The sequence below is a fragment of the Netta rufina genome, assembly GCF_964035555.1.
Source record: "Netta rufina genome assembly, chromosome: 1".
In the NCBI taxonomy this organism is placed as follows: domain Eukaryota; kingdom Metazoa; phylum Chordata; class Aves; order Anseriformes; family Anatidae; genus Netta; species Netta rufina.
Window position 1 is genome coordinate 79,872,987 of NC_140123.1, and position 72,089 is coordinate 79,945,075.

A 72,089-nucleotide genomic window follows, 5' to 3' on the forward strand; every position below is an offset into this window, starting at 1 on the left:
AGCAAAGATATTTATATTTCTAGGCTTTGCTCTTGCAAAGTGACTGCTTTTCCTGGAGAGCTGCTACCACAGCACTGGTGACATTATTGCTCTCTGTGCTGAACCCTTGGTACTTTTCCTGTTTTTCAGTTTCAGAAGCCAGGACGTATTCACTCTTTGCAGCTTACAAGTGGCTGTTCCCATTGGTCCTGCATTGCTTATGAGATAACATCCCTTTCAAGCAGGTCTGGTTTACAGTGATGCTCACATTCCTGCTGGGATCGAATTAGTCACGTGCTTATTTGTCTTACATCAAAATGTGGTCATCTTTTGATTTGCCCATGGACGATACTTACTACAGGCTTTTAAATGGGAACCTTCTTGCCTTATTCTGCAAGATGTTGAGCACTCCCAAATCTCACTGATCTAAATGACTAATCATAGTCCCTTGCATGACAAAGGAACCATCTTGGTGATCTGATGACAGTAACTTAGAAATGGATGAAAGCTAGAGCTGGATTGTCTTCTTTTCAAACTTAAAGTACTATTTACTTACCAGAAAAATACTGGGTTTACGTTTCTTCAGCAGAGCACAAAGTAATTTCTGCCACACAACCACTTAGGGAAGTAAGCTGTTCATGAATTCTTTTGAGAGACATAAAAAAAACAATGAGAACATTTTGGTGAAAATTATCACAGATAATGTTTTACTGTTTATCTTTGAAAAAGTAATGTTACGCTAAATGTTCTGCCTCACGGTGTCAAGAGCTTCTGCTAACTGCAAGTTAAATGTTGATGGTGCATGTAAAATCAATACCAGATAACTTAATTGTTGACTAATATCAGTTCACATGTTCCCAAGAAAAAATATACTAAAAAGCCTGCTGCGATCTTCATCATAAGAGTTTGGGTAACAAAAAAAAAAAAATAATAATAATAAAAGGAAAGGAAAGATTCCTTCCCCAAATCCCCTAGCTGATCTACAGGCTTTATAGCTTGTCCTCTGAAAACAGTATTCTGCAAAATTGAGGGAAGAAGAATTACACATCTGATAGAAAAGACACTTGTGTAAATCATAATTTGAACTCCCTTCATAAATATCTTAGCTTTCTAAAGATAGAAAAAAGATTTACCTCCACATGTAATCTAACTCCTAATCTCTGTCTGGTATTATAATCTCCACACTTGCCATCTGAACAAATTAAATTATTTAAATTATTTAAACTCAATAGGAACTACAAGACCATCACGTACAGGGAGCAGTATTTTGCATCATGAGTACTCTTATGGTTCTTACCTATGCAATAAGGTATTGGCCAGCCTCACTAAAGATGGTGCAGCCTGGTCCCAGGTGCAACGGTAGCCAGAGTAGAAAGAGCAATTGTCAACGTGTTATTATGCCAGCATGAAAGGTCTTAGTGTTCCCAATCTAACCCGCTTTCGTCCTGAACATGCTTGTGTCACACACCTACTGTGGGATACACAGGCTATTTCAGAGTATCCATGGCTCAGTTATAAATCTTCATAAACAAGAACAACTGCCAGCATGGGCACAGGTGAGTTTGCCATTTCCAAGGTGAAATAATCATCTATTAAGAAGCATATTTCTTGTTTCACATGTTAACACAAATACAGTCTCATGTCATTCAGATCTACACCCTTTAAAACCTGCCCAGAGAGAACATGACTGCACCTGGCATGTAAACAAGAACAGAATCTCTCAAGGAGCTGAAGTGAAGCCACTGAAACACACAGAGGAGAGATGGCATTGAGCATAAAACCCTGCAAAGAGATGGATGATGCAATATAACAACACGGAAACCTTGACAGAACAAGAATTGTGTTAATAGCTTAAAGTGTTTTGTTTGGTTTGGTTTGGTTTGGTTTGGCTTGGTTTTTAAGGGGAATAAACTTTATTTCCAGAGTGGTTAAGAGTTTTATTTATGACTTTATAATTTTCTTCACATAATAGCGCTTCACGTATTTTTTTCTTGGAATCCCTCAGACAATAAGCACTGCTGTTCTGCACAAACATTTCTGCCAAAGATAGCATGCCAAAGATTGATAGTCATCTTGCACGGGGATGAGTTAGGTTTCAACCATCCTAATCCATCGTATTGTCTGCTTCTGTCTTCAGCAAAAGAAAAGTAAGTTGCCACGTACTTCACAGGGATTTGCTCCAATGGCCATGAAATTGCTGAATGATGACACTGATACAGACTTGCTTATCTGGTTGAGGCTGATATTTCTATGAAGTCTTAATAAATATCAACAATTCCAGAATTAAACCGTTCTCCTCCCTCCTTCATCTGATAAGAACTGCATTTTTAAGGGAAGATACTTAACTTTCAGTGCAAAACCTGTTATCAATCAGACATCTACCTCTATTTATAGCCTTTGAAGCCTGACCTTAAAAGGAAGCATCAACCCATTTTAGGCCCCCAAAAATAAATTAGATAAGGGACATAAATCATACCCTGCACCTTTTCCCATAGTACAGGGGTGGAGCTTGTGGCCTTAATCTAAAAATCCAAATACCTTTTCACTATTTCTAATGAAAAATGAACTTGGGTGAGGTGAGAAGAGGAATGATTTTCTGAATCCTGATACCTAACACAGAAAAGGTGGTAGTACTTCATCCCTGACAGGTATCTGCAGAGAGTTTGCCAGCATGCCAATTCCTCTTGATTAGGGCCATTTGGGCCAACTCCAGTGAAAATGTCAATGGCTTTATTGAACCAACTACAGGAACGGTAAGACCAGAGAAATTATTATTGATGGGCTGGATGGAGCAATGACTGCTGCTCTAGGGAAAGGTGCTGAGCCAAAAGTGTTAACAGAGAGCGCAAGGCTCAGGAATGAGGGGGCCGGACTGCTCGGGGTTAGGCTGGGCATCGGTCAGCGGGTGGTGAGCAATTGCATTGTGCATCACTTGTTTGTACATACTATTATTACTTTCGTATTATCCCCATTGTATCATCATTATTATTATTGTTATTATTATTTTTGTTATTTTTTTTTTTTTTCTTTTCCTGTCTTATTAAACTGTCTTTATCTCAACTCACGGGCTTCACTTTCCATTTCTCTCCCCCGTCCCAGAGAGGGAGGGGGGAGGGTGAGCGAACGGCTGCGTGGTGTTTAGCTGCCGGTCGGGTTAAACCACGACAGAAGAAAATGAAAAGTCAATGTAAGAAACATAAGGACATCCAAACGCCTCACTGTGTGGGTGCCCTGGTCCCTGGTCCTCAGAATGAAGTGGGAGCACATTTCCCACAAACAGGTGTTCCCTTGCCCATCTTCCCACTTGCTCAGTGGCATGGATGTGCCATGGATGAAACAAAAATACAGAAACATCTCTATTTTCTGTAATCACACAGTGCTTTTCACTCACAACTGCTATCTTGCCTGTGCTGAAGTCAGTGTACATTTTCCTGTTGATTTCAGTAGGCCTGGGTTCTCACCAGCTATGTTTCTTCCAAACCTTGGTGATCATTGTTAATCATTTCCTGGAGGAGGCAGTGGAGAAATGCATATTTTAGAGGTGAAGAGATTAAAGATGAGTGTGAGAAAAATCTCAAATAATTTTCTTCAGACAGGATCTTCTGTGAAGCTATTTTATTTGCGATTGCAATGGTGGGCGTCCTGTCAATTAGGAGTGCATTATAGTAAACAAATCCTAACCTTTTATTCCCTATTACCTGACACTTGATCACCTCCCCTGTTTCCTCATTGGCTGAGTACTACAGGTTCACAAGCTAGTTGATGCTCCTCTGTACCATATATGTACATTTTTTTTTACCCTTTAATTTCTCCCTTTTCCCTTTATTTCCCCTTTCTTATGTTTTGAGAAATTGTGATCATTGTTTTACTGTTCCAACACTGCTCATCCTGTTTTTCTCGAGCTTCCACTTTATTTTGGAACAGTGAGGCCTTCTACTGTCCACTTACCTACTTAGCATTTCTCCTTCTCATGACTACACAACTACCTTGGAATACAGAAAAGTAATTCTCCACTGCGAAAACACAACTTAGGTTCTCACATGAGAAAGTCTTCTGGAAGTACTGCACCACCATCACTGCTGAGTTTGGTGACATTTAGGGGTCCTGCAACTCCTGGTGGGACCAGCATCCCTTCTCAGAGTTCAGTTGGACTGATCTGGCCCCTTAAGAACAGGTGTGTACTGAAACACAGAGCAAATTTCATACACCTCTAAATAAAAGTCTTTGAACTCCACAGACAAGTTGTGAGATGTGATTTCTCAGAGTGGAAGACTTTTCCTCATAGCTTTGCATTGCAGATTTGATTATCCTCATATTACACTGGATTAAACACTGTTAATATCCATGCTGAATGAAAGAACAGCTTGGGCAGTGAGTTGAAGCTCCTGCTGTATTAGTTCAGATAAAAAAAAAAAAAAAAAAAAGTGTTTCAAATTGCATTTACACACACAGACATCATTGTCAAAACAGATATTGTCATCTACCAGCTCCCTCACAGAGATTTCATAAGAATATTTTCTAGCTTTTCTGGTTCTTTACTATAAAATTAGAGTTACTTGGATAGGAAATGTATGTTATCTTTCAGTGTACAAGGAACTCACTACCTTTTAGTGTCCAGTTTAGGCAAGGTTTTCATGGTAAAGGGCTCTGATTAGACGTTGAGAGACTGCATGCATCACTCGGTCTTCTGACATTAACACAAATCCTCCATTTGTCTACTCTAAGTTTGAAAAAGTGCCACAAAGACTGTGCTGATTTTTCAGATGTAACTGAAGCTTTATGGATGAGTTAGGTGGGGTGTGTTTGAAAACTGCTTTGGATACCACCGTGGACATGGTCTCACTTTAACTGCATCATGTTTAACTCACTTGAAATGATCTGTTTGCATTAGGCATTGCAGAGAGCAGCCTGAACTAGTAATGCTGTAAAATGTCTTCTCAGTACTAGGGACTTTTCATCTAAAGAATTGAATAGTTTTTAGTTTTGGAAGGCAAAGTATTTTATTTTTTCTATTCTTTCTTTCCATAGCATTGCTCACATTAGTGTGATATCTATGTTTTGGCAAACCCTGAAGATCAGACTGGATCAGATTAAAAGTTTAACCTCACAGAAGGTGAGTGAAGGATGCTTTTGTTCTCTGTGACTTCCTGAGTTCCTAGCAAGGATTTGTAGTGAAACAGCATCACTGGTGTTGTACAGATATTGACAGTTCAAGTTCCTCTGGAAACTTTTTCTCTGTGTCAACCACCCTAGCAGAACTGTTATTTTTCTGAGAGTGGCTATTCTCCTTTGTGATTCTGAATTATTTTTCATGACATTTTCTTTAGAAAATAAATGTCTACTGAAGTTCTTATCTTTTCTGTATGATTTATTAGGTGGAATCTGAAGATACAGATGTTCTCCACATAGTCCAAAAAATGTACATAGTGCGTAAGATTTTAACTTCTTTGCCTGAAAAGCAGGAAATAAATTAGCTCCCAATGCATATCACCACATCACAAGCACTTTGGATATGTGCCAGTCAAGGTTTTCTGATGTTGATTTAATTTTAACAAAAGACACATGCAGCCATTTGGGACAATCAGCATTTACAGATGCTAATATTCTCATGAGTGTGCAATACTGTTTTGCTTTTCTGTAGTTATCTGCACTGCTAAATGTTCCTGGTCTGGGAAGTGATTTCTGACTGACAGGGCTCACAGGGTCTCACACCTGCTGTTCAAGCCAGCCCTGTACAGATCAGCTGGTGCATCCACACTGGCCTCCTCTAGATCCCAACATATGACCCATGTACTTTGTCATGTGTTTTCTTATTCCAGTGTCTACTGCAGCCCACCTGAGTTGTATTTTTACAGTGGTACACCAAGAATATGCATGGCATGTTTTGGGATAAAAACACTGGAGAATACCTAAGGGTATCAGACTCACAGAAATAGTATTGGATGACCTTTTGGGGTTAAAGGAGGGGAACATGATGAAGCCTTACTCAAACTGATTGTTGAGAGTAGTCCTTGGTTTTGTTTGCGAGGAAACTAGTTGGTTCAGCCTTAGGATTATGCTTTATGCAGTGTGGACCATCAGTGGGCCAAGATGTGAGAATGAATTTGGAAGCTCGGACTTTTGGCTATATATACATACTTCATATCTTTATTGTTCAGTCCGCTCACCTGTGACTTTTTCAGATGTGTATGCAGTGGTACAACATCTGTTTATGATGGAAAACCTCCTTGCCCTTTCATCCACTTTCACTGCAAGGGTCAGGAATAATTTGGGAGGGAATTCGGTTAGTAGGCAGACTGCCAATGATTATACTTTGGAATGTATGTGTTATATTTGACATTTGAGTAAAAAAATGCATATTCCCTACCACCTGGGAGGCCTATGTTGTGTTAGGATGTATTAACATTGTAGCTTCTGCCCTATTACTGCTGAAAGGTGAAGCTCTTCTAAAAGTGGCATGCAGCTACTGAGCAGATCAGTTTAATTCAGCTGGAAGCAATCTGTGAACACAAATTTACTGACAGCTATTAACAGCTCTTTTGCATTTTCTAGCACTGCATATTGTATCCAAATCAACAACACAGGCAAACTAGAAGTATACTAATATGTGGATTGTGTGGTGGATGAAAATCACTCCCAATGTAAATAAATACCCTGTTTGCACGTGTCTAAGTAAAGAGATCAAAGCACCATGTCACAGCTACTGCTCCTGTTAAATGACTGTATAGCATTGTCTCTTGGTAGCAGATCCTCAAAGCATTTGCTAGAAGCTTTTGTCCCTTCTTTTATTCTAAGTTTCACTGAAATTCCAGGGTGATACATATACTTAGTAGTTGAATTCCTGTCTCTTCTGGCATTGTGGTCTGGCAGATAACAGGATTATTTCCATTAAATGAAGAAAAAGCAATAGCTATGCTTGTTGCTGTGTTGTGTCGGAAGCCACTTATTTGGGATTTCTATGAATAGGATGCTTGCTGAAGACCAATTGCTATGCTGAGGAAATAACTCCAAGTCATTTATTCCCCACCCACTTATCTGTTTGCCCAGTAAACTATTAATTTGTTTATTCGGTTAAATAAGATGGGATACTAACTTCTCAAAATTTAAAAAAGAGTGTTGAGAGCTGTCAATACATACCTGCATGCAGATACTGTTTTAAGACGATGTTGAGCTGATTTTAGCTGAGGGTATATGCATCTTTCTCAAATATCTATCCATTTGGTACGGACAATGAGGCATTACAGCCACTGTTATAGCTGTAAACTCCAGGGATCTCCCGTCTCTCTTATTTCATGTAGATAACATCCAGTGTCAGAAGCAGTGGCCAAAGAAGAGCTACATTTTAGTGGAATGAAGTAACTGAACTGAGGCCTTTGCAAATCATATCCACTGGCACAGTGTCTACAAATCTTTTGTAATCTGATTTCCCAATGAAGTTTAGGAACGTGTTTATGAATGGATTCTCCCTAAATGGAGTAGAGGTTGCACACTGTGCCTTTTTTATTCAACAAGTGTAGGGAGCTTTCTTCTGATTCAGGGCCAGATTTTCCAAGTGCACACATATTTCTGCATGTCAGTCTTGACTCTCTCTGCAGCTGCTATAAATGCATAATATGATTTGTTGTGCATTGTTATGTACATTTTTATGGTAAATCAGGACTGTAATCTGCAGAGTTCAGGGAAGTTATGCCATTAAAAAAACAGGATGAGATCAGAATTGGCTCTTTGTCTCATTGAAAGCAAAGCTGCGCTCCAAAGACAAAACATGACAAATTTCACACTTTCAGGTTCTTTTCTGATGCAGTATCTATTCTGGGGAACAAAAGCTCACCCTTGCAATTCTATTTCAAAGTCTTCACCTTCCATCTGCTTTCTTTGTAGCTAATCTAATTGCTTGTTGCAAATGATTCATTTTCCCATTTTCTCCTGTTATTAGTTCATCATAGTTTAGATGCTCAGAAATACCACAAGACTGCTCTGAATATCTTTCAACCCACGTACTTGCTGAAGTTTTTTATACAAAGCACTCCTCTGAATACACTTTCTTGGCCAATTAGCCCTGCTGTCCTGTAACAGAATCCATCCTTCAGCAGACACCACAGAACCTGAAGCAAGGATGTGATCCCATGTGGTGGGGCTGCAGCAGTGGTCCTGGGGTGAGGAGATCCTTCCCAGACCCAATCACCAGCTGCCTGCTCCCAACCCAACCCCACACGGGTGCACACTGCCTCGCTGCCAGACTTTGTTTTCCTCATCCACCTTTCTCTTCCTTCTCAACACAACGATGGAAGAAGCGTACTCTGTGGGAAGATGCTGCCAGTGGAGAGGAGAGGGGAATTATTTAAGCCAGTGTTTTCCCCAAAACCCTGCATCAAGGACATACTGAATTGTGTCCCATTTCAGGGAGAGCATGCACAGACAGGTAAGATAAGATCATTTCAGCCACCACCGGTTGGCCACTCGTTGCCATGCCGTGACTACTGCACACTTTATTAAATTGACAGACTGATTCAGTAAAGGTGTGGAAGGCTTTGAATAATTTTCCAAATGGTTGTAACACCCAAATATTTGTTTCTTTTCTTTTTTTTTTTTTTTTCTTTTTTTTTTTTAAACCTCTGCTTTCTGAAGTCCTTAAATTCCAGAAAATCCCAAACCCATTGTAATTATTTTCTGTTACATTGTGATCTTTATTCATTTATGGAGCCCACTGAAACCAGAAGATCTTTAGCTCCAAATTTCTTTGACAGTTTTGCTGTCAGATGTACTCTTCTAAATTGCTATGGTTTGTGAAAGTCATCAAATGCTTCCTTCAACTGTTCATAAAATGATAAAATGGTAGTTTGTTGCAGCATACATTTAAATAAGTTATTCCAAAGCAATTCAAGAGTCTGTGCATTTTTTTTTTATTAGTTGGTTTAGCCTTTTTTCTCAAGGGACGATATCTTAGCTTTATTTATTTGAGTCTGGATCTTATTTTCCTTCAAGAGCAGAACGATGACTGTGTAGTCTACAGCAGCGACAGAGAAAGCAGAATGTGCACAGCATGCTACAGGGGCTTTTTGTTTTTCATAAGGATGACAAACTGAAAATACAAAACCAAATTTCTCATCAAGAAACTCTAAATCAAGTTTTAAATTTTGGGTTGGTTCAGACTAGAACCTTCAATTTTCCTGAACAGATCACAAATGTCTCTTTCAGAAGCAACTATAAAAAAATATATTAAATTACATTCCATATTAGTCTTCTGTTACATGCAGCCATAATTTCTGTTCCTATTTTCTTTTATGGAGTTAGATGTATTTTCCAGGGTGGAAATGCGTTTTTTCTTCTGCATCTATTCACATCATGAAGGATACCATAAGATTTGGATTAAAGAAGAGAATTATGATGGTTGGCTCCCTGTATTATGCTTTAACACAGTAATGTCACAAAATGGGAAAAGCAATTATTTATTCATCTGAATTGAAAAATAAATAAATAAATCCAATTTGTTGAAAAAATTAAAATACAATGTTTTTGATAAATCCAAATAACAAATCTTCAGAATTTTGATTGCATAGTCCTTATTTGGGTTGAAAAAAGGACTGAGCTATCCCAATTTTTTATGGGAATTTGGTATTTCATTCAGCGGAGTTGAATATGAGACTAAAAACATGGCTGCTATCACAGAAATCCATATTTGTCTTACATTTCAATCCCTTTTCATTGCCTTTCTGTCTAGCTAATTAGAATATCTGATAACAGTGATAACAGATACTGATTTTCAATTTTTTTTTTCTAGTATTCTGACTTTTTAAGCATATGGCACCTCTGGCAGTCAATGCAAACTCCACTTGATGAGCAGATCTCTGAGCTCTTTCAGGTGTCGCAAAGTGGTGATTACGTCAAGGATCATCTCTCTTCTCTGAGCCCAAAAATGAATATTGTCAGAACATAACCTTTATCTTAGGTTAGATTCTGATGATATTGGGGTTTTCTTGACAGTGATGCATTGGTTAGCACATTGGCAGAGTACAGGGCTCGTATCCTGCCTGTCTTCATAGACAAAATATGAGTTTCCATCAGAGAATGTAAGCCTTGGGTATGTCAATGTTAATTATCACAAGAATGTCAAGAGCATCCAAACATCATTATTTAAAATTTAATTCAGGTTTTATCAGCTTTTCAATCTATAGCTAATGAATAAGAAGACAGCTGTAGGTGATAGGCTTCACAAAGCATTTAGATACTTAACTCCCAGTGATCACAGTGGGATTTATATTCTTAAATGTTTTTGAGGATCGGGGCCAATTCTGCTTATATGTCTTTATGATCAGCCTTCAGATGACTTCTGGAGGTTTGGACAATAATCTCCAGGGTTTTGATCACACACAGCTCTGCATGGGGCAATGTAAATATTTACATTAGAAAACACTAAAAACTAAAGATTGCTAGCCAGTGCTTCATTAGCAGCCAATTTTCTGCTGTATTGCAAATAAGTATGTCCCAGAAACCTCAAACACTGTCATGTGATAACTGTTGGCAAGCGCAGATTAAGGCATTCCATGCCATGCGGAGCAGTTCCCATTCCTTAATGCAATTAGTGCTATCATTTGTAAGGGGCAGGAAACCCAGACAGGAAAATGAATGACTCATTCCCTACTTATTCCTTCATCGTTGCTTCCTTGTTGTTTGCCTGTAGGTCTGTGTGCATTGAGCTAATGTTTTCAGAGTATTAATCACAGTGATTTCAAGGTTGCTTTTCTTACTGGAAACAGGTTGGTTAGATCCCATCAAATATGGGTATAATTACTCAAAGTCATTTATTCCCATGAGTATTATATTGTCTTTCTTGTCATTTATTGTCCAGCCACACGACCCAAACACCATATTTTCTGTTAGTCTTAGCAATCAGTTTGCCTTGTTACTGCTTTGAAGAACTCAAGACCATCAACAGACTTTGGCTCCTTACGGATCACTCCCTTTTCTGGAATATTTCTGAATATTTTGGGCCACAAAGAGAGCAGGAAAGCTTTCCAGAGTGCTCTGGATATCTTTCTTCTTGGAGAAGAGTGACTCATTTCTACAATTGTTTTCCTATTTTGTAGGTGTTATTGACCTATAACTTCCTGAAAGCTTTCACAGAGTCCAAGTTCACATGTACCATCTCTTTACCCTTAGATACAGCTTCCTTGCCTGTTAACTTAAACATTATTAGGTTCATGAATTATGACTTCCCCTTATGAATGCTAATGTTGAGCTTTTCCCAAGGCCTTACATTTCTCCACATCGCTACTGATTATTTTTTTTGTATACTGACATCTAAAATGACATCATCAAAAGCAAAGTGTCTGTCCTGTGGCACCCCACTTCTCTCTGCACATGTTCTGGATATCAGTATGACAACTGCATCATCTTTCTATATCAGGTTTACATGGCAAGGTTTTGGTAGCAGGGGGCTTCAGGGGTAGCTTCTGTGAGAAGAGCCCAGCAGCTGACCCATGTAAGAAAAGGGCCAGTTTCAGGTGGCTCCAAAGGGACCTGACACTGCCCTGACCTGAGCCAATGAGTGAAGTTTGCACCTCTGGGAGAGCAGATTTAAAAAAGGGGAAAAATAAACTGCTGCACAACAGCAGCTGGGAGAGTAAGGAGAGAGAAGCAGCCCTGCAGCCCCCAGGTCAGAGCAGCAGGAGGGCAGGAGGTGCTCCAGGCAGGCAGCAGCAGTTCGCCTGCAGCCTGTGGAGAGGCCCCTGGTGGAGCAGGCTGTCCCCCTGCAGCCCATGGGTCCCACATGGAGCAGATCTCCACGCTGCAGCCCCCCCATGGGTGGAGGAGCCCACGCAGGAGCAGGTGGATGTGGCCTGGAGGAGGCTGCGGCCCATGGAGAGCCCCCGCAGGAGCAGGCCCCAGGCCGGAGCTGCAGCCCGTGGAGAGGAGCCCACGCAGGAGCAGGGGTCTGGGGGGAGCTGCCGCCCACCCGTGGGGGACCCGTGCTGGAGCAGTTTGCTCCTGGGGGATGGATGGACCCCGTGGGACAGAGCCGTGTGGGAGCAGTGCTTGAAGAGCTGCTGCCTGTGGGCAGCCCCCGCAGTCTCGGTTGTGTAGGACGGCATCCCGTGGGAGGGACCCCACGGGGAGCAGGGGCAGGAGTGGCAGAGATGAAGTGTCAGGGACTGACCGCAGCCCCCATTCCTTTTCCCCTGCACTGCTTGGAGGAAAGGAAGTAGAAGTGGATGGATGAGGGAGTGGAAGGTGTTTTTAGTTTTTCTTTGTTTTTCACTTCTCTAGATAGTTATTAATTGTTAATAAATGTCTTTAATCTCCCTAATCTGAGTCTGTTTTGCAGATTATAATTGCTGAGTGATCTCCCTGTCCTTATCTCAACCCTTGATCCCTTTTCATCATATTTTCTCCCTCTTTCCTTTGAGGAGGGGGAATGAGAGAGTGGTTGTGATGGAGCTCAGCAGCCCAGCTGAGCAAAACCACCACACTTTCTTTCTGCTACCCCTTGTCAGGTTCAACATGGCTTATTCTACAGCACTAAAAATGCCATTACATAAAAAGAGTAAAGCCATTTCTTTGCACAAAAGCATGTGCTGCCATATTTGTAGGAGGTGTTTTAAGAGACTAGACTACACTGGTAGGTGGTTTTGCTTCCCAGAAAACAAACAAACAAATAAAAAGCATTCTGCCTTTGTTCCTCAGGCACACTAACCTGTGCTTTCATATCTTAAGTTAGCTCAAGTTGAACAGTAACGATGGAGACTGTCAAACAGATGCTTTGTTGATATTCAAAGACATTAAGATGGATCCTGCAAATGGGTGGTGAGGAAAGGGAGCACAGACCACCAAGTTAAACCCAGAGTTTAATTGAGATGAGAGGAGAAGGTCTGCCCTGCATCTGCCTCTTCCTCTCGTTGCTGTAGGATTATCCCCCAAATAAGGGCAGCCATCAACACAGCTCAGTGCAGCAGAGCACTTTGCTGGCAGATCATTTTTCCATTGTTTTTCATCCCCCAACAGAGTAGTGATTTCCTTTCAGTCATTTCTCTGTCCCTGGTGTTTTTTTGTTGTTGTTGTTGTTTGTTTGTTTGTTTGTTTTTCCCCTTGGGATGCTTCCCAAACACCTTCTAACACTGCCCAACCTTCTAACCTGGGTTTATTTGTGACCTTGTTGAACACTTTCTGTGTCCTCTATGGTTTCTATCTGCTCCTTTCCAGATTCTGTCTCCTGCAGACACAATGATTGCAGGGAAGAGCTCTCTCTAATTACCCACTTGTGTGGTTTCTTGCTACCCAGGATCAGAAGACAGATGTTAGGGTTGCTGCCTTATATCTGGAGGAAGTTAGCCCTGTGACTGACACCCAGCCCAGCTCTCCAGGTCCTTTTGCTTTGCAGAGAATATATATACCACTGGGAGTCATGCCATGAAGCAGAGAGAGCCACGTCCACGTGCTACCACCCTCTCACAAAGGGACGTGCCGGTGTACGTGCAGAAGACAGAAAACCACTCTACTGGGCTCTGGAGAAACAGCAGGAGCATGCCTGCCCCTCCACTTTGCAGTACTGCTCATCCCGCACCGTGAAGTACCCATTTGCCTGTGCCCCACTCCATCTCTAGAGTGAGCTGATTCATCCTTTAGCTTAATGCAAAGCAAATAAGCAAGCCAGAGCACTTCTCAGCAAAAAATGCATCTCACCCATGTCCTCTAGTGGCCATATTCTCAGACAAAACTCCTACCCTCTGCGTTTCTGTAAGGCTGTATGGGTTTGAGGTTTTTGTTTTGTTTTGTTTGTAGTGGTGGTGTTTCCCTTCTTTGTTTGTTTGTTTGTTTTTGTTTTGCTCTTCTCTATGGGAAGCTGCTGTGCCACACACCACGAAGTGGAGGTCTGACCCCAGAGGTACAAGGTGGATCCTGAGATTCATACAGGGCTCAACCCAGAGCATCTGGGGGGTCTGCTCCCTGCTGTCACAACTGCAGCTGTCCTCTGTTTTAACTTAGGAGGCAAATTAGAGCCTTTATCTGAAATCTCCTCTCCTTCTCATGAGAGAGAAGATAATAGAAAGCAAATCAGATAGTAGATGTCGAGAAAAACAATTTGTTCAGAGTTATTGTTATCGAATGCCTCTGTGTTATGTGATTTGTTTTCTGAAACATCCCTCAGGTACAGTATGAAGATGGTAAATGGTAATATTACATTGCTGTGTGTCTCCAGTGCATTTCTTCATGATTTTTGCCAGCTAACTTTGAAATCCCTTTTTAAGAAAGAAAAAAAAAATAAAGAAAAAAAAAAAGTTTAAACAACCTTGTTGACAACAAATTTTACTTTACTTTTTTTTTTTTTTCTCTCTCTTAAAATAAGTAATTGACACTGTGGTGTTTCATTTGTTCCCATCTTCCAGAGTACTACCTTTATTATTAATAATAACAATATTGCCATCTTTTTCTGTCTTTCTGTTAGCTGGGGAATTGTTCTCTCCCATGGCAACTAAATTTTTTTTTTTTTTTTTAAAGTGCATCTCCAGTACATCTTTCATTATAAAATGGAAAGAGTAGTATGCATTCAGCAATAATTTATTGCACCAGCTGCTTGTCAGTAACAGCACTGGAAGAGAAAATGGTAAAAATCCAAGAGTCCACAAGGGAGCACTAGGATGGGGCAGGGAAGGGGGTGAAAGTTGGGTGAACTCATCAGCCCAGGGTAGGAGCTACAAGGGCTTGCAGTTCCTGAACACTGCTTCTGCATGCCAGGGTCCAGGAGAGACAAATGCCTGCAAGGTGATACAGCTGGGGCAGATGTTCACAGTTCAGGTTTCACACAGATGTTAATGGCCTTTAGCATTCCTGTCCAGTCTTGCCAGTGTTAATATTTAAATAAATGCTCAGGCTGACTCTAACCAGATTTTGCCTTCCAAGTAAAGTCTATTAAGTCAGCACTGACATAACTTCCACCTGCCCCAGTGGAGTTCACGGCTCTCTAAAAAGAGAAGTTTTTCATCAGGTCCTGAAAAAATGTGCCTCTAAGGTGGGTTTGCAGCCTTGAAGTTGGTGTTACAGCCCTGGAATTACCTGTTTTGCAGCACGCATTCTCTCCTGTGCTCTGCTCTACTTGGCTGTCTCTCCAGGGAGATGCCTCCACATCCCTGTTAAGTGCCTGCAGACTCAGCTGCTGGCTTTTCTGGTGACCAAGAGCAGGAGATCACAGAATCACAGAATCACAGAATTTCTAGGTTGGAAGAGACCTCAAGATCATCGAGTCCAACCTCTGACCTAACGCTAACAGTCCCCACTAAACCATATCCCTAAGCTCTACATCTAAACATCTTTTGAAGACTTCCAGGGATGGTGACTCCACCACTTCCCTGGGCAGCCTGTTCCAATGTCTAACAACCCTTTCAGTAAAGAAGTTCTTCCTAACATCTAACCTAAAACTCTCCTGGCTCAACTTAAGCCCATTCCCCCTCGTCCTGTCACCAGGCACGTGGGAGAACAGACCAACCCCCACCTCGCTACAGCCTCCCTTGAGGTACCTATAGAGAGCGATAAGGTCACCCCTGAGCCTCCTCTTCTCCAGGCTGAACAAGCCCAGCTCCCTCAGCCGCTCCTCGTAGGACTTGTTCTCCAGGCCCCTCACCAGCTTCGTCGCCCTTCTCTGCACCCGCTCAAGCACCTCGATGTCCTTCTTGTAGCGAGGGGCCCAAAACTGAACACAGTACTCGAGGTGCGGCCTCACCAGAGCCGAGTACAGGGGGACGATCACCTCCCTAGCCCTGCTGGTCACACTGTTCCTGATACAAGCCAGGATGCCGTTGGCCTTCTTGGCCACCTGAGCACACTGCTGGCTCATATTCAACTGACTATCCACCATCACTCCCAGGTCCTTCTCTGCCTGGCAGCTCTCCAACCATTCCTCTCCCAGCCTGTAGCTCTGCTTGGGATTATTGCGCCCCAGGTGCAGGACCCGGCACTTGGCCTTGTTGAACTTCATGCAGTTGACCTCAGCCCATCGGTGCAGCCTATCCAGATCCTCCTGCAGAGCTTTCCTACCCTCAAGCAGATCGACACACGCACCTAACTTGGTGTCATCTGCGAACTTACTGAGGGTGCACTCGATGCCCTCGTCCAGATCATCGATGAAGATATTAAAGAGGACCGGCCCCAGCACCGAGCCCTTGGGGACGCCGCTAGTGACTGGCCTCCAACTGGACTTGGCTCCATTCACCACGACTCTTTGGGCCCGGCTATCCAGCCAGTTTCTAACCCAACGAAGCGTGCGCCAGTCCAAGCCAAGAGCAGCCAGTTTCTTGAGGAGAATGCTGTGGGAGACGGTGTCAAAAGATGTTTGCTTTCACCTTCCAGGAACTGCTGACCAAAGTGTCTGTCATGGAAATGACCTCCAGAAATAAGAAGGGTACAGAGGACAAACATGGGGTATGTGCCCTTTCTAAAGCTGCTGTCCTCATCCTTTCTAGGCCAAAAGTCTCTAACTCTTTCTTTTTTAGCCTAATGTAGCTTAAGTTGTATGCTATCCTTGGCCAATTAGCTATTTAGGATAATACGCTTCAACATACACTTAACCCAAAATCTTGGCCTTCCCTGATTTATTCAACTAACCTCTCTTCTCCTCCCTACTTTTTCCCTTCTGAAGCATTTCTGATGGCTTCTTTTCATCTTGCTCAGATGTCTGTGGGGTTTCAGGGTACTCTTCCCTTGGTACTCTTCTTTTCCACTCTGAGCAGTCCATAACCACAAACTCATCTCTTCTCTTCCTGCAGGTGACTCTCAAATCTCTCCAACTTTGTCTTGGCTCCATCTGTCAGGACAGGAATCTTCCCCTGTGATGTTTCTTTGGTAGTGATCAGTTGCCAGCAGAAGCTCAGCATGCTTAGCAGAGATCTTTTTTTCTCTGCACCAAGGTCACTCTGCTGCCATCTTTCCTGATTGCTTATCACTCAAGCCAGCTTTCTATCTGTTTGTTTCTCTGCATCTATCTCTTTTGAAGGGGGGAGGAGAGAGACTGTATATAGGATGAAGCTTTTTCTATCTCTTTTACAGCTAGGGTTTTGTATTGGGTTTACGTGCCAAGGTTTTGGTAGTGGTGGGCTTCATGTTTGGCCTCTGTGAGCAGAGGCCAACAGATGCCCCTTGTCAGACCAGAGCAAGCTCCAAAAAGGACCCAATGCTGGTCAGAGCAGAGCCAGGGAGCAATGCTGGGAGGGCCTCTGGGAGAGCAGATTTAAGAAAAGGGAAAAAAATTGCTGTGTGACAGCAGCTGGGAGAGTAAGCAGAGAGAAGCAGCCCTACAGGCTCCCAGGTGAGTGCAGCAGGAGGGCAGGAGGTGCTCCAGGCAGACAGCAGCAGTTCCCCTGCGGCCTGTGGAGAGGCCCCTGGTGGAGCAGGCTGTCCCCCTGCAGCCCATGGGTCCCACATGGAGCAGATCTCCATGCTGCAGCCCATAGAGAGGAGCCCACGCAGGAGCAGGGGGTCTGGGGGGAGCTGCCGCCCACCCATGGGGGACCTGTGCTGGAGCAGTTTGCTCCTGGGGGATGGACCCCGTGGGACAGAGCCATGTGGGAGCAGTGCTTGAAGAGCTGCTGCCTGTGGGCAGCCCCCACAGGCTCAGTTGGGGAAGGACGGCATCCCGTGGGAGGGACCCCATTGGGAGCAGGGGCAGGGAGGGACCTTGAAGGGGCAGCGGAGATGAAGTGTTAGGGACTGACCACAGCCCCCATTGCCCATTCCCCTGCACCTCTGGGGGAGGAGGGGGGAAGACAATAAATTACATTATCTCTTTATTCTGAGTCTGTTTTGCCGATGACAGTAATTGCTGAGTGATTCCCTTGTCCTTATCTCATCCATGAGCCCTTTTTTATTGAGTTTTCTCCCCCTTTTCTTTTGAGAAGGGGGACTGAGAGAGTGGTTGTAATAGAGCTTAGTTAGTCATCTGTCTGAAACCACCACGGGTGTTCAATATCTCATATCTTCCCAGCTACAGCATTGTTTTCACTGATCTTAAAAAATGCGGTTGTGCTCTTCCAATATATGCAGAGGGCTGCTGCTAAGGTCATTTCCCTTTCTCTTCACTCACATGACACTCTTCATGCACCTTTTCCTGTTGGTCCATCCTCAAGAGCATCTCATACATGTATTCTCAAGTCCCTCCTCATCCTACATTTGCAAAGCATGGTCTAGCTCCTTCCTCTTGCTGGTCCAACACACAGCCTCTGTCTCGCTTACCGCATTAGATGCCATGACGTTTTTGCTTTATCAAGCCTGGCAGGAGATTCCTGTAAATAAGTCCCCATGCTCGCTCCTTCAAATCCTTCCTTGTCTGTGTGCACATATCCTAGGTGCTATCCAGTTCAGACATCCCCTCCAGCCGTGTCTGTTTTTGATGACTTTGTGTCATGATGAGATGCTGGGAGTGAGTACAGGATTTATGAAGTTCAATAACAAACTGAAGGAGTTCTCTAATTTAGGATGAGTAAGCTGTTTTCAAAGGCACCGTAGGAGTGCCTCACATTCTGGGATTTGCATCTTCTGCTTGACCAAGGAGCAAACCTGACGATGCTTCATTTCCATATTTACACATGCAAGAAATCAGCATGTAGTATACACTCAAGAGACTTCTGTACCATGGGTTATATTCAGTTTCCTATGACCTCCAGTTATGCAGGTATGAGCCCAGATCATTGTTCGAAAAATATACATTTCAATGTAATTATCTGGCTGTAAAGCTCTACTGTAAAGCAGATCTCTGGAATGGACTTAGTTAGAAAATTAACCTTTTGTAAACAGTTACTGTTAACTTCAGTGACTAAAACAGAGAGGTGAACTGAGACATGGAGCATGATGTGAATGGGTCAGGGTAACAGCAGTAAAAATGAAGACCTTACTTGAACAGGTCATAGGAAGGATATTCTCCACCACTTTGTTCCCTCTAAGAGATAGTTTGCTGAAGGGAAATATTTTGGTAAATCAATGGATGAGCTCAGCAAGGAACAATCTCTTGTCACTGCTCCTAGCCCCAGTGATCCAGTTCTCAAGGATCACATAGAGCCCTAAGTCCAGAGACATCCTTTCTGACACTTCACTGTGGAAGGCAGTTTATCCTTCTTCTCCAAGGAGATGCTCAAGAGGCTGCTACAAAGGAAAGTATTACTAGCAGCAAAGTAATGAACATGACACCCTGAGCAAAGAGCCATGCTCTCCAGGGGATGACCCTCATCACCTCCTCCTCTGTGGTTTGGAGCATGCTGCTGGCTTGAGCCAGCCACAGGGTCTGTGGGGTGGCCACAGCATCATCCTTTGGCATCCATCACCAGAGCATCTCCTGTGGGACCTCACAGCATCTGAAGTCTGTGAGGTTTCTTAGCTGTTTGGAAGGTGTCCCACATCTTAATTTCTCTGGGGGAATTTCCACTCATCTTAAAACCTTGAGACTAGTTTAGTGCTGTGCTTGTTGCACTAGATTTTCAAAAAAAAAAAAAAAAAGCCAATTTAGATATGAAGAGTAAATGATCAGCGTCTTTCAAAAGATCTCATAGAATCATAGAATCATAGAATATCCTGAGTTGGAAGGGACCCTTAAGGATCATCAAGTCCAACTCTAGACACCGCACAGGTCTACCCAAAAGTTCAGACCATGTGACTAAGTGCACAGTCCAATCTCTTCTTAAATTCAGCCAGGCTCGGTGCAGTGACCACTTCCCTGGGGAGCCTGTTCCAGTGTGCAACCACCCTCTCTGTGAAGAACCCCCTCCTGACGTCCAGCCTAAATTTCCCCTGCAGTACACTGGGTATTTGAGCTCTTTGATAATCTGCCTGTGGCTGTCACTGTGGCAGCTGCAGCTTGCTGAGTTCCTTTGAAAAACTGGTCCCCATGTACTTCTCTCAATGTGGATTGCATTTGTTTAAAAATTTGGCTCCATTTCTGGGTGGTGAGTTCACGAACAGTGTAGAAGCCTAAAATTCATTACTTTTCAAATAGGTTTAACTGCTTTTGAAAATTTTACTCAAAGACTTTTTTTACAAATTTTGTGCACAGTTAAGGAGAGAGAAGTTTGTCTCTTTGCAGCTATCATTTAGAGGCTGGATAAAGGTTGAGAGCTGACAAAATCATTTATTGAAAGTATCTGTGGAATCTCTCATTGTCCAGCAGAAAAACTTTACAATGCAGGACCAGGCTTGGGAGACCTGCATTATTCTATTCACAACTGCCAACAGCCTGTTAAGTAACATCGTGCCAGTCACTTTTTGTCTGCATGCGCCTGAAGGTTACCCCCAGTGAAATATGGGTAATGATGTTTACCTTGCTTTGGAGAGAGGTCTGGGAGCTTGAAATGAACACTACAGCAGAGGTGACTATGCTCATTTGAAGGCCCAAACGTTTTGTCTGCTCAGGGAAGATAAAGCTAGACAGCATTCATTTTATGATGAAAAAAAGTTTAATAATTAACAAAACTTCTCATATGCAAATTATGACAAGACAAAATATCTCTAGGAAACATGTTCAGCATTTCTAAGTTACTTATGGGGAAGTAGGCTAGGCAAGAGTGAATAGAGCCTGTGTCCTGCATGTTGGTATCAGTCATGTAACCCAAAGCAGTCTATTAAGTCTGGTATAAACAATGAATGCTTTTGTAATCTAAACTAAGTTTCAGGCTTCACAGAACTCGTTTTTTGTTTGTTTGTTTGTTGGTGGTGTTTGTTTGTTTTTCTATATGTATTTTCAATTTCTCATTCTCTATGATCAAAAGAGGCTGTCCTAAAACCTGAAGTCTGGTTTTATTAAACCCCCAAAACTAGAAATCTTTTACCTTAGACTTGAAATGTGTCCTGGAATGAAATAGCTACCCTGAAATGACAAAGGTGAAGTGGATCCTCTCAGAACATGAAAGCCTCTTCCATCACATGTGAAAAAACCTGGGACATGCTGCTCTGCCTACACTCATCTGAAAAGAACAGAAGAGTGATCCAAATCAAAGTCTGCTGGAAGATAACAAGTGGTTCCAGCAGTGTTTTCCCTTTCCTGTCTTTGTTCACCCCACAAAGTTCACTATGTAACAGTATGAAAAATGTCAGCACATAGTAATTTAAACTGTGGTGAATCATGACTTAGTGGCTCTACTAGTGGGTTTTTGGCAAATGAATCATATTGTTGTCCATCTGGAAGACTAAAGGCTCATGGTGAGAGCTGGAGCTGTTATGGCTCTCAGTTGTGGGTTTACAAATCCCAGAGATTCACAGAATTACAGAATGGTTTGGGTTGGAAGGGACATTAAAGTTCATTTAATTCCAGCTTCCCTGCCCTGGACAGGGACACCTCCCAGCAGACCAGGTTGCCGAAAGCCCCATCCAGCCTGGCCTTGAACACCTCCAGGGATGGGGCAGCCACAGCTTCTCTGGGCAGCCTGTGCCAGTGCCTCACCACCCTCTGAGTAAAGAATTTCTTCCTTATAGCTAATCTAAATCTACCCTCTTTTAGTTTAGAGCCACTATTACTTTTCCCATCCCTATGCTTCCTGACAAGGAGTCCCTTCCCAGCTTCCCCAGTCCCCCTTTAGGCACTGGAAGGCCACTGTAGGGTCCGCCCTGAACCTTCTCTTCTCCAGGCTGAACAATCCCAACTCCCTCAGCCTGTCTTCCTAGGAGAGGAGCTCTAGTTCTTTAGTCATCCTCACGGAAGCACACATTTTTCTGTTGTGAAGCTCCTCTGACTGGACTCCCAACAAACCTGGGGGAACTCCTGGGAGAGGGGTCCCACCACACACTGTGGACGGGCTGCTTTAGTAGCCCCATGGTGTCTCTCCATGCCTTCAACACGTGTTCTGTTGTACCAAACACCGTGTTGCTTCCAGCTGGGCTCTGCCCAACCTGGCAGCCTTGCACAGGGCTGGCCCCAACGCACTGAAGCACTTTCTCTAGTGCACACGGATCCGGCGCAGTAGCTCTGTGTCCTCTTTCATTTATTTATTTATTTATTTATTTATTTATTTATTTATTAACATTGGCAACCTAAGAACTATTTTTAAAAGCAGATGAAAGGAATACCAGAAAATCTGGCTTGTTTTCCATTCCCTTGAGCTCTCAGCACAGCACTCTCTCGGGTGCTTGGTTTGAAAACATATAAGTAGCCCTACTTAAAGTTAAGGGTACACTTAAGTCCTTTGTTGACTGAGAGTGAACAGCAGCAAAGCAGCTGAAAACACTGACCTGGGTCACAAGAATGAGGCAGAAAAACAGCTTCTGGAGCTTCCCTCTTATGATCCCATTCTGGGACATGGCTCCCAAGTGCCTGGATATTTTCCAGATCGTGTTTTGAAATATTTCCCTTCTCGGCAAATCAATTATCACACTTTTGTTGTCCAATGTCTGATTTGAATCACCATCTCCTTCACTTCCAAGTACTTCTAGCAGTTGATAAAACATTCTTTTTGCCTGCAAAAAAATGAGCAGTTGCAAGGGGAAATGTAAATTACAGCTTCATTTAATTTTGCAGGCTGGATTCCAAATTAGCTGTATTTTTCTGCAGTCCAGAAAGTCCTTGTATATAATCATAAATAGCCTATCTGTTATAAAGCCATAAGGCATCAGTGTTGGTTCTGTCTTAATTAAGCTCTAAGAAAGAACATTTTCAGACTTTTTATAATCTGAGTCAGTCTCTCTCTGCTGCATCTAAACGTGTGTTACCTGTAGATGCCATTATGATGGGTACCTCATAAATAGCAATGAACGCCTTGAACAGTAAACTTTGTCCCTTGCTATTGTTACCTCCAAATTAAAACATAAACAAAAAATGTGCAGAGTTCAGTCTTCCTTGGTTAACTGCAGGTGCATGGTGTTAATACGCATTTGCCTGCTTTAACTATGTTGCTGATTTTATCTTAATTGGCTTTATTCGGTTCATTTACCCCGGGGGATGAATCTGGCTCCATATCATTATACTCTTTCATTGGAACAATTGAATACTGGAGTGCAAACAAAGTAAGCGTGCTCTCATTTAAGAGTGCCCAAGAGCTTTTCTGGTCACATTATTTGCAGTATAAAACAAACTTTTATTTTTATTTTTATTTTTGGCGAGGCAGTGAACCTCATCTCACGAGGTACTAACATCTAAAGAGTTAACGGAGATTTTTTTTCCCTCTTTTTTCTCCTACCCAGGCAGTGATGAGATTGTCCAGTAGGTGGCTGGCATTCCCCGGCACTAGCCGGCGGCTCCCACGGAATGACTGCGATCATTTAAAGCAATCCTGCTCTCATCATGGGAAGCCGGGGAAGAATTGACGTCCGGAAGATCCTGCCTATAGGATCTGAGCCGTCAGAGGAGCCGTGCTTTTCCCTCACTTTAAATCCAGCCGAGGAGTGCAGGTGCTGAAAGCCAGGAGATATGGGGAATGCAGCATGACGGCAACTACCAAAAGTTCTTGCTGGCTGCAATTCCCTTGTTTCAGACTCCGTTCTGCTCGGCAGACCTGGAGCTGGGAAATTAACTAGCCTTGATTTTGAAAATGCCTCCCACTGACTGGGCTTTGAATGTGAAAAATGGCCTTCCAGAGCTGGGGAGCAGCTAAAAGCAAGACAAGACAATGAGAAAAAGACAAGTTCCAGGATTCAAACTCTGGTAAAAGATGTGCTCCATTCAACTTACAGAAGCTGTACTGGTAAGCAATGTGCAGTGGCTTTTTTGTTTTATTTATTTTAAAAATGTTTCACAAAGTGAAATGACTTTTAAACTTTTCTGACTGTTTAAAGAGAGCAAACGGCAGCAAAATCAAAGGAAGAAATTTTATTCAAGGATTCTCAAAAAGTTGTCTTCTGAGAAAAGTAGGACAATGGCATCTGGAGAGTGCCTTCTGCTGGACCTGGAAACAGAAAACTTCATCCTCTACAACATTTCTGTCAACCAGAGTGCAAACCTCTCCATCCTCAGCGATGAGTGGTTCTACCCAGCCTTCCTCTATGCCATCCCCACCATTTACGGGATCATCATTTTGATAGGCCTTATCGGCAACATCACTTTGATTAAGATCTTCTGTACTGTGAAATCCATGAGAAATGTCCCTAATTTGTTCATCTCCAGCTTGGCTTTGGGAGACCTGCTGCTCTTAGTGACTTGTGTGCCTGTGGATGCCAGTAGGTACCTTGCTGATGAGTGGCTCTTTGGCAGAATTGGATGTAAACTTATCCCCTTCATACAGCTCACTTCTGTAGGGGTGTCAGTCTTCACTCTCACTGCTCTCTCAGCTGACAGGTAAGCCTGCTGCCGTAGGTTTGAAAACTGCATATTTCCAGTTCTGTAAAATGCAAAATTATGGACATCTATTTTCAGGTTACAGATACATTGCTTGTAAGTGGCATTTTTAACCTAACATTGGAAAAAGAAAGAAGTATCTTAAATTTCTGGTAGTTATGAGCACAAAACTTGAGGAAGAAACAAGCTGAATGCAGGTTACTTTTTCTGGGTTAAACTGTGCAGTTTAGCAACTAGTTAAACTTAGCTAAAAGAAAGCCAAGAACAGATCAAGCCCAGGGAGGAAAAATAGCAATTCATGAAAGATGCTCTACTAAAAGACAGCATGTCCAGATTTGCAAAAAGATAATTGATCCATACTTCATGAAGTGTGAAGGCACTGGAACAGCAATTTAAAGTGCAGTTAGAATCAATTTTTTCTAGTGGCTTGCTTCCTTAGGGCTAACACCATATGAGGCAACATTTCATGAAATATGTTCAAAGTACTCAAATAAAGATGCCTGAAGTCAGGCATCTCAGTTCGCTGTAGTCAGTACATTTCCCTTGATTAAGTGGTTTGCCCCATAGCCAACCAAAATTGATCTGTGCTGCTGGTTTGGAAACTTTGTCTTCCAATAAAATTTGGTGAATATAACATGTAATAGCTATGCTACTTTAGACTTTATGAAAAAAAAAAAAAAAAAAGTTTTTCTACAGATGATAAGCTTCTAATGAGCCAGCTCTGTTTTGTATTTCTGTGAGGATTTGGAAAATTATCTCAGAGCATTCAGATTTAAAATCAAAAGACCTTGAAATCGAATGTTGTTTTGAAGAATGAAGCCTTCCTTTATGAAAAGATTTTAAGTATTTATTAGACTGTTGGCCTTCATAGAAACTCTTATGCACATCATAGACGCCAGGATATCTTGTTTCTAATTTTGATGCTTCAGAAAGAGACCAAGGAATACATTGTCACACAGGAAATTTCAAAGAAATATTTCATATGAGAAAAATCCTTATAATTTCTTCTGCTCAAAAGTAGGACCCAGAAACCATCTTTCTTGGTCACAAGGAAGTGGAAATAGCCTTGTTTTAGGTAGTGCCTTGCATGCCATGCTGTGTGTCTCTACTTTAAAATATCAGACTGTTTATGCTCAGTTTTCAGGGTTGTTCACATGCACATTTCAATATACCTTGTGGGATTTCAATAAAAGCAGATCACTCCACTGTGTTTCAGAAACAGAGAATGGTCAATATGTTTTGTATCACAGCAGTTCAACTCCTCTGTGATAGTTATGTATAAAAATAGCACTGCCTGCCCCAGTAGCAGATAACAAACATGCCTATGTGCAGACAAAAGTCTTCAGACAATTTACTGTAAAAGCACTGGGAAAATGGGAAAACTGCACAAACTCTTTTACTAAAGGATCACCTACACTTTCACCCTTGAGTTTCTTGTGACAGCTGGAACCCTGCTCTGGAGAAAATGTTAGGAAAATAAGTATTTCTCCAGGGAATTCATCTTTCCTAAGCTCTGGTCAAAGTTGTTTTTAAAAAGTGTCAGGAAAAGAAAAATGCATCATAAAGAAGATTATCTTAGAGAGATTTCTTGCTGTCTGATCATGTCACATAAAGTAAACAAGGCAAATGTTTTTACTGAACAGCACATCAATAGTATTTTTTTGCCTGAAGTAAGTCAACATAGCAGAAAACAGCATCAGTACCAAGCTTGGGTTTTAGTGACTTTAAATTCCCAACTTTGGCATTGTCTGAATCTGCTTAACCATCATGCTGCACTGGTAATCAAATTTTGTAACACTTTTCCAAGCCACTTAGCTATTAGGGAGATGGGCACGTGTGTGCGAGAAGACTTTATGTTCCTGTCTTCAAGAAACAATTTTGTTCTCTTTGAATGCACCTCTTGTTCAGTGTAGAAGGAGATAATAATAAAACATTTATCTTTATTAGATCTATGAATCTTAAATGCTGTGCACTGGACCACAATCAGGACTTAAATATTATGTTTACTAAAGTTTTCATTTTGGTATATTAGCAGCAGTGCTAGGATAATTTTCTTATGGAATAATATGGTAATATGGTCTACAGTTTGCCAACTCACAGATCATTGGTCTATCTATATTTTCTGAGAACTGTCACCCCAAACTCTAGTACACAGTATTAATCATGTCAGAATCATTAAGAAAATAAATTGTACAGGGAAAACTTCCAAGACATGCTTTGGCTGTGAGCAGCATGGTGATGCCTGCCCGAGTCCATGGAGGGACCATCAGCCCAGAACTCTGAGGTGGCCACTAGGACAAGGAAATGCTGACCCTGTAGCCTGGAGTGGTTCCATAGCAGGCTGATTCCGAGGTCAGATGTGGCCTTGCAGGACTTGTAAGCATCAGCTCAGCCCTGCAGGGAGATGTCTGAGGGTGTTGTGGTCAGAGGAGGGTAGCAGGAGGACTCAGGAGTCTGGGGGGTGACGCTGCTCAGGCACAGCTCGTCTCCCTCAGCTTTTGCTGTCTGAATGGAGGAACCACTCGTAGCAAGCAAGGGACACCTAGCCAGCAAGGTGTCCCATAGTCCATGGAGAAAGGTACCTCCAGAGGAGATAAGATAAACCACCGTGTCAGGATACCTCGCTCCCTCCTTGTGTACAGACAAAGTCTTGCTGTTTAACATGAAACCCACCTGAGACTCTCACATGAAACATGTAAATTTCCCTGTTCTCATGAATCAAAGCCAAGGACCTTCACAGAGAAAAACCTCCAAACCCATCTGATGTGAATAACACTTCATAGCACTGATTCCAAGGAAAGGGAGACTTGTCAGTGCACCACAGACTTTTGTCTATAATTCATTTTTCATTTTCTGGGAAAAAGAAAAGAAAAAAGAATGCTCAATTATAGTTGGCTTCTATTAACAAAAGCTAGTAGGAACAACTGTAGGCATTGTTGATGGTGTTGTGGTAATGCCTAGAGACCTGATATCTCTGGGATCAGAAATCTGCTGTGCAAAGAAAAAGCAGTGTGATACAGTAGGGTTGTTCCTATAGAGGTGCCCATTGAAACACAGTATGAAAAGCAATGGGTGGATATGATGAGCAAATACACTGTGGCAGAGAGTGGTGAGGAAAGTCTGCTAGAAGTTACCACAATGCCACAAACTATCTCTGTTGCTTTACATCCCCTTCTAAAGACCAGGGGCCCAGTTTTAATATGTTGTGCTCAGCCCACGCCATGGACGCAGGCGTGTACCTTCCTGAGGTACGCTTTTATTCTCTCCATCTCCACTTCATCATGTGTTAGGCAGGGTTAATAACCTCGACTCTGTCATCTCCTGGTGACTGCAGATGCTGAGCTAAGTGCCAGCCTCCACCACAGAGCACTCAAAGTAGCTCCGTGGTTTGACCCGCCAAGACCCAGAGGTTATACGGAGGATTGGTTGCTCACTTGTAAACCTTTCTCAGAATAAAACAGAAGGACAAACTGCCAGCTTCATCTCTTCCTGCAGCAGGAGTCTCCCAGGCTGTGAAGTGCTCTGTGTGCACATGCACACATGCAGGCTTGCACAGGTTTGGTTACATAGGACATAGCCATGGGGTCCCTGGGTGTTCAGCCTGGCTCTGTGTTCAATCATCAGATTGCATCAGGCTAAAGTTAAATTATTTGTGTGAGGTAGAGCGAAATAGATTTAACAATATTAGAAAAGTATTTTCTTCCAGACCACTCTGATGGCTGCATGGTGTCCTCATCTGTCTGGCCACATTTGCAGGAGCAGTGGGAGCTGCCTGTGAGACTTTTCCTTTGAGCCTGGCAGATTTACAGAGCAGCCAGGACAGGGTTAAGCCTGTGGTGTGCTACAGCCACCCTCCAGGAGCAATAAGGCACCAGGGCTGAGTATACAAGAGCAAGGAAACAATCAGTCGATGTGTATGTATGCGTGTTTATGTGTTTTAGAAGGGCTGCAGATGAGGCTGGCAGGGAAAGGACATCTGTCTGAGCTCTGTCAGAACAGCAGATTTCTTCAGCTACTCTTCAGCTCATCCCTGCAAAGAGGGAGCTTGAGTTTTCTTGTCTGCCCTCCTCCTGCAAGGGACTCAAGGTACAGAGGCAGCCTGCACGAACGATCACACCTGGGCTGAGAGCCCAGGCAGAAAAGCCAAAGCTGGCTCAGCAAGTGACAGAAAATTAAGGAAAATCTTTGCACAGTAAGAGGAAAAGCAGCCCATTTAATTGCCCTTGTCATGGGAGATGTCTTTATTTAATTGACTGTTTCTCCCATGACTGACAGGGTTTAGACATTTGCATTTAAATTAGGCAAGCTGTCAGGCACTGATCATACTTGCCCACTGTTTTGCTGAGACTGTAAAAAAATCAAAATGCCCTGGTGCTCATGCAGTGAAGCCTTCCTGAAGTAATGTTGCTTTTACAAGTACACAACAGAGCAAGTGTAAAGCGTAATTGGAGTTTGCAAGTGGAATCTTTACCTTAAGCACCTTGCATTATCCAGACTTTAGTGCTGGAAAACTGCAGGAATGCCTGACACCCTGAGCTGCTGCCAGCCAGTCATAGGAGGCAGTGACATTTATCGTAGAGAGACACATGGGGTGCCATTATGAATATGAGGTTAGGTGGCTTACCTTGGTGAGACCAGCTGCAGATGACAGGAATTGTAGTAACGCGGGAGCTCTGAGACCTGAAATAAGGGGATTAACAATGGCAACCACTCTCGCAAATGTTGAGCTCAGTGTTTGGATGCAAGCATGGATGCAGGGATACAGCAGTGCATCCAGCTGCCCTGGTCCCCTTGGAGTGGGTCACAGCCACAACCTTCTGATGTTGCTCTTAACTCACACATAAGTTTGTCTATGCAAGAAAGAGAGACCCACACAATCCTCTCTCTCCCCCACCCCTCCTACCCCCCAGTAAATAAATAAATAAATAAAAATCAGTGGTGGAAGGAAAGAAACTAACAGAATTTCTAGAAAGATGTCTCTGAATACACGAAAAATATTTGTTTGTTGGACTTATCCCTTTTGTGCTTTAGATGTTTCCTGCTCCCGCTACTAATAATACATACAATAGCAGAGAAGGAGTAACATCTACCTGTCAGTTCATCTGTTTTATTTTACAATGCCAGATTATGTCTCCACAAGAGGATTAAGTGTGCCACCTTGAAATAAAACTATGAAAAGCCAAACTGATTTCCACAGAGTCGATTTACAGAATGATGCTTTTCTTTAATACATCATTTACAAAGCGTCAGGTCCACAATTACGAATTCATTCCAGGCAGTCCAGTTACAGCATTGATGAAATCCCTTCAGGTCATTAAGGCACTATTTGGGGACAATTTACTGTAAGTTAGTGTGCAGCCTCAGGAAGGTTTTGAAAGGGTGGCTGAGAAAGCCACTCTCTGAACTACCAAGACAACCTGAGTCTGGTCAATGAAAACTGGCAGAATGCTACCCTCACATGTTCATTCTGGATCCACCAATGTGTCTCAGTAAGAATATCAGTCTTTCCAAACCAGAGGAGAAGTCCTGAGGGGCTTCAAACGCCATCCCAAAGCCTTCCTGCCCACTGAAGCACTAGGCAGGCACTACCAGGTCTGAGCTGCTGGCATGGTGGCCCTGCAGCTGCTCTTCCTGTGCTGATGGCAGAAGGTGCACTCAGGAGATACAGGTATCTCTTTCAGCCCCTGCTCCGAGTTTTAGATACTGTGTCAATACACTGTGTCAATACAATATAAACACTCTTAACACCCTTGGTTTTAGCTCTCATTTCCTAAGCTCTTGCGTCCGTCTTTACCAAGAGAAACAGATCAACAGCACAAACTTTCAGAGTATCTTGATTAGCTGGAGCAGATGGCTAAAACATGATAGATGCAGTACTATAGCCAGGAGCATTAGAGCTCCCATTCATATCAGTGGGACCAGCGCACGAATCCGAGGCTAGAGTCAGTGCTAATGTGTTGGAGACTGTCAATATTTAAGCAATCAAAAGGAAGAAAAGTTGGATTACCTGTTGTTTACATTTCAGTAAAACCTGAAAACCCCAATCAGTTGTCATGGTCTCGTGGTATGAGGTGCTGTGTGCACCGTTAGCAAGGAGAGCAATTGGCTGCGGAGAATTTGCCAGTCCCATCAGCTCAGGCATTTGTACGTGGCATTCAGATATGGGCAACAGCCTGGCCAAAAAGAGGAAAATGGATGTCAGCTGAAAAAGCTGGCCTGCATGTGCAGTGAAAAACCCTGTATCTGCTCTGCTGGCAGGCAGCCTCTGCAAGAACCTGTTTTCTTTTTATTTTGAGAAGTGACTCAAGGGTTAGCCCTGCAGAAACCCCTCAGGTTGCCTCTCACCAATTCTGCACCCACGCACCCAGCTCACCCATGCCATGTGAGCAGCTGGGGACCATGGAGTCCTGCCCGAGCTCCTATCAGCAGGCTCTTTGGTTTGCCCCCACACCATCTGATCAAGTAGAGAAGGGAATTTTAGTGTTCAGACACCAGCCTGTGTCCTGGACACAAACCAAAGTGATGCTTGAGCCCATTCCAGTGGTGAGGCACCAAAAGACGTCCTAGCACCAGCCAAAATGTATGATGTAGAGAAAGGCAGAAAGCTGGATTCCCTTGCAGAAAACTGCCTTCCTGATCCCAGGCTAGTGATCAGTTTGACCAGAGTGCAGAAAACCGCCAAGAATCAAAGGGAAAAGCATTGCCAAAGCTCTGCCCACACTGTCCTCACCTGCCCTCTGGTTACAGTCTCTGTGGCTCCTTGGTAAGGCAGGATGAAAAATACTACAATGGCACTGTAAGAGTCAAAACTATTTCTTCATACCTGCAGACAGCTCTGAAGCATGAGATTTAGTGATGGCTGGTCTAGTGGCCTGGGAGAACCAGAGCTGCAGATGCTGGGCCAGAACCAATGGCTCCGGCCTTTCAGTTCAGCTGCTTTTCTTGCCCCCCCCACACACACAGAGGCTGCTGCGTATCTCATATCATTTGTATTAAAACAGATCATTTCAGTGACACTAGGCAACTTTAAAATATTCTAAGTAAAGGTGCCCTTTCCCTCTCATTGGTCTCCAATATTCTGCTATCCTCACTGCTTGGAAATTGTCATATTTCAATCTAAATTTGTCTGACCTCTGACCATTGCATCTGTCTATGCCTTTCTCAGCAGGATGGAAATATCTTTTACCTCTGCTTATCTTCTCAATATGAAAATGCCTTCATAGAATCATAGAATCAGAATCATTAAGGTTGGAAGAGACCTTCAAGATCATCTGATCCAACCGTCACCAATGTCACCCACTAAACCTAAGTGCCATGTCCAACCTTTCCTTGAACACCCCAAGGAAAGTGATGTTCCTTGAACACCCCCCGTGACACTTCCTTAGGCAATCAAGTCTCCTTAGAAGACATCATTCAACTACACTGGCTTAAAGCTGTATTCTCTGATCCCATCTCCTCTTTGCAGGCTGTTCTGAACTCTTCCTGGTATTTATTATTCTTCTTAAAAGCATATGGTACCACAGACAGATGATTCACCATGAACCTACAGTGCTGGAGGCACCACAGACACCATCACTTCCATGCTACTATTAATCGAATTAATAACAACAGTCAAGGATAGTGTTCAACTATTTAGGCTATTTTTTATACTATTTTTTAGACTATTAGCCCCAAAATGGAGCTAAAAGTTGATATGGAGGTAATGGCCTTTTGGGAACCTGTCTTTGATGAAGCCAAAGAAAAGACATACACATCATATAAGCATCATATAACATAGCTGACAGCTTTATACTATGGTACTAGCTCAGGTACTGATTGCACTAAAGCCATGACACCATAAGAATGGCATGGGACATTTGATTGCCAGGTGTATAAGAGACACTCCGAAGTCTTGGTCTCCTTTCCTTGAAAGCTCCCCCCCCCCCCCTTTTTTTTTTTTTTCCATAATCTGCTCGCTTGGGTCCTACATACACTGCACTCGTATGAGTTAAAATGGTTTCTGTTAGACTATGGGCATTTATCCCAATGACTCTGACATATTTTTTTGCAGTCTGCTCAGCCACTGTGCCATCTGCAGACTTTCCCAGCAGAAGCTTTATAGCTTGCCCAAGGCACCTGATAACCACAGTAAATAGTACTGCAGCTAGAGCAGGTTCCCAGGACCCAGCCTAGAAATGGTTCCACACACTGCTACAATTTTACCAGCATGTTTGGGGTTGCCATGGGGTTCGGGGTCCTCACCTGGCCCAGCTCCCCTTCTTGAGGCAGGAAATCTATTTTTAATCTATTTTTAACTCTTGTTCCACAGGAGAGGGGCAGGGATCACTTGGGCATGGATGGAGAAGGGAGGAGCATGTGTGTCTGGGCACACTCTCGGGCATGTCTACATCTAACAAGGTCACCCATGCCAGCATGCCCAAACAGGCTGCTAGCTTGTATGCCAGCAGGGCACACACCCTTCTTACATCACCTACAACCTTGTGACAGCAGAGAAAAAAAGAAAAAAGAAAGAAAAAAAAAAAAAAAAAAAAAACAAAGACTGACCTTGCCATGCATTAAACAACATGGACTAATATTAATTGTCATCTGTTAGTACTATTAGCCTCTCCATTATCCCATCTACTACTGGTCTTAGGTATATATATATATATAATTCTTGCACTTTTCGCAGTCACAACTTCCACCTTTTTAAACTTCACAGTTTTGGAGCCAGTTCTCCAGTTCCTGGGAATTTCTCCAATTTTTCAAGATTTGTAAAAAAAATTAAAAAAAATAACACTAGTTATTCCCCAGCTGGTTCCTTTAATACTCTTAGGTGCAAATTATTCAGGCCTGCTGGTGTGAAAATATTTTGGGCTTGCAGATGTTGGCTCACATCCTCTTTAATACAGCTGGTGACTTTTCTGCTACATCTAGAGCACTACACACAAGCTATGGACACCTCCTCTGCATTTGGGCTTAAATATCTAGTGATTGCCTTTCACCTTGTTTCCATCATTGTTTATATCTTCACTGTTTACGTGTATGCCTGACGTAATGATTTTTTTTGTTCCCGATGTATTTAAAAATGGACATTTGTCTGTCACACAGTGACCTTTGATATTTTGTTGGCTCCTCCAGCTTTTCTTATCAGACACCAACATTTTTAAACTCCAATATTTGTTGTCATTTACTTTTGCTTGTTTTCCCATCTGTTGCATATTGATTTTTTTTTTTAATTACTTCTTTGAGGTTCTAGCACAACTCCTCATTTTCTCTCACTGAAGTTAGCTTTTTGCCCTGCATGTTTTTTTCAGGGCAAGGTGTGGCAAAGGAGGAAGCTGGTGGTCAGCTACTAATGTGTCATTAGCATTTCTCACTTTACATTTGCATTCCCAGTCCATTGTACTGGCAGCTGCTTTTAACTTCAAGAACCCTGTTTCTTTTAGGTTCCATATATATATAGTGTTTTGTCCTTTTTCCACAAAACAAAGATAAGGTGCCATGTCTGTGCACTGTAGTGTAAGTGCTACAGTGTAAGGAACTGTTAAGCTGTAGGTCAGTGATGAGCTCTTCTTTCTCTGTCAGAGCAAAGCACAATATTGATTTATTGCACATCACAGGCAGGACTTCTGGGGCTGAGAAACTGCCATTTTTAGAACCTCCAATGAATTTTTATTGCAGGCACTGTAAGATATTCAGCAGTTACGTCATGTGTTTAGGTTAACCACTGTTGCTCCTTTTGTGCACTGAAGGCTGTGCTTTCCAGAGAAATCAGGCTGACTGTCTAGTGAGATGAAGGGTCTGCATCTGAGGCCCCAGCTTTAGTTTCCCTGTTAAAATTTTAATTCCATGCCCTCAGTCCTACACCACTGACAACCCTGGAGACTTGTCCTGTTACAGCAAATCCTTAGATGGAAAGCATCACCAGCAGCCCTGGCATGAGCAAACCATGCTGGTAGTGCCTGATCCCACACCATGCAGTGTGGGCACCAGCACATACCCTTTCCCATAGCGGGTGCCGAGCACTCAGAGACCTGTGGATATAGGCTATATTTCAGTGCATAGGTCCCATGCCTCCCTCAGACAGGAAGCAAATGACAAGGCTGACCCAACTGAAATCTTTGACTTGAGATCAGGGTTTCATTCACAGGCTTGAATGAAGGTCACCTGCAGAAAATAAACACTCCAGGTGCTAAGGGGTCTTTCTAATAAGAACAGCATTGCCCATGGGCCATCCACTGTTTACTCCAGTGACCTTTACATCTGTTGCTTCCCATATGTATAGTTAATTTTTGAAATATCTTGTGTTCTGGGTAGTCATGACTAGGAATAACACAGTCATTACTAAATAGTTACTGTGTAAGCCTTCTTCCCCCCGTGTGTAGTCTCAGTGTCGACCCCAATCACTCCCGGATTGAAATTCCCATTCATCCAGATTTCAGACCGATGTAGCAGTGTGCAGGTACATGGACTGAAATTGGAAAACATGCTTCAGAAATTTAGAACTACACCACTCCATTCATTGCATCCCGTTTCTTTCTGTTTGAATGTTAATTAATGGAAAGAGAGAGAAAGTAGGCAGTACCTGCCAATGTATGTAAGACTAGCCCGTCAGAGATGTCTTTGTGCCCATGTGCAATTTACTAAAGATTTTAATAAAAGATGTTCACCCAAGAGTCATGCATAATAACAATAATCTTATCTAAGATTTTTCTATGCAGAAAGCAGATAGACCCAAAATAGATTGTCGTAGGGTGCTGATGGCTTAGACAGTCTAACAATTTTGTGAATTTATTCAATTATTTATCTTCGGAGCTATAAATATTCATAACGTTCATGCTGGAAACAATGAGAAAGTTTTGGACGTCACATTTCTCATAAAGTTCTTCCAATATTTAGTAAGATTTTTTCATTGCTTTCAAATTCAGACTTCACACTCAACAAGGCTCCATGTGCTTCATTTATACAGTCTTTGCATAGCATCAACTTTTTCTCTGTTGCTTGAGGCTTTTTGCATAGTAATTGAGCTAGTCCTTCATATTATGTGGGCAAAAATGATAATGTGAACGTAATTACAAATTTTTAATGAGAAGATTTTCATTCAGTCTATTCACAGGCCAAGGCCGGATCAAGGTGCACATGTTAAACTTAAAAATGGGGCATTTTTTCTCCCTCTTTCAGTTACAGGTTGGAGCAGAAGAAATATGTGGACATCCTGACTTAGAGGCAGCTCTTCCATCATTACAATAGGAAGTGGTTGCAATTTCAGAAGCTTATTTAATAGATCTGGGAAGAACTCAGTGTTTTCATGTCACAGCAATTTAAATGACCATTTTTGTAAGGCTTCAGTCCATTCTAACAAATCCCTGCTTTTTATTTAAGTTTTGGGTTCACATTCACTCAACATCTCAAAAAAAAGCTCAGTTTAAACAGATAAAAAAGTTTGTAAGTGGATTTCTACCTTCAGAGAAAAAACGGAAAGTGGGTCTGAAATATGGAAAACTTTTCTGCCAGCCTGATTCAGTCTAAGCAGTGTGGTTGGTAATGAAGCAAAGGCAGGCCAGGTTTTGCAAATTTCATTTGTTCTTGGCCACAGCGGTACTATTATTACAGCAGACACAAGTGATTTTGTCTGAAATTAAGATCTACCAACCTCCTCCTTTTAAAAATACTGCAGGAGGTGGTATCTCTGAGCATAAAATAGCCTGTCTCTTCATTTGCATCCCATATCTACAAAGTATAAAATGAGGACTGTATGGAACATCTATATTACTTGTAATTACTGGCATAAGAGAAGAGAGGAAAGCATTAATACAAAGCAATCATAAAAGAGGAAAGCAAGCTAAAGCTGCCTACAGCGCAAGCTTTTCCACAAAGCATGAAGTTACCTCACAAAAAAAAAAAAAGAAAAGAAAAAAAAAAAAAAAAAAAAAAAAAGAAGTGAGACATATGGAGCTAAATTAATTTAAAATCCAAGGGAAACATCAGATTTTCTTCCTGTGCTTTTGTTGGTTTAATTTAATTTTCGTGGCTGATGTAACAGGCAGCAAGTAAGTAGATGAAGGTGGCAGGAAAAGAAACATGAAGAATCCACTGGAGGTGCCATTTTAGGAATAAGCCCCTCTCTCCCCCATTGTGAGTGTGAAAGCAACCCTTCGGATCTCTATGCCTAGGAACATACAGGCAATATGACTCTGAGGGCAAAGTCCATTTATACTTCAGCCGATGTGCTTTTTCTTGTCTCAGCTGTGGAGCATAAAGATGGCTAGAATATTTTGCACCAGCACAGAAACTGCATCTAGGAAGCTGACATCCATTGGGGATCTTAACTGCCTTTTTCGTGATAAAGCTACTTCTGTGTTTATATTTGAAGTTGTGCCTTTGGGGCTAAGTGTACAGTATTAACCAATGTTTGCATAAAGTTTTAGAGTACATTATGTGGTGTTATCGTTAGTAACATTATTATTAACACAAGGATAATGACACAGTTTTCCAGTTTCCCTGACTTATTAACCTCAGTGGGAAAAGTATTTACCACAGAAAAACCTTGTGTGGGTGTCACGCTTTGGTGGTTTATGGTCATTTCAGTAGTTTCAGTTGTGAGAAACAATTGCTCAATGAGCTCAATAGAGATCCTAAGAGACACATGTAAGATATTTTCCAGAATTCAATGAGAAGTACACGCTTTGTCGACTCCTGACCATCTGTTCTTGCATATTTTTTTAGTTCTAACTGTTAAACTTACGTAAGTCACAAATTGAATCACTGGGATTAGGTTAAGAAGTGATTGTGCATTACTTGTTATTGAATTCTCGCATTGAAGATGCCATACCAGGTCCAGTTTCATTTCCAAAACATCTCTGGCCCAAAACCTTGCCAGCCCCAACTCCTAAGGTGGAGGAGTCCCTTTGCAGTATGCAGGGAGAGATTTTCATGAGCCTTTTTCATGGTTTGGGTCACCATGCTGAAGCAATCCTCTGACCAGGCTCCTCTTGGTGGCCTGAAGACAGACATGGAGAAGAGGAACAGCACTGATTGCCTTGCATGTTGAGTCCTCACAGCATCTTGCAAAATGTTTTTATCTGCTAGAGCCTCACAAAGAGGTGCTTAATCTGGCCAAAACTCTGACCCACTATTTCTGAGACTATCCTATCATCGCATTAATTGCATGGAAGACAACCCCATGTGTAATTTCTTTGTGCAGGTTCAGACCGAGACCCTGAGACACAGAGATGTGCTGGCATCCATCCTGGCCAGCAGGTCATTGATATCTGCTGTGTGCGAGGCAGGCTGCTACCTAGCAAGCACAGTGAGAACAGAGAAGTTCAAAGACTGAGCAGTAGTAAAGGTCAGAGCCTCATTCATATTTCCTGTCAGATCAGCAACCCAGTCACTTTCATCTGGGCTGTTTGACAACTGGAAAGATTGGAGTTGACACAAATTCTTGACTGTGTCATTTTATTCAACTGAATCTTCAGAAGCATATTTTTCCTTTTAAGTTTTGGCCTTTGTTGTGAGGCATGAGTCATACCTTTGTTTTTTAATCTCTTTCAAGATTTTATTTATTTTTTTTTTTTAAAAGCAGGCAGGGGAAAGACTACAACAGAAAAAGATCGGTATCATACAAAAATTAGAAAGAATGAATGTGAGAGCAAGCAGAGGTGATAAATCCATGACCATAACTGGATTTATTGCAGACAAACTGAGATTTGGATTGGATTACTCAAATGCTGGAGGTTAAATATGGGAAAGTATCTATCTATAACGAGCTATGAAACTCATGATCTCATTGCCTGAGCTCTGTCTACAGAAAGCAGAAAGAGGGGCAACTCTGGAGGACTTATCACCCCACTCCTTTCAGGCACCTATTTCTGGACTGGAGAAATTACCCCCTGATTCACCTCTTTCTCTCCATTGACACCAAGGATTATGCCCAGCCCTTGGGCAGCTGTAGTAGTAGAGATGTCTAATGCAGGCATGGAGAAGTGGATTTGATTCATTCAGCCTCAGTCAGCCCTCGGGTGGCCATTCACACCTCAGCTACTTACCTTCAGCCTGTGCTTTTCTCAGGAGATAAAAGAGAACATGATAAGGAGTTAAAAGGCATTTGTTGGAGATGTAAATGGTGTGGATTAGATATGTCCCAAAGGGGTAGCCTACCCTAGAAAACTGGATGTGTTCCAGAGTGTGTAAGTTGCTGTGATGCTGATCACAACTGACCTGACTGTGCAGAGCAGGAAAACAGTGCAGAGCACTTAACAGAGAACTTGGCCACCACCATGTCCAAGCAGTGCAAAATGAAAGGTAACAGCCACCAGCACCAAAGCTGTCCTTTTTCTGTTTTTCTTGTTGTTGCTGTTGTTTGAGAAGTGGGCATACAACTAATCTGAAGCTGGTAGGTGAAAGGGAAAAACTATCTCACTATAAAAGAAATGTCAGTGGACAAAGCTGTGGAAAGCTCTGTAGAGTATTTGATGCATGAGCTGGAAATACACAATCTGAAAAATAGGACAAGGCGCTGCTCAAATCCAGTCTACCTTGTTGTACTCCTTAAGCAATGTCAACAATATATTAAAATCCAAGGTTAACCCTACCAAGTAAATTTGTGTGAAAAAGTAAAGGAGGAAAGGAGTTTCTGAGCTCACCCTCAAAAACTAACCAGAAGGTGCAGCATTTTCACTCCCTGAGCACACATCACTGGAAGATCCATCATCCTCTCAACACCAGGCCAGCCCAGGAGGTCAATCTCGGATGCGTGCCCACCTTGTGCCCTTGGACACAGCAATCCTCTGCAGCCACTGTCCACAACCAAAGATCATGAGGGAAAGCGGAGCTGTGGAAATGCAAGCTAAGGGGACACATATCAACCCATCCATAAGGCAGATGGAAATGAAGACTCCCACCAGATCAATACTAAGCAATTAAACATTAATACTCAGGTTAACATAACTACTGGAGATTTATGAATAAGTTAGCCCACCATCAGAAAAGTCATGAAGATAGTCAGCTAAATAATTCTATATAATTGTTAGGTTCTTAAGAAAATATGCACCTGTGTTCCTGTGTGTAAGAACCTACATTTTCAAATCCTCTTTTTTCTACATTTTTCCTCTTGTTGTTGTTGTGTTGTTTTTTTTTTTCTTTCCATTTCTTTTGTGCTTTTGACCTCATGACCTCATGTTGGTACACTGAACCCACTGTGATCAAAAAATCTCTCAGATCATCTTCTGTAACTGTTGTAGCAGGCTTTATAAAGTAAACTAAATGCCTAATAATCAGTGCCAGCATTCCTAGACATTTGCAATTACATTCTTTCAAAATTATATTGTCTGGAAATGCCATGTCTAATTAAAATGTACTAATAACCTTAAATGGATTAATTTTCTGACTCTCCTTAATCTATTAATATTAATAAAAATAAGTCAGACTCTATCTTTCTCTGTATACATTAATTCATTCATATTACTGGAAATTAATACTGGAAAATGTTCTCTCAGCTGGCTATATTATATCGAAGAAAATCCCTAAAGTAATTATGCTAACATGCCATGTTGATAAGCATACAATAAACACCTGCAGAAATAGCTTTGAATTAACTAAATTTATGAATACCTTGATATGTAATTCATTTCCTTTTCCATTTATATTCTTTAGGGTTTACTGAAGATGTTCATTTAGCTAGTGTTTCAGTAAATATCTGGTGAAACTGACTGTAAAATGAGCTTTTATAGATGTCTTTTTTTTTTCAGCCTAGCTCTTCCATTTTTGTACTGTAGTATTTGTAACACCATATTTAGAATAATAGAACATAATATAATATTTTAAGAGCAATAGGATATCCTGAGTTGGGAGGGACCCACAAGGATCCAACTCCTGGGTCCCCAAAGGACCACCAAAAAAAAATCAGACCCTATGTCTGAGAATGTTGTTCAAATGCTCCTTGAACTCTTGGAGGTTCTGTGCTGTGACCACTGCCCTGGGGAGCCTGTCCCAGTGCCCAACCACCTCTGGGTGCAGACCCTTTCCCTAACCCCCAGCCTGACCCTCCTGTCCCAGCTCCATGCTGTTCCCTTGGGTCCTGTTGCTGTCCCCAGAGAGCAGAGCTCAGCGCCTGCTCCTCCGCTCCCCTCATGAGCGGACATTGCCTGACCTATCTTCCAGTGTCCATACACTTTCTTTTTCCATCTAAACTCTAGAAGAAAATTCCTGCTTAGCCAAGCTGACCTTCTGGTCTGCTTGCTAGACTTCCAGTATCTTGGAATTGCCTGTTCCTGTGCTCTTAAGAGATGGTACTTAAAAATTGACCTGCAGTGATGAACTCTGATATCTTCAAAAACAGAACTTACTAATTAGTTCCCTGAGCAGCCTGAAGTCTGCTCTCCCTATATCCAGGTTTGAAGTCTTGGTGGCACTTTTCCTCCTATTACCAAAGGCTTTGAACTTGACTGCCTGATGGTGACTATTTCCAAGACAGCCACAGAACACCACTTCTATGAGACCCTCTCTGTTTACAAGCAACAAATCTAACAGGGCTTCTTGTCCAGTCAGCTCCCTTTGTACTTGTACAAGAAGTCATCATCAAGGTGTTTTAGGAATCTCCTGGACCTGTTTATATCAGCTCTGTGTCACTCCAATTTATGGCTGGCAATTTTGAAGTCCCCATAAGGACATGTGTGGCTGATCTAGAAGTAACTTTTAGTTCCTTAAAAATAGTTATTCTGTGCTGTCATCCTGTCTGGGTGAATTACCACAAGTAAGTAAATTACCACAACCAAATCTATTTTATTTGACTGTCCTTTAATCCTTACCCAGAGGCTCTCAACCTTGTCATCTCCAGCTGTAAGCTCTCTACAGCCCAGCTCTGCCATTACAAACAGCATCACCACCCCACCTCACCTGCCTTGCCCATCCCTTCTGAAAAGCCTGTAACCATCTACCATAACACACCAGTCACAGGCCTCTTCCCACCGGGTTTCACATATGTCACTGATGTTATAGCTCTGAGACTGAGCCAAGGCATCTAGCTCCTCTTGCTTGTTCCTCATTCTGTGTGCACTGGAGTAGAAACATTTCAAATGTGTTTCATTGTACCCAGCACCTCATGGAGCAGACTGGAGAATCTCACTAGCATGCAGTCCCTCAGATTTTGGCATACCATCCCATAGATTGCAGCTGATAAGCCTACTTTTATCCCTTCCCCTTCAAATCTAGTTTAAAGATCTGCCGATCAGCCCTGCTATCTCCTCTGCAAAAATCCTTTTCCCTTTCTGAAAAAGGTACATCCCATTAGGTGCCAGCAGGCCTGGTGTTGTGTAGAACATCCCATGACTGAGAAACCCAAAATTCTGCAGGTGACACCATCCTCAGAACTACATATTGATCAGCTGGGTCTGCCTATTTCTTTCAATATTGTTCTCTGCTACTGGAAGGATAGAAAAAAACACTAACCATGTGCCTGATCCTTTAACCAATTGCCCCAAAGCTGTTTGACTGTCCTTGAACATCAACTACTTGGACATCAACTACTCCTCTAGAAAGCACGTTCCAGTGTTTGACCACCCACAATTTAAATATAAGCATGTTTAATATAAGCATTTATGTGTGCATGTATGTTCTTATTTGTGTTTGTAGGTACATGTACATGCATAGCGTATGTACGGAAATATGTGTGTACAATATAAAATACACATACACTGTTGTAGACATACACACATAGAGGGAAATGATAGGTATGTTGAACAGGGTATTGCTTATAACTAGAAACTGAACACATTTATCCCATAAATAATGCACTTAACTAGTTAAAACAGCACAGTCTGTGCAACCCCAGAGCGTTGTACTTGCTATCTCTGCTCCTGCCATGGTGCCTGATTCAGCTGTTTGAAAGAGACAAAACCCTGGAAGGAGATTATGTAAGGACTCCGGAGCACCTACATAGGGATGTACTCTGGCATGCCAAAAGTAGGCTAGGGCTGCTGAGGACACGGGCTCTCATCAATCCTCAGAGAGCTGACAGTGACCAAGGGGCCAGAAGTATCATGTACAGTGTGAGGTGGATCCTGGAAAAAATGTTCAGCAGACTGTAATTGCTATGATAATGAGTTTAAATAATAATTTGTGAAATGTGTAGGTTTGGAAATTTTTCTCAATTAATTTTTTCCTTCCATTGTAGTCTTACTTGGTGAGTACAGTCCTGCCAGACCAGGGCTCTAGCAGATATGAAACTCTTCTGTTCTCTTGTCCTCTCATTCCACACATTGGATTCAAATAACTTTGCTTCTTCCATTTTCTTGGATTCTAAAGTGCAGTATTCCAAAGGGCTGAAATCATGAAAGACAAAATTGCAAAACAAAAAATATTTTCTACATGCCTACCATAGCAAGCAATAGTGGTGGGTTTTGTTTGTTGTTTTTGTTTTCTTCTGTTTCTGTTTATGTTTTTTTTTTTGTTTTGTTTTGTTTTTGTTTTGTTGTTGCTGTTTGTTTGCTTCTTTCTTTCTTTCTTTAAGAAAGCCAGTTAGCATCTCTGGCTAATTAGCCTGGGAGCATTTAGATGGACTATTGCCATCTACAGCACCAAGCAGCAATTTAAATGGGCAACACTCTTTGTAGATTTAGAAAGCATCAGATTTTGCTTCCAGAAGGTAAGCACACTCACAGCTCAAAAGGGAAATGTGCTACAAAATCTACAAATTCAGTAGTCCACTCACTTTCTTTCAACAGTATTTTGCAATGGGGAGTAAACTTCTGTATGCCTTTGAAGAGAAGTCTGTGACTGTGCTTCCTATCTTAATGCTATTTGGACACATACATATTAATGTCAGGCAGCACTGTGCTTCTTTGGGTCAGTTACAAATTAAATTAGCTCAGAATCAATACACATGAAACTGAATGGATTCATAACAGGTATCTCTGGTTTAAAATGAGAAATCTTTTGAAAATTGTAAAATTTAAAATAGCAGGAAAAAAAATCAATCTTGAGTAAAATAGGATATTTTGTTTGTTTGTTTGTTTTTAAATGGAAGGGGTCTGTAAAAAATAAGCAATAATATGGTTCCTGAATTTTATAGATGACCAGTGCTATGGTCAATAAATGATTTCTTTTTTCTTTCTTACTTTATTTATTTATTTTTTCTTTAGGTATAAAGCTATAGTAAGACCAATGGAGATACAAGCGTCCCATGCGCTGATGAAGATCTGTGTGAGAGCTGCTATCATCTGGATTGTCTCCATGCTGCTTGCCATCCCTGAAGCGGTGTTTTCAGATTTGCACCCTTTCCATGACAAAGGGACTAACAAAACCTTCATCAGCTGTGCTCCTTACCCACATTCTGATGGGCTGCATCCAAAAATCCACTCAATGGCATCATTTCTGATCTTTTATATCATTCCTCTATCTGTCATATCAGTATATTATTATTTCATTGCTAAGAATTTGATCCGGAGTGCTTACAACATTCCCGTGGAAGGAAACTTACACGTGAGAAAACAGGTACAGAATTGGCTTTCTTCAAAAATCCACATTCCTGATGAATCTAATAGCAAAGAGAGCTCATACAGGGAAAATGACGTGATGGCAGACTGCATCTGTTGTGCTAATTTTATTAGACTGTGGGCTAAAAAGATTGCAATGGTTGACACAAGCTGTGGCACAACATTAAAGACATCTCATGTTTCTAACTCTAGAGACTCTGACAGGGTGATTACCACAACAAACACGGCAGGAAACTCAGGCCAGAGCCTGGGAAGGTATTGACTAGGATGCAGGAGATGGGGCAGAGATGAGCATGGTGTTGTGAGATCAAAGCTGAGGGGTGGCATGGCAAAAAATCAAAACTTATCAATGTTCCTTTATCAGAGAGAACCTTGGATAAAGTCTTGCCTCACAAAGCAGTCCCTCTTCATGCAAAAGGAAAAAAACAACTCTAATTCAGTCCTCAGCATGGAGACATGAAAATAGGATGTCATCTGCTGGTGCTGTGCCATGCAGAGAAACCAGTACAGGCTGGAGAGAGACAAGGGGAGTGGAGACAGGAGGATAACAGTGCTGTGCACAGGGTCCCTGGGAAGGAGGACAGAGCAGGACAGTGAGGCCTCCTAACAGATGCACTGAAGTTATATATCTTGTGGATGGTGTAATCTTTGCAGTGGTGCCATCCAAGCTGAAGTCTTAGGAGAAAAGGAGAGACCTGTCTTCTTTCCCTGAAACCTTTCGTATATTCTCCATCTATCAGTGCCTCTTTTTCTACAGTCTGCAGAGGGGAATGGTGTTGCACAAAACAGCCTGCCCACTTATCTGCCCTCTAGTAGACCAGATTGGTCAATCTTCTTCTGGTCCAATAGGTCATACCCTCAAGTTTCACCTTAAGACTGATTTGATTTATATATGTAGGACATTTACTCTGGACCAATGCAGACTCTTAACCTCCCCTTTGGATCCTCAAAAGCAGAGATACCTCTGTTACTATCACTCATGTGTATATAAAATAAAATTCCCTGAGCTGTGCTACCACAGAATTCACAGCCAGGCTGGCTCAATTGGGACATATTGCAATTGAGTCTTATGCTCTGGTTGAAAATGTGTGGCTGAAAATGTGCAGGCCATGCACCTAGCTGGGGGCTTTAATCAGGATTTGTCCAACCTAATTCCAGGCTTTCAACTGCAGACTGTTCACTCTTGGCTGCTCTTTTTGTAAGCCACTAGGGAGAAAAAGTTATCTCCAGGGGTAAGTCCAAATCCTTCATGTGCAGCTGAGTGTTTCTGGTCACTGCTTAAATTGGGATGCATCTAAGCCTTGGGCTTATCTCAGTAAGAAAGCAACAGCAAGGTAACTTCTTCCTAAACAACTTATTTCCCTTGACATATCCCCTTCCTTTCAACTGAGAGGTTCTTCAACCTAAGCTAAACTGACACAAGCCATTCTTCAGCTGAACAAGCGTCCGTATAATTGCAACAAGTTGACATCTCCACCTTAGGTTGACATAACACAATCATCTCTTGTAGCGTTCTGGTACTAAGTTAAAACAACTGGGATGGAAAGTTATGTTTTCCACCCATTAACTGATGTGCTGTCCCTGAAATCTTTACGATTCTTCTCTTCTGAATATGTATAAATCTTTCTCCACTGCAAGCCATTTTTTTTTTGCAGATTCAGTGACTGTTTTTGATTAGCGGCAATAAAGTGAGTTGTAAAAGCAGTCCTTTCCCCCTTTGGTTTTGGGGATAGAGCTCTAAAGGAAAAAAAAGTCCAGGCTACAGTCTAGCACCATCAGTCCATCATTCCTGTCCTGCTGTGCATTCAGGAGCTATAGGTCTCCATCTGAGATAACTGGTATTGATTTCTTTATTGCGTTGCTTCCTTTCTTTATAGTGCAGATGTGGCCTCAATAGCCCTGTATCAAATTAAGGATACATTTAAAAAGAATATATGGTTTAGCCATGGAGAGCCCTTTCTCGAAGGATTTAATTTTCAGACCGCTCCCTGGAGACATTATCATCTGGTACATGTCAGTTCTTTCTAAGCTCAATAGCTAGTTTTCAGTTGGTGCCTTTAAAGGGGCACCAAATAAAGTCCAAATGTGCACATCAGGTCTCTCCTGCATACTCCCTCCTCTCAGCTGCCCTGAGGAAAAAACAGCCCGTGTCAGCTGCTCAGTTTCTAATCTAGCTCAGAAGTTTCTGTGTAGCTCAGAAAGTGAGGATGAGGAGGTGGCTGAAAGCCTGGCCAGGCACTGCTGCAGCACCAGCACTGGAACAAGGGCAGTGTAGCCAGGGATGGGGAAAGTTTCAGGCTATTCAGGTCATTCTCAGATACAGGGAGCAAGCAGGTGGCAGAATACACTCTAGAAGTGTCTGGGGAGAGGTGCAGAAATTATCAGGAGAATATTATGATCCCTCAAAAAGCAGCAATGTTATACCTGCTGTGCAGTATAACCCAGGGAGCAGAGCATTTCAGCAGGTCTTTCTGGGCAACTCCATTCCTCCTCAGTTTTGTGTGACCTCCGTCATGGATCTTGTCTTCATTAGGAAGAAACACGTGTTTTTCAGTGGCATTATCTTAGTGTGCAGCATTGGTGGACATAAGATAAGGTATGGGTTACCTCAGTTCCCCTCAGCTGAGCAATACTTTGGGTTGACTCCAAGCGTGTACATGTAAGGAAAACAAAAGTGTGGCTTGTTTGCATGAAGGTTATACCGCGAGCTAGCTGACATCATAGCACCTTCCCCTTGGGTAGATACAGCTGTGCTGAGAGGTGTTTGGTCATCCACCTGGTCACCCCCTACAGCCACCTGCTCCTTGTGACCCCAGTTCTTTCAGCTGAAGGGTCCACCGTGCTGCTGCCTTGGTGTTTCTGTAGGCACAAAATCTCCTCTCTTGACTTCTCCAGCTCCTTCAGTCTCTGAGCACTGTGTTTGGTCTCCAAGGGATGTAAACTCTTGGCAGCATATTTGTGTACATACACCACGTGGCCCCAAGGCAGAAAGTCCTGCCTCTGAGCTCTGTGAAATATCCCAGACCTTTACTCCATAATTAATATTAATATTTATTAATATTGTGTTGTTTTTTTCTATGTAGTACATAGCATTGTATGTTACATATGGGTAACTACTGCAGGTGTCATGTGCACCCTAAGGTGCAGCACTGGGAAAAACAGTTAGCTGTAGGTCCAAGTTAGGGATATCTGCTAACCTGCATTTCTCTTTCTTCTTCCAGATTGAATCCCGTAAGCGCCTGGCCAGGACAGTACTGGTCTTTGTGTGCCTCTTTGCCTTCTGCTGGCTCCCCACTCACATCATCTATTTATATCGGTCCTACCACTACTCAGAGGTGGACACCTCAGTGCTGCACTTCATTGCCAGCATCTGTGCTCGGATCCTGGCATTCACTAACTCTTGCGTCAACCCATTTGCTCTCTACCTGCTCAGCAAGAGCTTTCGGAAACAGTTCAACAACCAGCTGTTCTGCTGCAGAGCTCGCCTCCTCATCCGGTCCCAGAGCATGGCCAGGAGCACCACCCGAATGACCTCCCTCAAGAGCACCAACCACTCCCTGGCCACCTTCAGCCTTATCAATGGCAACCACATCTGCCATGAAGGCTATGTCTAAAACAAGCAGCTGAGGACCACTGCACTATGTACCTAGTGCAGCTGCTTGGATCTGCTCTGTGGGGATGCTGAGTAGCACAGATGCATGCACACATGTGTGTGAGGAAGTCTGATGCGCTCTGAGAATGAACTCAGAGGAGCTGGAAGCATCCAACATTTCATCCCAGACTGCGGCATGTCTGGATCAGCAGGTCATTTAGCACCTGCCCGCAGGAGTTCCCTGGGGTGGCCTGCATTGCTTCAAGACCCACTGCTTTTAACGAGCATGAAGTGAGCATTTTAAGATCAAGTCTAGTTTGGCTCCGCCAGTTCTTCATCACTTTCTGCTCAATCCCAAACTCAGACAGACTTACAGAAATGATAAAGACTACACCAAGTGCACAAAATTCATTAGAACAGTTGCATCCAGCAGTTCATGGCTAATGTTTCTGACACCAAAATAAATCCATTTAAATAAGGTAAATACTTTTACAAAGGAGTTCAGTGTAGGTCATTTATAGACTTTTCAAGTATTTATTAAAGTTCGGAGTACAGTATTAATTCATGGTATAAAAAAATTATCAAGAGTTTACTGGGGTATGTTGGTGGCCCCATCTGAAATAAATGAGCAGTATCTTGCACTACGTCAATGTGAAAGCAGTAATGTAAATAAATGTGAGTTGGAATATGTTTACAGTTTTCAAATGTGTGAGCTTTTGCCATATTATGGAGGAGGCAGAAGGGCATTTTCCAAACGTTACTACTTTGCTCTTCCTGTCTTCAAGGTGGGAGATAGTGAATGTGTTTCGTCACCTGCAGAGTACCACAGAAGTTTAGTTGGGTCTGGCTAGGGGTAGATTATCTAACAGAAAATGAAGAGCAGCCGCTTTTCATGCTGTAGTGCTTTGTGAAAGTTATGCAATCACCAGTTATGCAGTAGAAGCCATCAGCAATGCAAGATCCAGTCTCTGGCCTACAGTTTTTTCCTTCTATCTTCACAGAAATCTGTGGAGACTGAGTGACAAGGCTGGCTGGCAGCCTGGTGAGGCAGGCCCCCTGTAATGTTCACTCCAGAGCAGATCTTGTGCCAGGCACCAGCTGTCCTGGAAACAGGAGCACCATGCCCTGCAGATAACAAGCTCTCGAAGCATGTGGACGTATAGGACAGGCAATGAGGCTGCACACCTGATAAAGCAAGCTGCTACAAATGAGGCCATAAACCAATCCCTGCAGTGGAATATTGAGTTTTTAATGGCCCTTGTCCTCTGTGAGGATGATCCTGTTTCTTAGCATGGCAAAAGAAAAATGAAAGCTAGTAAAACTGTGTTAGGCTTGCTGGGTGAATGTCAAAAAGGTGTGCAGCATAATCACACTCAGCCTGGCATCCATAGGTGCCCAGGGGTGTTGGCAGGACCTACTGTCTGCAGGGGCTGCAGGCTCAGAGAGTAGTGCCCCCCAGGTGAGGATCTCCTTGCCTGAAAAATTAACACAGCGGGGTCATTTTCCAGCTGAGTCCACTCTCTTTCTTGTCCAACTGTGTGGCAGTGGCGGTAATTGCAATTCACTGGGCTGTCTGAGGCCTCAGTTGCTGCCGTTTTCAGCAGGATGGTGCTTTCCCTGAGCTGTAACATGAAGCTCCTGTTGACCAGCCTGGTCTGTGATCATTTCAGAAAGTTTGTCTGGGTTTTGAGCTGTTCATGCTATTTCAAAATGAGAAGAATATATCTTGCTTGAGACTTTTTTACACTAAATATTTTCTTCAGCCATGTAAGTATCTAATGGAAAGCAAGCAGAAATTGCACATTTCACCCACAGCCGCAGTGACTGTGCTGCCTTGTGTGTCCTGACTGGTAATGAACAACAGATCACTGTTGCTCTACAAGAGAATTCAATAATTTCTGAATTCATGTTTCTGAGGGAAAGGGGAAAACACAGCACTGATGTGAACAAATTGTAAACATGGGGAAAAGAGCACTGGCTGTAGCTCCCTCAGGGCTGCACTGAATACGGCTACGCTGTTTTGAGCACAGCAGAATTATGAAGATGCGGCACCATGGAATTAAACAAGTGCTGTGGGTTTCACCCTTTTCTTCTTAACAAAGTTAGTGACCCCCCTGAGGACAGGAAAGAGGGGGTTTTGGCTCTCATTTGGAAAGTGCTTTCCAACAATGCAGCTGCAGGTGTTCGCATGTGTCACAGCCACACCATTGCTTCATTTCCTCACTATTCCTTTTTTTTTTTTTCTCCATTTATTTTCAGAGCTCATAGGAAAATCTTCAGAGACAGCTCCATGTAAAATGTAAAACTTCCATTGAAACCTAAAATGCCTTCAACTTCTTTGAGTTTTCAGCAATATGGGGCAAGCCTTTTCAGTGGAAAACTAGAGTAAATATTTTCAATGAAATTCTTCATTTTATTCAAATCCCACCCCAGTCCCAATTTAACATCTTTAAGAAAAGTTGGTGCTTTTGTGAAAAGAAAAAAAAAAAAAGAAAAGTGAAAAAAAGTTCATGGTTAAAAAAAAAAAATAGTTTTTTTGAATGTATTTCACAAACTTGCATTTGTTTTTTAATACCTCAGAAAGAGCAAATCTGAGCCTGAAATTATTCCTATTTCATCCCTGTGTTAAGATAATTAAAACACTCAATGCAGCAGTTGAGGTCAGGGAAAAGAGAACCCAAGAAAGTTTTCAGAAATATCCTAGCACATCACTGCATTAGTTGTAGCTGTAATTAGTTTTCTGCCTCTTGCTTCTTGTCTCATTACCTTGATTTCAAAAACATGATGTACTTTATACTGGTGCAACAGTCCAACTCCTTATCTAGAGCTATTTCAACGTTTGCTGGCACACCTGCAGCGCCAATTCTTTGAACCTGGAGCGTTGTCTGCAGCATTGCTTGCGCTCAATAAATTTTCAAAGAGCACAAAGATAAAGTCCCTGCCTGGCAAGCGACTGCAGAGACATGCACTCAGATGCTGCCCGCTCTTTGGAAATGCTCTGGTTTAGGATAGGGAAAACCCTGGGGACCACATTGGTTAGGAAATGCTGCGTTAAAAGGCTCTGAATACACGTTTTCCCAAAATTCTGCAGCATGTGGGTGGGGGACAAGTGGCCCCTGGTTCAGGCTGCTACATGTCACACAGTGGGGAGTGCTACTTTCTCCTATGAGGATGCGGTGCTTTCATCCTGGGTCAGAAGTGCCTCGGGGTTATTAAATACATGTAGCTGCCATTAGATGAATCAGTGTGAAATATGAAACTAATGTTTAACAGGGACATCTTGAGTTCTGTCCCTGCTTTCTCAGGACAGATTAAATAGGGCAAAAGGACAAAACATTGTTCTTCATTAGGAAATTGAATTTTCTGAAATTCCTGAATTCCCTTTGCTCCCACTGAAGGTAGTGGGAGATGAAAGCAGTGAATAAATCACAGCTTTCAGCTGTTCCTGCTTTAGGATTATTAAGCACTGTTTTGGTTAAAAATGTTTTCTCATCAGTTTTGAAAATCACTGCAAAGAATCAAAGAGATTAGAATCAAAGAATGAAAAAGAACAGAAATTTTCTAAGACTGACACCAAGTAAAGGTTTCAGAGTCCTTCAGCTCTGCCTACAAAAGAGTATTTGTGTTGCTGTGTTTCAACATATTGCCTTTTAGGAAATGTTTAAGTATGAAAAACCAAATGCATGTGATTCTGCTGCATGGTAACAGTAGTTGTAAGAAGAAAAATGATGGAAAAGAAGGGTTGTATTGTTGAACACAAATATTTATTTCAGGTCGAAAAAAGACACCAAATGTTGTATAAGATAATGAATATTTCTTTGTGTTAAACAAACAAAAAATAACTTGAAAATCCTCTATTTACCTAACAAGAAAACATATGTGTGATCCTGATTCCCCTAATTACTTTGATTTGTATGGAATGAACGTTTTAGTTGCAAAACAGAAAGATTGCATTTTTATGCATGATCTGGCAGAAATAATATACCTTCTTACTCATTTTTCTGACAAAATACATTTTTTTTTTTTTTCTTACAGCAGAAAACCATCTGTGTGTATTCAGTTGGGGAACAAAAACAGTCTTTCAGCCTTCTTTAAAGGCGAGAAGTTCAGTGCAGCTTATCTGAGCAGTAAGCAATCCCCTGAATGTTAACTGTGCAGCTCATTGTTAGTGCTAGGCACCACAATGATAAGAGGGCAGCTTACCCTCTCCATCCTGGGAAATCACAGCAGTTGATGGGCCTGTATCATTCCTCAATAAATCGGTAGAGATCTCATATATCACCATATCTCCATTTCCAAGAGAAAGAAGGCAGGAGGCAAAGGAATATTTAGATGACTTTATTCAAACCTGATAGCTTTCTGCATGTTTACTGAAATATTTGTGCTATCTTTAGCCCCCCCCCCCCCTTTTTTTTTTCTATGACAGCAGGTTTATACATGCTGCTATCTTTTAAAAGCACGCATGTAAAGAAACAACTGATTTGGGCCATCTATAAATTGATATTTATTTAAGATCATAGAATAGGCATTAGGGCTGTAAAATGCATTTTAGCTTGGGTAGCTACAGCCACAAGAGAGCTCAGCCATCCTGCAGGCAGCTCTCTGTTCTTGCAGCAGCCCTCCCTCATACACAGCATTTCTTGCACAAGGGCTGTACAGCTCACAAGCACAGATCTGAAAAAAACTGTTGCCCCTAAGCCAGTGGCCCTGCACCATCTGGGTTCCCATACATCTATTCTGGGAAGACCTCTTTGTTTCCCAGACCCTTTCTCTTCCCAAAGGAACTGGCAGGGTTTCACCCCTGGTCATCTGCCTGTAAGCAGCTACACGGGAGAAGCATGGGGCTGTGGGCACAGCATCCTGCAGAACCACAGAAAAGAGAGGCTCATCTCCAAATCAAACTTCAGGCATCCCAAGTGCTGTTGGCTTGGGTCAAAAACCCTAATAACTTATTCCTTCTCTCTAACAGTTTCCCTAGAAAACATGAATTTTATTTGTATGGGTCACCTTGAAAGGCTCAACACCTTGAAAGCAGTGGACTTTGATATGGGTTCACACTTAACCCAAGAGTCCTCACCCAGTTATGGCATCTGTGTAGGTCATGCCACAGAGGGGGTGAAAGTGTCACCTTTGGAAAGAGCATCCCCCCTTGGGATGTCCACCTCTGCTGTCTGGCTGGCTGGTATTTATGTCCCTACCTTGCACTTCATCATAATCCATCACTGCAATAGTAAAATCTGTTAAGAATAGAGACTAAATACCACCCCGCTTTCTGCTAAGATTATCAATGAAGACTACGTCTAATTTTATATTAAAATCGCATCCAAAACTCATTTTAAAAGTGCCTAATTGCTTGTTTCTGGAAATAGCTACTTCAGACAATTTCTGTGATTAGTTTGATTATTTCACCATAAGTAGATATGAATTAAAGAGAACCGATCATAGAATTCTTTTGAAATAAAGGATTTAATCTGTTTTAATGTAAATTAATTACACTTCATGGTAAAATGCCTGCCTTATGCTGAACATCTTTTAGTAAGTGCTACTGCGTGTTTTCAAGAAAAGTCAGTCCCTTACATCCTTCCAATATGATGCTTTGAAACAGATGAACCTGGGCTTTGTGCCAGCACTTCTAGCTCCAGAGTCAGACAGTGTATTATTGCTGTTCACACCACCATTCCCTGCAGCCTCCTGTTAGTGGGAGGTGGATATGACACCAGTCCCTGCACTATGAGGCAGAGAGCAGTGATTAAAACACCTGCCTGCTGGACAAGACTTCTCATCCAAAGGGTCCAAAACATTTTTTTATTATTTTTTTTTTTGGGGGGGGGGAATGGAAGAAGGAAGAAGAAGGAAAAAATAAGGACATTTCTCCCTTTGTTTTATGAATAGCCTAAAACCAAGCCAAAGCAGGCTCTGACCTACTGGCCCTGAAGGTTAACGACAGAGTTGAGCACGGTCACTAGTGTGGGATGCCTCTCCTCCTTGTTGCCCTGAAAAATCTGGCTCCCAGCCCCAGTGAGCAACCATCTCTTCTCCACCATTCCTGAAGGTGGACAGGCAAATCATCCCTCTTGTTTTGGACACAACCTTTTTCATGAGACATGGTGCCCCATCTCTCACCTTTACCACCCACACCAGCTCTAGTTGATCAACATAGACTATCTACCTAATTTTTTAATGGCTGATGTCTGTCCCGATGAATCCTTCTGCACACCTCCTGTGGCAGTCAGCCCAGGTTGGCCTGTCCTGCCTCCATGCTGACCAGCAGAAGGACACACATTATTTTCATTCTTCTATTCTCACCTTGCAGCCTTCTGTTCTTGCTTGCAGCCCTGTCACCACCACCTGATGCCACATTAAACAGGCCATTAAGATGGCCTTTTCCTCCTCATCATCAGTCACCTGAATGAGGCACGTACAAGACCCCTCCAGAAGGTGGTTCACAGCCCTTTGCTCATTTGCTCTAGGGTTGTGCAGCTCCTTGCTGGCATGATAGAGTAAAGCTGCTGTGAATACACCCTTAATGCCACAGTCATCCTTTGTGTGACCTTAGACCCTGGCGCAAATTTTGTTAGACCATAATAATAGCAGTGGCCTGTCTTCCCTCTGCCATGTAGTTACTTGTGTATTGGACTGAACAGGAGGAAAACTAAGAAGAATACCTTTATTCCCATAGGCTCATTCAGGAGATGATAATAGCAAACTGAGAAAAAGTATCTGGCCAATCTCATGCCTACAGCACTTACACTTTTGTTATCTATGCCACAGGTTGAAGGTGAAGAGCAAGAGACATGGATAATCATGACCATCAGTCTAATACACACTAATGCGATATTTACCATGAAAGAGGCAAACTGTAAACAACGTAATTTATTGATGTCCAAAAGGAAATGTGGTGCTCTTTGGAAAAATCAAGTATATTTCTCCCTGTCAGTGCTGTATTACATTTAAGGGAAGAGGTGAGCTGTGCTGTACAATTTGAGGAATAGAGTGTAGGTTGGAAAAAAGCATACAAACAAACAAACACCACCAACAACAATAAATTACACTACTGTAAAACACTTCCCTCATTCAGTGATTAGTAGCATCAGAGGGGAACCCACCTTTGTTCCAAGAAGCAGATCCCTATGAATAGCAGGTGGACTCCAGGCAAGCATTTCTAGTTCATTTGGTTCCTCCTGGAGGAAAAATCAGTGTGTGCTTCTAATTGTTCTGGATGTGCATTCAGGGCCAGTTGCTGGCGGTTTAGAACAAGCCAAGAATCACTTCAGGAAGCATGGTGATCCATTACCATGTTATGCACTTTAAAAAATATCTTTAAGAGACCACACAGTATTTGCTTTTTGTAAAATCTATGACACAGAGAACCAGTTGCATATTATAGACCAGCTTTATCAGCAGTTCACTCTGAAGGCAGCTGAGGACAGAACCCACTTCACATCATTTTCCTAGTGCATGTGTGGAAAAGCTTGGTTATGAACTACAAGGCTGTACATATTTTATAAAGTGTAATTTTGATATCTCCTCTCAATATTACTTATTTCTTTGTAAAGTAATGTTTGTGTGCATTCAGCCATCTGTCTACAATACAAATGTCTTGAATTGCTGTGTACAGAGGCAATGCAGTTTATTTTACTAGAAACATGCTTTGCTTTCTCTTTTCCAGATGCTGTATAATCTGGTATGAAAAAAAAAAAATCTTTATCAAATGAAAATTTGCATAAAGGCTAATGTTTCAGCTCCCTTGAAGTAACATTTAGAAGGGGATTTATAAGAAAGAAATCAAACTGTGAAAGCATGTGTTCTAATTTGATTGTTTTTTTTTTTTGCCTTTGGATATATTTTTTAATTTTGTACACCATGCTTTCAAAAATGTGCATGAGTGACCTCTATTGAAATATGGACTCAAACTGAACACTCTATCAAAAGGTAAATATTGAATTACACAAAACTTCTAGCTAATAAAGCATGATAGATTAAATAAGAAGGCTTTTGTTGCTTTCTAGTTAGAAATCATCTCAAGCTTCGTAAGCATGTTTATTCACTTGCTTTTTTGTCAATTTACAAACACTAGAAAGAGTTATCTTCCAGCAGCCAAACAGACAAAGACAGAGGTGGTATCACAAAAGAAAACAGGCATTCTCTTTACCCACTGGGCATCCTCATCCCAGGTCCAGTTTTCTCCTTCAGGCAATGCTGCACAGACAACAGATTTGCAGACACTAGGGACTTGGCAGAGGTTTTCAAAATCTTCAGTGTTCCCATTTCTGCTGCCACAGATGTGTGAGGGGCTGTGGGTGGAGCAGGGCTTGCAGAAGGCCACTGCCAGTGAAACACTGAAGAAAGCACTGCCTATGAAAACAAAAGGCTCAGAGCAATTGCATTGCAATTACTGAATGTGCCTAACAGCATTGGGCTTTGAAACTCAGCTGCTCTGGGTTGATTAATTAAAGAAAATATACAGAGGCAAGTTATGGAAGCTGACTGGTGCTACATTGACATCAGTGGCCTTTGCTTCTGTCTCATTAGAAAGAAAAAGTGAGTGGTCTTTGCTTTCATACCACTTTGCACATTTGTTACACAACATCTTTGGCCCTCCAAGAATCAATTGCAGCTCTCAGCTTGAAGGAGACTGTGCTCTTGTTGGGCTTTATTGCGTTTTAGGCATCAATCTGTTCTACCAAGCCTTTAACATCCTCCCCATCTTTACTGCAAACACCGTGAGCTGGACACAGGCTTTAGGTGTATGTTTGCTGCAGGAGGAAGAAAACAGAACAAAAGAGAACAAAACAGAACAGAACAGAACAGAATGGTTCAGTTGGAAGAGACCTTCAAAGACCATCTGTTCGAACTGCCCTAGCACTTCAGAGCTGACCAGCAGCTAGGGCACATCACTGAGGGCATTGCCCAAATGCCCCTTAGGCACTGACAGGCACGGGGCAGCACCCAACTCCCCAGGAAGCCTGTTGCAGTGTGTGACCACCCTCACAGCAAAGAAATGTTTCCTGATGTCCAGCCTGAACTCCCCAGCACAGCTCTGTGGTGTTCCCTTACATCCTGTCATTATCATTATCTCTGTATCACCAAGGAGAAGAGACCAGTGCTTCCCTCTCCTTCATACTTCAGTTTCTTCTCCTTGGCATTTTTTGATTCATAATTATATTGGTGCTCATGTTGTATTCCATATTTGACAGAATATTAATAATATTACATAAAGCTTAAACTGTTTTCCTGTTGCATGATGTCCACTGCTAACATTAATTACCAGTTCATGGTATTTCTGTCAGTGTGGGAGGTCTTATGGGCTCTCTACTGATAAAACTTATTTTTAGTAGGTTAAAATGTTTTCTGCCACAGATTTCAGTATTTACTAATATATTAATTAAAAATAATAATAATAATAAAAAAAAATATCTTGAAATCTCTACCTTGTAGCTCCTCAGATTATTGATTTTTATTAAGTTTTCTGCCACAGGTTTAAAGGAGTCTCTTACCAGGCAGTGGAGCTAATGAAGCCTATTTTCCCATACATTTATATTAGTAGGATTAGCTGCACTCTCATTCAGAGCTGTTCAAATGTGGCTAGGATATTTTTACTGAGAGTTATTTTAGGATCCTTCAGGCTACTTAATCAATTGAGTTTAATTAATATGATTTAGAAGTGATCCTTATGCTTTCCCCTTAATGTAAGGCACAGTCCTGCGAAGTATTATGCGACCTCAGCTGCTTTCTAATCCTGTTAGAGCAGAAATTATTGTGATTTAGATAGACTGTGATTTAGATAGATTGCTATTTTCTTTATTATCAGTTTGAATTTATTAGTAGGAACTGTTCTAAATACTTTAAAATTCCAGGAAAGTTGGGAGCGCAGCTTTTACCTAAGAAGGGAATGGATAAGAAATGACTATACAGTCACACACACAAATAAATCTTTGAAAACACTAAAAAGTTCAAATTAAGGAGGAGTATCTACAAATACATCCTCTTGCACAGAAGAAGGAAATATAGCATATTGTGTTGGTAGAAGGAAATAAATATTTACTTTAAAAAAAAAAAAAAAAAGTGTTTCCACTGCTGTTTCTTGAGCCCAGTATGGCATTCCAGGTTGGCATTCTCCAAAGCCTTGCCAATACACAGAACATTTACAGAACCAAAACAAGTTTCTGCAGGAATGACTAAGTGAAGCTTTGTTACAGCTGAGTTGTGGTGTGTCAGCAACTAAGAAATTTCAGCTGAAACATTTCCATTGTTGGAGATAAAGTATTCACTATGGGAAGGAAACATTTCCTATTTGTTCAATCTAATCTTTTTTATTATATCTTATTAACAAGCCTCTCTGAGTCTGTAATGACAGAATAATCTTAAAAAGACTCCTGAATCAATGATCAATGCACTTAAGACTTTTTTCAGCTCCACATAAATGAGTGTAGGGGCAACTCATTAAAAGCATAGGTCCACCTGCACAAACCTGTGCCACTTTGCTGCTCACACAGCTAACAGGGAGAGCTGAACCAACACGCGCTCTTGTTGTGAGACCCTATAATGCACCATTATTCATTAAATGTGGTATCTTCTGCTTGCTTTCTGGAGCAGGGCCTGGCTGCTTTATGCTTAGTGTGTGTGTATGGGCAGATATGGATCCAAGCATTACAATGGGTGAGCTACCTACGCATCAGCAATCAGGAAGGAAGATCAGAGGACAGGCTGTGAGCACTCTGGGTGTAGCACACAAAGGTGATGGAAAGTTCCAGTATAATACCCCCTTGTCAGCTCTTTCCCAAAGCACTGACTGCTTAGCATATTTCTGCTAGAGGCCATGTGAAAATAAGGCTTCAAAGAAAACTGCATAGAAGGACAGGTTGAATCTTTTCAAGCAACGTGAGATGTTTTATTGAGAAAAGCAGGCCAAGTTACTGTCCTTGGGGAAATGGGCAGGGAGACAACTATTTAAAAAAAAAAAAAAAAAAAAAAAAAAAAAAAGTGATAGAGAAATTCAGGAGGAAGGCTGAAGTTTGCAAAAGCCAGCATTATTCTTAGTGAAAAAGCCAGGGTTACCCCGGCTCTCTTTTTCAGAGTCAAAACCCTGACTCTCTTTTTCCGAGTCAAAACATCTGATATTCCTCCTCAGGATGCTTCTCAAAGCAGAGCAACCCCCACCATTACCTCCAATGGGGACACCATGGTGAGCTAAAGCTGTGCCTTACCTAGCCTTGGCTGAACCTTGCTCACTGAACAGAGGGAGTCACACTGATTTCATTCCCACCAGACATTTAAATCCTTCTGATTACACTGTTTGAATGTGCATAATTGCTATGCTGACTTCCTCTATGAGGACAGGACCAGATTCTCAGCGGAACACATCTGTTGGCAGTATATGGAGGATGTTAAGGTGGGTCTAAAGATCATTTCCAAAGAAAAGCAAAGACACGTGACTAAAGATAAAAATACAGTTCTTTGTTTTTAGAGTTTGCTTTTCATTGCACTGAATTTGATTATTTACAAGATAGATAAAATGCATATATCAGGAAAACAATGTTTCTGTGTTTTCAGAATAACAGTTATTATAAGATCTGTCTCCCCGGATATCAGAGAAGGCTTGGCTTTCTACCAAGATGAAAACAAAAAGCTAATGCCAATGTTTCTAATGTTCATGTTTCTAAATTATGAGCTGTAGGAAACCTTGACAACTCCTTATAAATTAGTCTTTTTCATTAAGCATGTGCCAGTCTTGTCAGTCAGTCTAAGCTACAGTGCTAGTGTTCATCTTCTCCCTGTGTGCTACAGTGATTATAAGCTGGACACATCACAGAGCACAGCATCATCTCTAACTCGCTTTTGGGATGGATTCTATGTCAGCTTCAAGGATACCATGCGAATCCATTAGATTCTTCTTACAGAAAGATACAGGGAATCAGATATTGTCTCAAACTGAATATAGCCTTCAGCACTTTCCAAAGCAACATGAGCCTCCTAAACCCTTAAATGGCGCCTTCTCCTAGATGAGTCTGTATGGCCCTTGTCTACCAATAGTTGATCTCATATTTGTCTGGCACTGTTTGAAGTGCGGAGATACAGCATTCAAAATCTGCGGATCTGTTTGCATTTAGCTCCCTCAGATCCCTTTACTTCCCAAAGTTGTCCCTGCAGGATCCTGTCAGGACACTTTTCCACAAAAGGTGAAGGGCCGAAGGGAAAGCTAGCCAGGGTGGTGTGGGTTTAGAGATGTTAAAAAGAAAAGGTTCACAGAATCACAGGATTGTAGCAAGGCTGAGGCTGCCAGGGCCCTCTGGCCTCTCCTGCCCCAAGCGCTGCCCAAGCAGGGACACCCAGAGAAGGCTGCACAGGGCCAGGCCCAGGCAGCTTTTGAAGATCTCCAAGAAGGAGACCCCACAGCCTCTCTGAGCAGCTTGTGCCAGGGCTCTGTCAACTGCACAGCACAGAAATGCTGCCTGGAGCCTCCTGTGCTCCAGTTTGTGCCTCTTGTCCTGGCACTCACATCTAACTATGGAGACAGAGGAGGTATATGCTCTACTCTGTCAGAGCTCTGAAAACTCAGTCCAAGTTACCTTCCAGTAACTTGCTTGCATGAAAAGAAAACAGTAAATACCAGTCACACAGAGACTTCAAGGGCACTTTTCAATGGGGATATGTTTGCATTTAAGATTCATAGTACCCTGCATAAAAACATGACTTATTGCTTATGCCATGGAAATTTCAGTTCCCATCATAATCCAATCTTCAAACCTTGTTAAGGGATGCTTTATTATACTCCTTCAAGTGGACCACAATGCTTGAAATTCCCATTAGATTAATTAAGCTACACTTTGAAGGTACACTTCTAACACACTTTGTGAGAGCCCAAGATGAGAAATAAATTTAATTATGACACCTGCTCTGGTACCACCTTCCAAAATGCCAAGCCTTTCAGGGTGACTCATCACTCAAGTGCCATGAGTGAAACATTATAATATATTCCACATCCGCTCTTCATGTCTTTTCAGCATATTTATTGAATCTCTCTAAGCACAATTTCTGTTAATATTTCTATTTTATTTCAGAACTTCTTAACATTTTGGATTTTTCAGCAATTGTGCAAACTTCTGTGTTGTTTGAAATATTGGTTGTGTTATAGATATATATAAAAAAATTAATCTGTGCTTTAATAGTGAATTATTATTATCAGCAGGATATGAGGATGTCATCCAGTATAATATTCAGGAAACTAGGATATGAGAAACAGCAGTGAACAGAATCCTCATATAACTGTGAGAGAAATATTTGGCGTATGTATTGTTTGTTATCATGGTTATTTGCCGTGGTGGTATCTCTGAAGGTGCTGGAAAGAAGTGAGAGAAAAATCTATTCTGCCATGGTTTTGTCTGCCAACTCCTGCTGTCATTCAAAGTGACCCGCAGCAGATGGAAGGGTATGCTCAACTTCCCACTATTGTGATGTACTGCCAAGCCAGAAATACATATTACTTCTGTCCCCCTAGTGGATGTTTGTATTTGTGGAATCAGAGGACTTCTCAAATGGTCAAGGATGGTGAGGCAGAGCTTAATTCTTTTATATGTGTCAGATCAACAAGATCAGACACTGTACAAAGCTTCTAGGGCTTTCAACTTGGGAGGTGCAATTTCTTTTCCCCAAAAGCTGGAAGAAAGAATAAAAACTTTTTTTTTTTTTTTTTTTTTTTTTTTTTTTTTTTTAAGTTTGGCTTTTTATATTTGGACAGCTTCCCTTTGGACAGTTTATGAATCATTTGGTGTTACCTCTCTGTCTTGGAAATGTTTCCCAGAAAAAAAAAAAAAAAAAGCTAGCTGGCAATATGTGACCCCAGTTTCTGTAGCTGTGCACACCCCACTCATGCCCTGCTCCAGCCCTCCCTCAGGTCAGCTGTACTCATAGCCCTCTCCAAAGGGAATTGGTTGTGACTGCTGCATCCAAAGGCTTTTCAAGTAGAACAGAACAGAATAGTTCAGTTGTAAGGGACCACCAAAGACCATCGAGTCCAACTGCCCTAGCACTTCAGGGCTGAACAATAGTTAGGGCACATTACTGAGGGCATTGCCTAAATGCCCCTTGAGCACTCATGGGCACGGGGCAGCACCCAGCTCCCCAGGAAGCCTGTTGCTGTGCTGTGGAGCCCAGAACTGCACATAGTGCTCAGGGTGAGGCCTCATCAACACTAAATACAGCAGGAGAAGCACTACTTTTGATCAGCTGCCTGTGCTGTGTGTAATGCACCCCAAAAAGTGGTTTGCCCTCTGTCTACCAGGGCATAGTTTTCAGGGTTGGTGCTGAGCCTGCTGCTGACCAGCACCCTCAGGGCCCTTTCTGTCGAGCTGTTCCCCAGCCACCTGGCTTCCAGCCTGTGCCTGTGTCCGGCTTTACTCTGTCCCAGGGGCAGAACCCAGCATTTACCTTTGTTGAACTTCTTGCCTTTGCTGATTGACCAATTTACTAATGTATCTAAGTCCCTCAGCAAAGAGAGATTTTGCAGCTAATGAAAAAAAAAAGGGAGGGGGAAGGGGGAAGGGATCTTGGTGACCCATAGTTATAGTTCATGCTCTGATTCCTTGCAAGGTCTAGTAATAAGTTTTGCAACTTCACACAATGATGTGCAGTGAGTAGTGTTCTCAGAGCTAAGTCAGATTTTCATTAAAATTTCATTATTCTGGTTCACCAGGTCAAAAGACTCAGGAAAAGAGACTTTTAGGGGGCAGTGACAGAAAGCTGTGAATGGGCAGGAAATGAAAAGGGCTTCTTCCCTGCAGCAGTTCCCACAGCATTGACTCACAAAGACAGCTGAGAAGGGACTCAAATTGTTCTGATGTCTCGATTAGCCGGGAGAGATATGGTTTCTCCACTGCAGCACCTCATCTAGGAAACACAGCCAGAGCCCTCAGGACTGTGTGGTCAAAGGAAATAAAGTATGTCAAGAAGTCTTAACACACTGGCATGACCACTCATATAGACATGATCAACACGTGTCTGCTGCTCTTCCTTCCTGCTCTGGGTATTTTACTTCTCCTTTCTTCTCCTACAGTCCTGGTTACAAGAAAATGCTACCATCAGAAAGTATTAAGTTTTTGGTGATATTTATGCAAGCTGTACTGGAGTTGTACATACTACATTGTAAAAAAATAAATGATGTTCAGTTGTCTTGTGCACATTTTAAAGGTATATAAACCTTCTATGCTACATTTTGGTTGCCTGATTATTCCAGCAGATTAAAGATGTTTTCTGACCCAAATATATCAGAGACGGACAAAGATGGTGAGGCAGAGCTTAGCTCATTCCCTATATCTGTGTCAGATGAACAAGAATGGACACTGTAAAAAGCTCTCTAGTGCTCTCTTGACCTAGAAGATGTAATTTCTTTCCCCAAAGAACTAGAATGAAGTATAAAAGTCTTTTTTTTTTTTTTAACTTTGCTTTTTATATTTTTGGCATCTCTTTGGACGGTTTATGAATCATTCGATATTACCTCCCTTCCTTGGAAATATTTCCCATCTAAAAACCAGCCAGCTGGCAATGCATGACACCAGTTTCTGTAGCTGTGCACACCCCATTCATAAAAGTGCATGGAGAATGGAGACAGCGCTTTGCTGCAGTTGACTGCAGGTGAGAGCAAGGAAGACAGCAAACCTGCCTACATGGGGTACAGAACCTCATAGTCTTAAATAAGCTGCAAACTGTGAAGCAGAGGTGAGCAGGGGAGACGGAGCATGGGGATGTTTCAAGGGGTAAAGTCCTACGCAAGGAGTTTGCTGGCTGCAGATAGTGGTTTGGCTCAGTGATAGTGTTTAGGAGTAGTAAATGAAGCTTCCTCACTTTCGTTTTGCCTGTGTAACATTTACTCCCTTCTCTCTAAGTAGGCAAAAACACCAAATAAATTACTTTAGCTACTTTTTAATTTTCCTACTAGTCAAGAGGACCCACAGGTTTCAAGTATCACAGCATTGCTGGGGCAGTCCCACACATATGGGGCAAACATGCAGTTTGGTTGTTCATGCAGTAACCATGTTACATGTCACATTAACTATTATTAAAGATTTTCAGCTGCTGTCACAGTCACTGGCTCAACTAAGTATAGAAACCAGGATAAACTTCAGAGAAATGTGTTAAGGGGTCTAAGTAGCTTCTCCTCTACCACAGGCATGAATCAGTGCAGTGCTTCCAGACACGGCTAAATAGAGATTTTGCCAGACCTCTTCCTGAAATGCTCTTTTGTTTCTAGCAGTAAATATCACCTTGTGATTTACTTCTCAGGTAGTTTCACTCAGTGAATGGTTTCTGTTCAATCCACACTTCAATCTATTCTACTTTACAACACCATCCTACTCCTATTCTGGAAGAGAGAGAGAGGCGGCTGTGTGTTCAGAAATACAGCTCATCACACAGCTCCAAACACAATGAATACCAGTCCTCTCCCTGAATCCATTTGGGACCCTCACATCATCTTTGGTTTGTCAGGGAAGAAGGCTCCATCCCATATGAGTGCCTTCAACAGATTTCTTATCCCAAGAACACACCACAAAACAGCTCAGCTCCCTTCCTCCTTTTCCCTTCCAAGCTTAACACCTTCAGTTTAATACCTTGCTTCTTGACCTGAGCCCATATCTCCTCTGTGGTAAGCAGATGGAGTATACTCCATCTTCTGAGTGATGCAAGTGCTGAATATAAAGAGTTTGGTGGGTAATTAATGATGATAAATAATACAAATTCCCAAAGTTTCACAGAGGGAATTAAAAGAAGCACAGGACTGACACAGGGCAGTGCCGATGCAAGGACTCAGTCAATTGTGTGCAGACTGGAGGCCACATAGTGACCCTCATTTTCTCCAGTGTCCTCTTTTCTCATTGTGTCCCCAGGAGGCACCAGCATGCTGCTACGTAGGGTTCTAGCTGCCCCGATGTGTGCCCAGGCACCATTGTAGCTGGAGAGCAGTAATGAGGACAGGGTACAGACCATGCTGCATCCTATAGCCAGATTCCTGTCTGTAATGAAGCTTTGTTCCCGCACCATTTAATGGGATGGGGAAAATCCTGCAGGCAAGGATCTTCATAAGAATACAGTCATTCTTAATCTGTAAATACCAGAAGAATGGTAACAGAGGAGGAATGAAACCATGTATATCCTCCTCCAGACCCTCCAAGGAGAATGAAAAACGAGTGCTCTTGTGGCTAGGAGTTCCCACTGAGTGCATCCTCTTCTCTGCATTGTGAGGGTCTCAGAGGTCTAATGAGGCACGTCACTTCTTGACGGTGCAGCTGGGGCCATGTCTGGGAAATGGCATCATGTCTGGGAAAAAATGTAATTGCTGAGGTCTGGACCCAAATGTTGGTGAAAAGAAAGGAACAGCATATGGGTAAGTCTCAAAGCAGATATTATAACAGAGATATGGTTGATAGCACACCAGATCCCTTGATTAAACATAAAGATACTGTGCACAATGTAAGAAGCTTGGGAAAGGGAAAAAACTTCTGAATACTAATTAGCTGTAAAAAAAGGCTATCAACAGGTTCTTTCTGAAAAAAAATGTTTATTATTCAGCCCTTTTCTGTATTTAGAAGAAAGGTCTGACTTGCATCCTGGGCAGTGGTGGGGATGGAGAAATTCTCATCTGTGCTATAGCTGAGCTAATGGAGCAAACAGAAGACACGATGTGAAAGCACAACTGATTTTGCAATGCTCTTTTGAAACACACTATGGGAAGGCATGACTTAAAGACTTCTCATTCTGTGATAATTACAAGTGGAGAGTATAGGATGAATAGCAAAAATAATTGTCTAAGGATCAGATGATGAGAAAGCCTGAGGATGATATGGCATGAAAGACCAGAAGTTCCCCATTGAGTGGTAAACAAGATCTTGCTTTGATACAGAGCAGAGCAGATTATTATGCAAAAATAGCAGCTATGCAGCAGTCATTAAAGTAAAAGGCATTTAGAACATTAGAAGTATCCAGTGTTTCTCTGCAGATATTCTTCCATCTGAGTCTCCTGAGGACAAGTAAAAAATAATTAAAAAAATAAAAATTAAAAAATATACAATCACAAGGAAAAGAACAGAGACCATCTACTGTTTGCTTATTAAGAATTTTCTTTTCCTCATTGCATATTTTAAATCATTAAGTTAATAGATAGCCTTTGCACTTTGTAGCTCTTTGAAAGTATCCATGCTAGAACTCATGTTATCCCACATGTTCATAAGTCTTATGGAAAAATGAGGTAATGAAATTTGTTGATGATGCTCTATTATTTCAGGCAATAAAATAGAATTCAACTGTGAAGAGTTGCAGATGGCTCACAATACTGAGTGACTGGGCAAAAAATAGCAGATGAGATGCTGATAAATATTGCACACGGGTAAAACCGTTCTTAACCATGTATAACAGTGATGGGCTCTAAATGAGCTATCAGCATGCAGAAAAAGCAATGTTTGAGTTACTGTTGACAGTTCCATTAAAATCTCAATGCCATGTTCAGGGTCCATCAAAAAGGTAAATAAAGCATTAGGAATTCTGAAGAAAGGAACAGAGAACAAGCAGAATAATAATCCTCTGCCAATCCTTTTACCAGCTCATAAAGTATGTTTGTGTTGTGAATATTATGTGCTGTCCTGACTCTTTCATCGTCCAAGGGGTTAGAAGTAGAAAATATACAAAGAAAGGCAAGAGCAATTGAAGGTATGGAATTACTTTTTTATAAGGAAAGGTTAAAGAGCTCAAAATATTTTCATTGCTGAGAAAGGGCTAAGAGAAGATATGATGTGTACAGTTGTGAATGATGTGTAGAAACAAACAGGAACTCACATTCACTATTTCTTGCAACAAAATATTTGAAGGTCCACTGATGAAATTCTCAGGTAGTATGATTAAAACTTTAAAGATGGGCGTGGAGGTAAGAGACGTAAAGTGAATAATTAAACATGGATTAATCACCACAGGATCTCATGGCTGCCTGAAGTTTAGATTGATTCAGAAACTGATTAGATGAGTTTGTGAGGAGAAGGCCCATGCAAGACTACTAAGTAAGCTTTATTTTATCTCTGGCTCAGGAAATATATCTTCATATGTTCACTATTTTTATAAATTTTCCAGATACAGAATTAGATGGGACTTTTTTAGACTGAATGTGGGCTCTATGGTGTTGATTTTTAAAAAGTGTGCTTAAAAAATATATAAATTAAAAAAAAAAAAAAAAAAAAAAAAAAAAGCAGACAGGGCTTCTTTCTCTTTTTGAAGGCACTGTGGTCAAATCCTCCCAGCATTTCTTGTTAGACCAGTTCTTGGTTTAACTTAACTTGGGCTAGTTAGTACTCTCCTGCAGAACTGTAAGGCATACCTGATAAGTCAGCGCAGGCCAACAAACTCTCTGCCAACAGCCAGTTTTACAGGGTAAAGGAGTTCAGCAGTATGGACACACTCATTCTTCTTTTGACACTCTTCAGTTGGCCTCCATTTTCCTTGACCCACAGTGCCCAAAGCTGGACAAGGGATTCTGTCTGAGGACTTACTGATACATTAGGTGTTTTGCCAACTCCAACAGTACACGTTATGTTCTGCGGGCAATAAAGTGCAATCCCACAGATCCTTTTCTGAAGAGCAACCCAACTAGCTAGTACCTATACAACTGAAAAATCTTTTCTTCAGCCATTCCCTTGCAGTTGTCCTCGCTGATTTTTTTTCATGCCTTTTCTCTAATTTGTCAAGACAACTTTGAAACCTAAAACTGTTTCTCAACCCTGCCCTGGCTCATCTCTAAATCATAAAATCACAGAATGGTTTGGGTTGGAAGGGACCATAAAGACCACCTAGTTCCAAACCTCCTGCCATGGGCAGGGACACCTCCCACTACACCAGGCTGTTCAAAGCCCCATTCAACCGGGTCTTGAACACTTCCAGGGATGGATCATTCACAGCTTCTCTGGGTAACCTGTCCCAGTGCCTCGCCACCTTCTTAGTAAATAATTTCTTCTGAATATCTAATCTAAATATCCCCTTTTTTATTTAAAAGCCATTACTCCTTGTCCTATCCCTACAGTCCCAGACAAAGTGTCCCTCTCCAGCTTTCTTGTAGGCCCCCTTTAGGTACTGGAAAACTGGTATAAAGTTTCCCTGGAGCCTTCTCTTTTCCAATGTGAAAGAAACAACTCTCTCATTCCGTCTCTGTAGGAAAGGTGTTCCAGTCCTTCAGTCATCCTCATGGCTCTCCTCTGGACTTGCTGTAATAGGTCCATGTCCTTCATATATTGGGAGCCCCAGAGATGAATGCAGTACTCCAGTTGGGGCCTCACAGGAGTAGAGCTTGGGAGAATCACCTCCCTTGACTTGTTGCTTATGCTTCTTTTGATGAACATTGCAAGCACACATTGCCAGTTCACGTTGAGTTTCTCATCAACCAACATTCCCAAGTCCTTCTCCTTAGATCTGCCCTCAATCTGTTTTCCACTGAACCTGTATTTGTACTTGGGATTTCCCTGACTCAGGTGCAGAACCTTGCACTTGGTCTTGTTGAACTTCACGAGGTTCTCACAATCCCACTGCTCAAGCCTGTCCAGGTCCCTCTGGATGACATTCCTTCCCTTCAGCCTATCAGCCCCACCACATAGCTTGGTACTGTCTGCAGACTTGCTGAGGGTTCACTCCCACTGTCCATATCACCAACAAAGATGTTAAACAGCACCAGTTGCAATCCCAGCTCCTGAGAAACATAACTCATCACTGACCTCCACTTGGACATTGAGCAATTCTTTGAGTGCAGTCATCCAGACAATAAATTATGAGCAGCTTCACTGATGCAAACACTGAGCCGAGTCAGAGCAGAAGGAACTCTGTAAGATCCCTTACTACCTTTTTATATTTTGACAATAAGCTAATTCTTAATATAGATACAGACCTTGTTTTGTATACACTGTCCAGTAATTTCATCCAGACTGTATTTCTTCTGCTGGTTTATAAGAATATCATGTAAGATCAAATCAAAAGAGTTCCTAATATGAAGTTCTATGGATTAGTTCCACATATCCTTTTTTACCACAGAGGAAAATTAGATTATTTTTATACAATTTGTTCTTTATGAAATCCTACAGCCTGCTTCTCAACTATTTCTTTATCTCACAGGTGCATTCTAAATAGTTCATTATTTGATCTGAATTATTTCTCAGAGCTCAGGTTAAGCTCACTGATGATACGTTCTCCGTATCCTCTTCTTTTCACAGGGAGAGACACTACCACTGACTTACAAAAATGAGAAGGCTCTTCCTTTAAGAAGTAGAGGGAAAGAAAATGATTGCTATGGAGAGCATAAGCTAGGCCAATTGACCAGGTGTAGTGTAAGTGCTGAAAACACCCACTGTTCATGGTGGATAGACAAGATGCCTCATGGCAGCCTGCAGCTTCCTCACAAGGAGAGTGGAGGGGCAGACACTGAGCTCTGCGCCTCTCTGGGGACAGTGACAGGACCTGAGAGAACAGCATGGATCTGGGACAGGTGAGGGTCAGGCTGGGTGTTAGGGAAAAGGTGGTTGGGCACTGGGACAGGCTCCCCCGTGCAGTGGTCACAGCATCGAGCCTGCAAGAGTTCAAGGAATATTTGGGTAATGCTCTCAGACACATGGTCTGATTTTTGCGTGATGCCGTGTCAAGCCAGGAGTTTTCCAGCTCGGGATATCTTTGATTGTATAGATGTCTTATCAAAAGAAATTTTTACTTAAAGGTGAAAGAGCCAAGAGGTCCATGAATGCCCAGAGCCCTTGCTTTGAAAAAAAGCAGGCCAACAGAGTTCTTGAATGGGTGTGAACTGTGTAACATATATATTTGACTGAAAGTAGGACCTCTTCCCAGAAATTCTGCTGTAATAGTACTTCTAAATAAATGAGTCAAAATAAATATATAGAAATAAATATTATTCATTAATTATTCCATTATGGAGTTTTCTTTGCAATTTTCTAATAGAATCGATCCAGAATTTTATCAATTCCATTGCCTGTACTTCATCTGAAGAAGAAAAAAAAAAAAAAAAGAAGATAAATTTATTCTTCCACCTATCTTGCCTACTTTTGGTGAAGTATTTTTTACGTTATTGCTAATCAATATTTCAAAATTCCTAAGTCCTTATAAATGGGATTGGGACCACAAAGGACAGAACAGTTGTGCAGAACAAACTGCCTAATGATGGGTGGGACCATCCACGGAGCATTTTTTCATGGCCCAGACTGACATAATTCGCAGGTAAAATACCATAAAAGCTAATGTAAGGATTTTATTTAAAAATAATAATAATAATTAAATTATGGAAATATAGTTCATGTTGCTCAGCACAATTTTCTGGATAACAAAAATCTTGTCAAGCAAATATGATTTCATTCTTCAATAAGATGACATTTAATGATTAAATGTAAGTACACTGACATAATAGATTTACAGAGTGTAAAGGTATTTGATTTAGTAACTCATGACACTGATTAAAAACATAGAATTATAGGAAGGAAAAAAGCACAGGCTGAAGAGAAAAATCATTATCTCATCGACAGATTTCAAGTTTCTTCCAACAGGGAAATGACTGAAGAAGGATTTATCTTCCTTGTAGATCTTCCCCATTTCTCAGTAATCTCATCAGTGATCTGCAAGTAGATATACAGTCACTTCTGGCAGATCACAGACAGAAGTTAGTGAGGTGGTCAACAAACACTAAAGACTAGGGAAACATAACACGGGTTATTCAGTAAATTCCCACATTGAGGAAAGTCCATTGGGTTGTAAGAGAGATGGGCATTCCTCTCCAAGAGAGACCTGCACATGGAAAACCAGGGTGTCTGATAGATGTGTTGATCTTTCAGAAGAGAATCAAATCAATACAATCTTTATGGAAAATACTGTGGCAAAAAGGATGAATAAAATTGGTCATCCTGCATAATGAACTGAGAAAAACCAATATTCAAGTGCTCCTTAGTACCATTAAATTGGTACTTACCAACTGGTAACAGAAATTAAAATGAGAACAGGGCTGGAAGGTGGCATTGAAAGCATGTTTTCAGATGCTCTGAAGCATCTGAAAAAAAGTATGTTTCAGCTTCAGTGCAATACCAACACCAGGAGAGTGCAATTGGACTGCTGCTGATGCTGAGCCACCTAGGTACCAAACTACCTATAAAGCACATATATACTCTTTAAAGTGAAGTTCTCTTGTGAGTAAGAGTGAATGTCATATGTAAGTGTTCTACCATCTCCACACAGAAAAAGGTGTGATGGCGCAGCCTTCTGCTTGAAACAAAGACTAGATGTCCAAGTTTCATTTTTATATATTTTAACTAATCTAAGTTAGTCATGAAAAAATAAGTCTAACGAAAAGGTATGATGGGTTGCATGGACTGACTTCAGACAGTGTCTTAATTTTTTCTTGACATTTTTTCCTTGTAAATGCTTGCAATCTGGCAAGTGTTAGGCTACGTGTCACTACTGTTTGTCTTCTGAATTTAAATGTGATTTGCTGAAATGTTTTGTAAGGTTCGGGCATAATAAAGATCTATGAAATTTCATAGACCAGCTAAAGAGAACTCATGCTGAGACCTTCTCTTACACTGGAACTTCATTTTATTTATTACTGCTACAGATGTAATGGGCTCATGCTATACAGAGGGAAAGAAAGGCTGTAAATAGGAGTGGTAAACATTTATGCAATGGCCAGAAAAGTGTAACACTGATTTGTTATTTTATAGTTGAAAACGTGATTGTGCTTTTTAAATCTGTGTCTGATTACTACTTCATTCAGTGTCCTTGTCTTCATAACAGTTATCATGAATGATTTGTGAAGGTGGATTGGATGACAGAGGAAGTGCTCTTGGCAGTGGTGATGATGTGAAGGCGCTTGTCATCCAGGCGTCATTAATGGCCTGACACTGCAAGTGGTAAGCAACTGCAATGCTTGCTGACTTCAGTGTAAGGCTTAAGCTTTCTGAAATTCAGGCTGTAAGTTACTGTGCAATGAACCGAACCTGCCAAGACAAACAATTAAGTCCATGTGTCTGAATTAATTATAGGGGCACAGGGTATTGTTAGCTGTGATTGATATTACCTGGAATTGATTGGAAATAAAGCTTTAACATTCTTTGTTAGTGGGAAATGTTCACACAGTGCAGGAGGAAACAGACGCAGCATTACCTCTTTCATCTAGGCAGCCAGAGCACCGGGAAGAGCAGTCTGTCATTTCTTTGAAGTTAATGACATTAATTATGCTGTCTGAAGATGCACTAATATGGAGGTATGTTTTGAAGGCAGAGACACTGTGGTCCTGATCCTCATGCATCCACTTGTGAACTCACATGGGGGTGGGATGTTTCTGAGTTGCACCAGCTCAGAGTGGCCTTCCTCCAGTTCCCAGATGTGAACAGCTTCCCCTCCAGGTTGTTTCCACAACCCTGTTGTGGACAATATCTCTTGCAGGAGAGACAAGCAGGTTCTCTTTACTTACAAGAGACAGAATATCCAAAATGGCTGTATTTATAGGTAGAAAGCGAGGCCTAAATGAAGACACAATAGTAGTTGGATCAGAGACAACAGGTGAGTAAAATCATTCGTTGACAGATGTAGGAAGTTGAGCGTCTTATGAAAAGCTCCCTTATATGCTTCATTTGCCTTTCCTTCCACCACTTTTTACCTGCAAATCACAGCAACAACTCCATGTCACATATAATTCCTGCTACAGATCTTCTACTTCTGGCCTAGGGGGTAATTTTCATGTCACCAAACAGGCTGTTCTTGTTGGTAAGTAACAAATGTGATAGACAAAGAAATATTT

The 72,089-nt window shown here is 41.8% G+C and overlaps 1 protein-coding gene across 1 annotated transcript; it reads left to right on the forward strand.

Moving 5' to 3' along the window:
- Positions 1–23,795: 23,795 nt before the first annotated feature.
- GRPR (gastrin releasing peptide receptor) lies at positions 23,796–47,303 on the forward strand (the record flags this gene model as incomplete). Its single annotated transcript, XM_084306269.1, has 3 exons — positions 23,796–24,214; positions 43,336–43,687; positions 46,911–47,303. 3 exons carry the CDS (start codon positions 23,796–23,798, stop codon positions 47,301–47,303), a joined length of 1,164 nt encoding a protein of 387 aa, XP_084162395.1.
- Positions 47,304–72,089: the final 24,786 nt, after the last annotated feature.